Source organism: Brassica napus, chromosome A6 (genome assembly GCF_020379485.1).
Source record: "Brassica napus cultivar Da-Ae chromosome A6, Da-Ae, whole genome shotgun sequence".
In the NCBI taxonomy this organism is placed as follows: domain Eukaryota; kingdom Viridiplantae; phylum Streptophyta; class Magnoliopsida; order Brassicales; family Brassicaceae; genus Brassica; species Brassica napus.
In genome coordinates, this window is record NC_063439.1 from 677,743 (window position 1) to 741,962 (window position 64,220).

Sequence of the window (64,220 nt, forward strand, 5' to 3'; positions counted from 1 at the left end):
TTTAACGTATATAAAACATCAAAAATGATACTTTTAAATTGGTTTAAATACTTGAAAATATATATAGATAGTCAAAAGTAAATATCTGAAATAGTTAAAGTATACTCAAATCACCAAAAATACTTAAAATAATTATTGATTTCGTATCCAAAATTTTAAATCAAGCCAATTGATATGTTAAGCTTAAGTATTATGACATATGTTATTCAAATTTATACGCAATATATTATTTTATTTATACATTTTGAGAAATTTAAAATATATAATGATTTAAGACTTTAAAAATAATTTAAATTAGTTATCCAAACCCGCAAAGATCCAAATCGAACTCAAACCAAAATTTAGAAACATTCTAATAAGGCTGAAATCTTTGACCCCGAAAATCCAAAATACAAACCGATCAGAACTAAACCCGTATGGGTATCCAAAAGCCCATCCCTAGTCATTATTATATATTGTATTTTATCATCATATAATTAATCGTATTTTATATGTACCATCATATAAGTAATCATATAATTAATAGTATTTTATACATACCATCATATAAATAATTACATATATTATATTTTTTAAACTTAATATGAAATATGAAAACCATAATTTGAGTTGGTATTTCAAATTGGGCTTTGTATTATATTTTTCTTATATATATTGAAAATATTTTTTTATAATGGTTATTGAAAAATAGTTTAGTAAAAATCCATTTTTGAATATATGTATATTTTTGAATCAATTTTTGATATAAATCAAATTTGAATTATTATTTTGATTTGAAATATGTATATAAAGTTTAAATTTTGTTTTATGGTTAGTTTAGAAAAAAAAATTTTAGGGAATTAGATTGACCCATTTTGGTATATTTTAAAAGTGGCCTAGATAACTTTCAATTTTTTTAAAAAACATAAGCCCATTACTTTTTTTCTTAATACTACTATCCTTGTTTTCAAACAAAAATATTTTTTTTTAAAGACTGCAATCCATGTTTCCAAACACTCCAAATTTTTAAAAGTCCTATTCAAGTCTCCAAACACTCCAATTTTGTACTTGAGTTTTAATAAGATAGATGGCAAAACTATGTTAGAAAAAATTTACACTAAAACTTCTCTAATTCAATTTCAAAAAGAATCTTATTTTAGTGTAAAGTTATAGTATGTATCACAGAAATTTTAAAAGGTTACTATTCAAATGCTAAATGCAGTCACATACTAATATTGATAAAATGTTAATTAAATAAACCTCAATAACAAGATAAATATATATAAAATAGTTTTAATTTATTATTTTAATATTATTATATATGTTAAAATAGTAATATTTAATTTAAATACAAATATTTTAGTGTGATATATGTTTTTGCAATATAATTACAAAATAAAGTTTATTTATTATATATATTTAGTAATAATAAAGTTTCTAATTTAGTAATATAAAAACAAAAAAATTCCAGTTTTGATTTTGATTGGAGAATTAACAAAATTAGTACTAAAACTATAATAAAAATAATTTTCACATCAAAATAGTGCTATGGGTTCAAGATGCCCTAAGTGGATGATATTGATTATAGTACTACTGATAAATTATTTAGTCAAAAGTATAAATAATGTTTATATTTCGTTAGACCTGAGGCAGTGAACTGATTAATTAAAATAAAATTTAAAACTTGTCGCATCTATGAATTATTCAATTAAAATAAAATTGAAATCTGTATCTATATGTGAAACATGTGATCAATCATCTAAACTTTTGATCAATATTCGATTACTCACTTCACTTTCATCAATGAATAATTTAATAAATATAAATTTCACTAGATGCATGGATAAAGTACATATAGGTGAGATAAAAATAACTTTCTATCTTATATAGTATTTTTTTTATCTTACATTAAAAATCAAGCTGGAAATTAATGGATGCACATGCATTCTTGTTGTTACTTTGGCTTTGTATATTGAAATATCAACCCCTCGCAACACGTTACCATTTAAAAAGTAATAACTACGTACTATGATTGGGCAAAGCTATATTTGCAATATAAATATAATGAACCGGTCTATGAACTGAGGCACAAAAAGCAATCGTCTCTCTTACTATCGTCATCTCTCAGGCTCCATTCGATGACAATCAATTGTACTTTAGCGAGTGTTCTAGGGGTAGTTTTGGTGTTCACACTGTTCCACAACGGAGTAACAAAGCCACCGGAATCGAGATACTTTTTCCGGAGACAGTGATCTTGTTGTGGAACCGTGTGAATACCAAAAATAGCCTAGAACGTGCTTAGGTTTTGAGGCTTTCAGCTGCTATATATGTATTTTTTTTATAACACGCATGGAATTTTTTTTTTTTTTGTACATGCTTATTTGACTTGGTCAACACACATGGACAATTAACGAGAACTTGTTTGAACCTAACGGCGCTTAAACCTAACGTGGATGTTTCACGTGGAGCTAGTTTCGCTGATGCTTCTCTTCTCGGAGCTCCGGTGGAATCTGTAAGTCTATGGATGCAAATATATCTGAGTTTTGAAAGAACCAGCGGAAGATAATATATTGTTAGTCCACGACAATGACGTCAATACGAGTACATCTGTGCATAGTTTGGAGCTTAATAACTCATTCGACCAGGCGGAGCTTAGCGGCTGCTACTGAAACCCTAAATAAAATGTATCGATGTTTTTATTTTATTAATTAATTATTATGAAGATATACATATTCCGTTACTACTGAAAAGCAAATTAAAACTCTAAAAAATATCTTCAGTAGACAATAGTGAGTCTCTCATCATTATAATAATAACCTAGGATACAAAACACAAAATACCAACCTTAACGTTAAAATGAACTGATATTTGTTGAATTATTTGGGTCTGTATGTGATAATAATATCGGCTAGATCGTGACCCGCACAACCGGATTATTTTATTTCCATACTTAAATATTTTAGCTGATACTCTCTCTTAATACAAATATATGATAAAATTGTATTTATTAAAAATTGAACATCATACATTTGTATACAAAGAAAAAAAAACTAAAAATCATATATTTGTATACGGAAGGAGTATAACAATATTTACAAATAACTTAATGTAATTTAGTGTTATATATTATGTAATTTTATAATAGCTATGTTTATGTGGCTTATATATTATTACTATAATTTTGTATTTTGTAAAAAATATTATTTTGAACATTATTATGTAACAATACTACTTTACATATTTTTATTTTAAATTTATATGGAAACAAATTAAATTGGACTTATATAGTCGAGAAGAAACTTTTTTGCGATACTATTAAAAAACATATTTTTAAACAAAGAAGCGATAATAAATTGTACTTCAAAATAATTTTGTAGTAAACATCATATTTGAAAAATATACTAAGTTTGATAAATATCTTCTTTTAATTTGAAATAGAAATGAATCTTTCTAACAAAATATTTTTAAATTGTATTTTTGAAAATTAATCAGTTTAAACTGTTATTATCATTAAATATATTGAACATTCTTAAAAAATACTGATTTGTATTCAAATAAAAAGATAAAATATTATAATTAATTCATGTAAAAGTTGATAAAATTTTACAGAATGGTCAAAATTAAAAAAAAAATCACGCATGGAAAGTTCATCACTACAGTATATATATATATATATATATTGATAAAGCGAGTTATTATAAAAACAATATATGGTTTAATCTATAGTACTGTATTTTAAAATATTATATATTTATCAATACATGTTTGTTAACACAATACCTATATAAATATTGATACATGTATAATATAATTATTAATAATAATGCAAATACAATAGTGTTAGAATTTTTAATATCTGATTTGATTTTATTATTTGCAAGGTAAAATTCTAACATTATTGTATTTGCATAATAAATGTTATTATTATTATTATTAATTAGACATTATACAAGTATAAACTCTAGAATAATTAAATGTTATTATTATTAAGTAGATTATAAATGGTTATATGCAAATATAATTATATATTGATGAAATATTATATTTTCAAAATTATGCATATCTAATAATATTTTGATGGAATAAATAGAGAATTAAATAGGTTGTTAAGATTTTATCATGAAAATACAAAATATATATATATATATATATATATAATCAATTTTCTAAAGATGATCCATTTAACCATTATATTTCTTTAATTTCCTATTATTTCTCGTACAACTAACTTAGTTATTATTAAATATATATCATATCTAATCAGTTATTCTAATAGTTCAAAATAAGATATCTAAAATATATTCTTACGTATTTTTTTCTAAGATTATATTTTAATAATATTTTTTAATATCTTTTTATATAAAATGTAAAGATACATTTATTTTTAATAATTACTTTTAAATAATAAAAGTCATAATTAATATTAACTACAATTAAAAACGAATATCCATTTTCCATTTATATAATAAGAAATCACATTTCTATAATATTTATATATACATAATATATATTCATTATTAAATTACTACACCAATTAATAAATATAAAGTAATTTAATCCATTTATTAACTATTTTATAAATTATGAAATAACCGAATAAAATATATTCATTAATTTTACAACACATTTCAACATATTAAAACAAAAGCACATTACAAAGAAGACTTTGCAAGATAATGATCTCTTCTCTTATTTTTCATACTTATCCATACATGGACAAATTCTACTTCAACTCAAACAATGCTTTTAGATTATAAGGTCCAGTAACATTAGACGGCCCACTCCAAATAAGCTCTGCAATCTGTCGATGAGCCTTTTCCGTCAAATGAAATGAATCGAAAAACAAGTACTCCGTAACGTTCTCGCATAATTCATAACGTTGTGATAGTCCCCAAACTCTGCCTCCACAAGTATTTATTCCTCTCAATGGTCCAGTCCCACAACATGCCTTCTTACCTTCTTTAAACCCTTTGAACCAAAACAAAATACAAGTTAGGTTTTTTACATAAATAGTTACATGTAGTTTACCATGGGTTGACTTACCGTATTTCAAACGGTTGTTGATTCTTTCAGATAGAGAAGTGTGGTAATCGTGAAGGGCGTACTTGAATCCAGATAGGTCACTCTCTAGACGCTCTAACACATTAGGAAGCTTCTTGTTGTGCATATTGATCAGATCAGTGATTGGCTTGAAACATGATCCTATCTTTGTTCGGTCTATAATCAATGAGGCTGGTGCACAATCATACGCTCCAATATTCAAGAATCCAAACTTTCTTCCTCCAACTTTGTACACTTCCTAGAAACACATAAACTCACTCTCTCATTTCAAACAAACAAACAAATATTAATATAGAACTGTTTTTTTGTCAACAATATAGAACTGTTTTTAACCAAGTATTATTAGCAAAACTGTTAAATAATCAAAGTAAAGTTTATAAGTCACATGATGAAATGAATACTGAGAAGACTGCCTCTTACTAAGGGGGTTCTATTCTGATTCTTAATATTATATGATGTGATTTTAATCTCGAGATTATAGGAGTCCACAACCTACTAATAATAAAAACTAAAAAGCAGTTTGAGATGAATTTCGATATGATTTTTACCTCGATTACGGCGGTTATGTTACCAAGAACAAAATCGCTGAATTTCTCCTTGGAACTGGATTTAAAAGTTGAAGAATTTGCAAATAGAATGGGGTAAACATAGTCGTTGCCTCCAATATGAAATAGATAAACAGCTCTTGAGATAATCCTCTTGGCCTCTGAGTCTCCTAACTCAGATCTCAACCTCTTTTCAACGTTTTTAAAGTTATTTAACTGTGCTCCCAAGCTTATCACCTTAATTGTCAGAAACAATAATAATGATAATTAATAGTCAACGACTTTATATTTGATGTAATAAGATGTCAACAGTATGTACCATCCCGGGGAACGTTTCAACCAAAGCCCCGGCACCACCTGAAGCAAAATTTACCCCAAAGGTAAATTGATTGTGACCGTTACTTGGTTGTAGATTTGGCGGGATTAACGGTAACCATGCATACTCAGCTGCAACGTTAACAATCAGTCAAAACTGAAAAATGACAAACAGAGAGTATAATCAAGAATCAAGAACATATTTATTAGCGTTACCGATAAAGTCAGGGATCAAACGTCCATCGGAGATTCTTCCTGTGGGCGATTTGAATGTTGTTTGTGTTATAACCGGTAAACCGGACTGATGTAAACGATATAATAAAAGCGAAGTTAAGGAAATAGACGAATATAGAAAACGAATTCGAGAACGATAAGAAACCGTATTCGCAACGAGACATGGAGGCGAGATATGATCTCTTTCCTTAACTCAAAATATTCGCTCCGTTAGTGAGACGGGACTGTACGAATATAGAGTCCCAGGATACAACCATGGCAGACGACTCACGCCTCACCCGTGATCGCCCTATCGAACAAAAAATCTACGAAACACTCTCGCAATAATAGACTTACGCAGAGGGATTTTTGCTGTTGGATTTCGATTTAGAAAAGGTTCAAAAAATGAAGGAAGAGAAGAGATTTAAAGAGACGGAGACGACCCACTTCCCGCAACAGCTGCTGCACGTGGGCGAGAATCTCACGGAGATCGAGGGAAGTTGAGTTCCGAAACTTCTTCCTCAAGACTCTCTCTTATCTCGTTTAAAATTTTCGAGAGGATAACATGCATGACGTTTTTATTTTCTAGACAAACTACTTGTCGTTTTAAATAAAATTGTATGCTGTTTTTTCCCGAAATAAATGGTAAAACGTTGAGCTTAACTTGGTCCAAAAAGAATACTTCTTATCATTGGCCCTCCACCCAAGCCCAAGCCGGACCAGCCGGCGGCGGCGCGCGCGTGGGGAACTCTCTCTTCCACTGAGCTGTTTAACCACTCATAATACAAGAGCTTATATATATTACTCAACTTTTCTTTTCCCAGCCGATGTGGGATGTTGCTTCTCCTCTTCTTTCATTTAAACTACAACCACCAAGTGGCCCATTTATATTCACAATTTTTCGATTAATTTTGAGGCCCATTTGCCTTAATTAATTGATCCAACAGTTTGACCGTACGGCCAGATATTAGACTTGAATCTAGAGAAAGTATCTATGTAGTTGTTGTTTCCGGCGTCAAACAGAGAATCTCCGAACACGAACAGAGCAGCTTGGTTTGTTACGAGATTGTTGTTGTCTTTGCAATTGATGGAGACGATGGATAAGACTACGGTGTGAACAAAGAAGAGGATGGAAACTGATCTAGAGTTTTCCATGTTTAAATGTTCTGTTCTTGGAGGTTAATTAATAATTATTGTAAATGATATGGTTTGTTTATACAAATGCCTATGTTTCGTCTACAGATTAAAACAAGTGATCATTCCTTGTGGAAACTTCGAGTAAATGTATTTTTTATGTTGTGAGCTTTGACCTTTCATATAAATATATTGAAACTTACGTCGTCAGTTAGTATTAAAATCTAAAATCACCTTTCGTTTCAAAGTTTATCACAATTGAATAATGATACATAATGTGCAACGTGGAAGAAAGCTATGAACTGGAGGAAGCGGTTTCTTGTGGATAAAGTATTTTATCAAACATGACAACAGTTTTTATGTTTTTACTTTTTACTTTTTAGTAATGTAGAAGAAGAAAAATTGAACCAGAAGACACAAAGACATACTCCGGATTAAAGCCACACTATTATAACATTTTCATGAAGGTTTTTCAGATGAGGTTCTAATAACTAATAAAATTAAATAATATTTTGGAGATATTAACTATTAACTTATGATCTCGCTGACAAAAAAAAACTTATGATCTCAATAAATATTCAGTAAAATTTTCACCAATTAAAATATTCAAAAAGAAGAAGATAAGTTTACATATTTTGTCAGTATGCTTTTTGATAAATTGGCAAAATACTTTTTTGATAAGTTTGTATCCTTGGTGATTCAAAAAAAAAAAAGATACGTTTGTATCTTGACCTAATACCTTGTACTATATATATTCTGCTTAATATCAATATACAATAAAAAAATTCCATTAAATTTGCCTAGATTCAGAATAAAAGTTGGATCTTCTTTGGTTTACAATTCGTTTTCTTTACGTTTTTCAAATTATCTTGTTCTTAAACTTTTATTTACGTACCTTGACTTGCGAGTACAAGGTTAAATGCAGATTTCTATTAAGAATGTGGATGGAAAAACAATGTTAAACCTAGAAGTCGACAGCTCCAAAGCCATCGACTTCAAAATAGACGAAGACACAACCCTTGGTCATGGTAAAGCCACGAAGATTTCCAAAAAGATTGTGGATGGAAAGATGACGACAAACCTAGAGGCGGCTAGCTCCAAAAGCATCAACCTTAGGATCAGTCAACTCATGCAGATTTTTGTAAAGAATTTGAAAGGAAAGACCATTACCATAACAGATGTGGCCAGCTTCGACACCATAGAAAACGTCAAGGCTAAGATCCAGGATAAAGAGGGCATCCCGCCGGACCAGCAGAGACTGACCTATGAGAGCAGAACGCTCCACGATGGCTTCACCGTAGCCGACTATAACATCGAGAAGGAATCGACCCTTTTCTTGTCACTGCGTCTGAGGTCTTGTTTTAGTTGTGAGTCTAAATGAGATTAACTTCAATTTCTTAATAATCGTCTGAGAAAGAGTTTTTGACAGCTAAACCAGCTTTGATACATAGTTTAGGAAGACTTTTTCACCTTTTTCAATCTAAATGTTGAAACTAACAAATAGCTTACCAAATATACTACAAATAGGTTAGGGTACGTGTCATTGTTATCTTACCTCCGCCTTCTATCATCTACGAGCTTTACGTTTTTCTTTTCGGTATTGTTAAATTTACTGGATTTTAAATTCGAACCAATTATAACGTTTCGACTAACAAGAAGGCGAGCGACGTGGCTCCTCCGTTGGTGGAGGTGGAGATTCCGTTTAAGATTCATATCGTTAATAGGCCTTAGCACTTTGCAGCAAAGGGAGGTTCGAGAGCGTTAGTGATTACTCTGTTGTGGTTATTAGGATTCCTGATGATAAGGACTGTGAAGATGAGATAATGCGGTAGAAGATGACCGTAGTGAGATAGTGATAAGCTTCACACAGTGCCCTGAGGTTGCTGAGGAAGAAGGAGACAAGGATGAGTATCATAGATGCTTCGGATGAGCAACAGCAAACTCATTACAGTACTGAATGAAGTGGCTCATGTATTATATAAAGATCATCTCCAGTTTCTGATGTGCAATATTTCTCACAGTCTAATGATTTTCAATACATGTCAAAGGGTTCTTCTAGGACGATATAAAAATCATTAAGATTTAGATCAGACAATTGAATAGTAGAAAGACCCGTTGGTTTCTCCATCACATGGAAACGAATCACAGAAGAAATGGTCATTTAAAAACTAGTAATACTTTTATATTAACACTGAGTCCAGCATAAACAAACACACACACACATCACCATCTCTTTTTAGCAATGCCAATATATGTCTAACCTAACGTCAACGCAAACATCTTACTGACCTGCGGAAAGGTTGAGAAATTAAGCTAACAACTTTTCTCGACAACCTTAAAGTAATGTGACTTTAATAATGGTATATATGTGGCCTATTGAACTGGTAAGCTAAAAATGATACACGGTCTGTTTTATTTTTACAATTGTTTACGAAATAGTAAAATCTCGGATAAGGAAAACCGAAGAGGCACCATTTTCTTCACAACGGTCGACTCAAGACTAAGAGAAACTGAAGCAGCTTAAAGTTCCAATCATAGTTCTCCATTTGACGTGACGCGAATAATAAACGTGTAATCATTGTCAAAAGCTAATACCTGTTGTGGGATATGCCCTGTAGACAGGAGTAGGAAGGTTAGCTAGGAAATCAACAGATAACAACAACAACAGAGGGAATGGGTTCCTCCGACATCTAGGTAGAACCTTTCAGAAAACCGGAAAAATATGGCATCATATAGTAAAGCAGAACTAAAGAAAGGATCTTTGACGTTTTCCAAAGACAGTCAACAGAATAAATGATATCATTATAGGAAACTGGTACACAAATTAATTTCTCCAGACGCCTACAAAAAGAAACCCTAAGAATTGTATCTTCTTTAGTCTCAGTTCGATTTTGCTATAGCATTTTGCAAATTATCTCGTGAACTTTTTTTTATTAGATTTTTTTATTAGTACGTCTAATAAAATGCAGAGTTCTATTAAGATAGTTGATGGAAAGTCAACAAACTGCTTACAAGCCGATAGCTCCAAAACCATCAACCTCAAAGTCGACGAAGAGCCAACCCGTCGAAACATTGAACAAGACCCTCCTCATGGTGATGTCATGCAGATTTCTAAAAAGACTGTGAGTGGAAAGAACACAATCAACATAGAGGCGGATTGCTCCAAAATCATCGACCTTAAGAACAGTGATGACCAAACCCGTCGAAATTCTCGATCGAACGTTCGTAATGGTGAAATCATGCAGATTTTTGTAAGGATTTTTACAGGAAAGTTAACCCCCTTGAATTGTGAAGACGTCGACACCATCGAAAACGTCAGGGCTAAGATCCAGGATAAAGAGGGCATTCTCCCGGACCAGCAGAGACTTATCTTTGGTCGCAAACAGCTTGAGAATGGTTGGACACTGGCTGACTACAACATCAAGAATGGCTCGACCATTAACTTAATTCTACGTCTCTAAGACTGGTGGCGATGTTGGTGCTTACTGTTCTTCGTGTTTCTTTCGTAAGACCTATGTTAACTAGCGGAATCCAACTTATGTCTATTTTTTTGTTAAAGTTTTCATATTTTTCCCGTCTTATCTTTCTGATTTAAGCGTCACTTCAGTTACCATTTGTGTTGAATTGTTTTAAATTATTGGCTGATTTTCGTTCTCCTCCATTTCTTGTTAGAACATGTTTATTGGACGGTTCTTAGGTTGAGTTCTTAGCAGAATATAAAAAACCGTTTTTTAACTTTTAACTAAAAAAATTAAGAACCGGCTCTTAGAGCACATCCAACGCTGAAACGTTCGACTCGATAACCAAGGTAGATTATTTTAATATTTTTACTTTTTTCAGCTTTAAAAAAAAAAAAAAAATAAATAAATAAGGGAGCCAATTGCGGGATCCCACATGACGGTGGGACCCGTGCACAGTGATGAACCTTGCAGAGAGTTAATCCTTCGCTACGAACTTTAAGAGATTATTATGGCACAATTTCTTAAATTTTTTAGGTCCCACATATTATAAAAATCATTTAGTGCTAAGGATTTTTTCCTAAGGAGCTGTGTTGGAGCTGTTCTTAAGAACCCCAACTTAAGAACTCTCCAATAAACATGCTTTAAGGTTGTAAAAGCAAACCCGAAGAACCTGTCAGCATCCCATAGTATAATTTGAAAAACTGAAGTAATTTTTTCTGTATCTTTAAAATCATTGATGAGCAAAATATGGTTTACCAACATGCAAAAGAAAAGCATAGATATGCTCAGATATAATATTCATCAGAGCTGCATGCCATGGAAAAGAGTATTACATAAATATGCCTAGATCAATTCAGTTTTCTTTGCATATTCTAGAAGCCACATATCATATTTTTAGTGATTTTATATTAACTCTTTGAGTCCAGAAAGAAAGAAAGAAAAACTAATTTACCCTTACAGTTTAGTAGAACCGAATCACGCCCATCACCGTAGCAATGTCATTAAAACTGAATTTCTTTAACCTAACGTCAAAGCAAACATCTTATTGATCTGAAGAAAGGTTGAAAAAAAAGCTAAAAACATGTATCGACACTAATACGGTCTGTGTTACTTTTAAAATTGTTGGCAAGCAATTTGTAAAATCTCGGATAAGGCACCGAAGAGGCATCAGTTTATTCACAACGGTCTCAAGACTACTTTTTCCAAAAGGCAGTCAAAAGAATAAATGATATCATTATGGGAAATTGTTACACAAATAAATCCCTCCCCCTCCCCAAGGCCCAAACGTCTACAAAAGGAAGCCCTAAGAGTCACGAGAGTAAACAATTCTTTAAAGAGAAAAAAAAAAACTCCAGTGAAAGTTGGATCCTCTGGTCTCATAATTCGTTTTTGTTTGGCATTTTGAAAATTATCTTGTATTAATTTTTTTTAAAATTCATCTAGTAAAATGCAGAGTTCTATTAAGATTGTGGATGGAAACACAACGATCTGCTTAGACGCCGATAGCTCCAGCTCCAAAACCATCAACCTCAAAATCGACGAAGCTCCAACACGTCCATACATTGGACATGACCTTCCTCATGGTGATGTCATGCAGATTTCTAAAATGACTGTTGATGGAAAGACCACTATCAACATAGAGGCGGATTGCTCCAAAATCATCAACCTTAAGATCAATGATGACCCTACCCGATCAAACGTTCGCAATTGTCAACTCATGCAGATTTTTGTGAAGACTTTTACAGGAAAGTTCATCTCCTTGAAGTGTGAAGACGTTGACACCATCAAAAACGTAAAGGCCAAGATCCAGGGTAAAGAGGGCATTCCGGTGAACAAGCAGATGCTGATCTTTGCTAGCAAACAGCTTGAGGATGGTTGGACTTTGGCTGACTATAACATCAAGAAGGACTCGACCATTCACTTGATTCAGCGTCGTTAAGACTTGTGGAGATGCTGGTGCTTAATAGTGTTCGTGTTTCTCTCCTTTTTTTGTAAGACTTATGTTAACTAGTGTAGTTAACACACGCAAAAATCAAGACTTCTTGTGTCTTGTTTTTATTAAATTTTTCATTTTTTTTTTCTCTTTTCTGGTGGCGATGTTGGTGGTTGATGTTGTTCGTGTTTCTTGTCTTGTTTTTGTTAATGTTGTTATGTATTTTTTTTTGCTAAGACCTACGTTCACTAGCGGAGTTAACAAATTAAAAATCAAGACATTTTGTGTCTTGTTTCTGTTAAAGTTTACGTTAGTTTTTTTTTCTTGTCTTACTTAATTTTCCCATCAATCTATATGGTGATTTTCTTCATTTAGTTCAAACCCAAAATCACACACCAATCCATTGGATATCTCGTGTGTCGTTGATGTCTTACCTCAGCGGCTCAGCCCCATCATAGTGTCATCTACGTGGTTAGCTTAGCTTCCTTGACGAATAGAGCAGAGTTGTTGTTGATAAACGCAGAAGAGATGTCAGGAGTAAGTGGAACTTGATCACTCCATCCAAACTCAGAACAACCGATTGAGTTACAACCCTGGTCTGAGCTAAAATACTGATGACACCCATTACCACCAAACTGATTGTTGTTGTATTTACATTTAGTTTAAGTTATTGGGCATTTAAATTGGAGGGCTTTTAACGTATATTCAATATTGTAAGCAGGTCCTAAAGTAGGTATTCACACGTGACTAAATCGATTCACATATCTCCAGATCAAGGTTTGTCTACGTCCATACATAAACAAATATCTCCATGTCTGAAAACAAATCGAATCATAAAGTGTTTTTCCACGAAGTATATATATTCTATCCACTTCATATCCGTCACGCCGAGATCCGATCTAAATATGATATTGCAAAAATCATAGTTGGTTCTGGTTTGTGAATATGACTATTTAAAAAATTGATTGTCTCATTAATCCAAGTTCAACTGCAAACAGTCTAACATTATTAATTATACATATATTCCCTCCGTTTTTAATATAAATCGTTTTAAAATTATGCACATAAATTAAAAAAATCATTAATTTTTTATATTTTATAAACAAAAACATCATTAATTATTTATCTAACCACAAATTAATCAATAATAAAATAAAAGATATATTATCATTGGTCATATAACATTAAGTGTTAATAAATTTTACAACGAAAACCGAAAACGTCATGTAATTTGGAAATGTAAAAAATTCTCTAAAACGACTTATATTAAACAAACGGAGGAAGTATATAATAAGGGGATGTTAGTGGGACTTAGATTTCTATAGAGTTTGTTGATTTTAAAAGTTGAGATATTTTTTAAATTTGGAAAGAAATGTAGAGAATTTTGTATATTGTGAAAATCTATGAAAATAAAGTAATGTAATGATTCTAAGAATTCAAGGTAAACATATAGTATTCTCAAAATCTTAATTTGTGAGTTAAAATGATAAGAATTCAACTCCCAATAAAACTTACTTTAATAGATTTGTAGAATCATTAAAATCTAAACTTTTTGAATAACAAATGATTTTGTATAAAATTATAGAATCATCAAACCAGTAACAATAGATTTTAATGAGAACATGAGAATCAATAAACCAATAACACTAGACTAGACTTATAAATTCTAAAACTCATTATAAATCTCATCCCACTAACACCCCCTAAGTACTTATCCCACCTAAGATCACCCATACATAAACCATCCAATTAACATTTGACAAAGGAGATACAGCTTAATTAACATATATATATATATGTATGTATAAATCATCCAGTTAACATTTGACGATGGAAATAGAATTTTTTTAACAAATATATTTTCTTTATATCTAGAGATGTATTAGTATGTTGTTTAAAATTTATTATAATGAAGTTGATGATTATTTTAAGGGACTATAAATAGCCGGCATGGCCGCCGGAGATCATCCACCAAGTTACGATTCCCAATTTTTCCGGCGCCGGAGTTACAACGTCTGTAAGAAGCAAGCATCATCTTCGTGGAAGCCTCTAATTCTTTCTTCTCATCCATCAAAATCTGACTTTCTCTACACTCTCTGCTACAAAATCCCAGGTCTCCTCTGTTTTCACCAGATAAATAAAAAAAAATCTTTAGATTATAAATGGGTTTACAATTACATAGTCTGATCAATTATGATAAAGGTTAGAGAATTCGTACTTGTACATGTAAACATCTTTGTCTTGAGAGAGCTGTTTCAAACACAGATGACATGTTTTGAGGAAGCAGAGCTCCGAGACGTTTGGAATGAACCGGTTTGGTCTCAGTGAAGATTTGATGACTATGTTGTTTAGCTTTTCTTTAGAATCTGTTGTCACAAGTTGTAATCCAACAGAGACTTTCGTCATTTTCTCTATCTCTAGTTACAAGAAAGGAGAAAGGAGAAAGGAGATATGAAGTGGGAGATGAACTAGAATTTAGAAAATATATAAAAGAGGAAAGTGACTTTACAGACTGTACTGTTTATAGAGTGATGTGTCTTTTTATGTCTCACTTAAAACGTGGTATTTAACTATTTTTACAACGTGGACCTTTTTCTTCTCGGAAATTACTATTTTTAGTGTTTGCTATCTATGTTATTATAAAAATATATAGCAAATAACATACACTCAAATTCACTAGTTGAATATAAATTGATACACTATTTTGTGTTATATTCAAAATTCCAAATTAACACCAATGATTTTTGAGAAATTTTCTATGATACCTCTTTTTAAGTTTTTGTAACAAAAATAGTTTTCAATAAAAAAATGACTAAAATCCCCTAATTAAAAGGGTATAAATATTTTTTACTCTAGGATTAACTAATATAGATTTAGGATTTAGAGTTAAAGAGTAAAGTTTTATAGATAGAGTTTCAAATTTATAAAAATTAAAAAAAAATTAAAAAAAAAAACTATTTTGTTCAATTTCTTTCTTGAATTTTATTTTTGTGATAAAACTTAAAAATAAAGACTATTTTAGAAAATTGCCCATGATTTTTTGGTTTAGCAAGACTACTAAAATCAATATTTTGATTAAAGAAAAAGACTAATAAAACGAAAAGTATTGATTTTGTAATTCAGAAAACGTGTTTTGTGAATCTTACATCTAAGCTCTGCAGTAACTTACGACCCGAGCATTAAAACAATAATTACAATCTTTATTTCAGTCAAGTTTCTCACGCTATCTTTCTCAAAACAATCATATCATATAATAATGTTTATGTTACATGTAACACATTATAGGGTCATCTACCACTTCGCTACAACAATAGTTGGTAAACATCCATCGTTTATCACTTCTGTTCAACTTTTTAAATAAGCTAATAAGAAGCCAACTGATTCTATAAAGAATACACTTTTATATCAGTTTTGAGTGAAGATTACAAGTCACAATCTCTCTGTCACACCAAAACTTTCTACATAAGCAGTAGAACCAGAGAAAAGCTTGCTATGTATAGCCAAAAAAAAATGGTGTTCTAATTTTTATACAAAGAAATGAAAGTTCTCAGACTAGCTTTTACTTACAAGTAAAGCTGAATTAGCTCATCACTAACTACAGAGGGAGTGAGAACGCCAAGATCAGTGAATAGCATAGTCAAGTACTGAGGTGGAGTGTAGTCTCTCGCAGATCTTTCTACCTCAACCTTAGGAGGAACAGGAACACCAAAATCAACAGGTCTCAAGGCCGGTTCCAAGTCCTTTTGATCCAACGGGTAGAGGCGTGCAAACTGCAAGAAAACAACAACTTAGATGATGAATCACATTCAAAAAATGTTAAAGCTTTGAGGTGTTATACCTTGTAGCTCTCTGCAGCTACATAGACTGGTTTGTTCATAGTGTGTGCAACGAGAGCGATTTGGTAGGTACCCATCATGTTAATAACACCGCCACTTTCAACTACTCCGTCGGCTCCAAAGATCACCATGTCTACTTCATCCATGCTATAGGCCACAGCTGAATCAATCAGAAGCTTCACTGGAACATCTAGCTTTGCAAGCTCTTTAGCTAGCAGCACACCAGTTTTATCTGGCCTTCCCTCTGGACAAATCCAAATGAGATGATCAGAAAATGACAGAGGGGAGGGGATCAATCTCAAAGTTTAAAAGAAAGGCACCTACCTGTGCACAAGACTCGAAAGAGTTTCTTGTTCTGAGCTGCTGTCTTTAGTATTTCAAGAACAACTCTGGAGAAGCCATGAACCAGTATAGTGCACCCATCAAATATGAAATCTTGACTAAGCACTGCAATAATCTTCCGGGCCTGGAGAAGAAACAAAAATGCATTCCCGGTTCAAAGTCGACTTCTGTTTTACACAAATACATCTAATCTTTTCTATAGAAAACCACTGACCTTGTAAGATATTTCTCCGAACTTCTCAGCACGTCCAAGCACGCGGGCTTTTGCTGCATTGAAATCTTCAAATTCTAAGGCAGATGTTCGAGTCACGTAGCGCATGAATAGATCACAACCCGCTGTTAAGGATATAGAAGTTGTGTCCCATGACTGAAAAATGGAAGATAAATCATAAATTTTTAGAGATAAACGAACCTTCAACCATCGAAAAAAAATCATGTGAAAGCTACAAGATGAGCGAGCACTAGCAGGACTCAGATATAAAATCTTCATCTCCAAAGAGGATATAGAAGAAGTAACTACAACCAGAAACTCGCAGGAGGCAATGCCAAGAAGGCGAATTCACAACTCTACAATATCACATCTAACATACACGCCACACGCTAAACTCGAAGCTAAGTTTCAAAACACTTAATAACAGATTATTTAAAGAATATCATACATCTTTAGAGTTCAACGAACCTTCTACCATGAAAAAGCCTCGCAGAAGAAGTAAATGCCAAGAAGAACTCACAAACTCTACAATATCTTCTAAAGCCTCAATGCAATGCCACGATCACATCTACCATTTACACCACAAGCTAAGCACTCGAAGCTAAGTTGCAAAACATTTTAAGACTTCAATGAACCTTCTACTATAAAGTAACACTTGAAAGTTACGAGAGGAGCAGGACCCAAATACAAAATTTGCATCTCCGAAGAGGATATAGCCTCGCAGAAGAAGTAAATTACAACCACAAACTCCCAGAACGAAATGCCAAGAAGAATGCACAACTCTACAGGTTCAAGATTAAAGATTAAAGCTTTGTTGATAAAGACTCAAAGCTAAGTTGATCCTAGTTAAAGATTAAAGCTTTCTTGATAAATAATATACGCAGTGCAATGCCCCGACCACATCTACCATATAAGCCGCAAGCTAAAACCTAAGCTATCATCAGAGGGCATTGAAGCAAAACACTCAACGCTAAGTTATCATATAGCATATTCCTTAAAGATTCCTTTTTTTAAAGATTCTTACTTTCAACGTATCAGAAGCTTTCTTGAGTTCGATCTCGAGCTCCATCATCGTAGTCGCCTCGCTAGCCCTAATAACCGCCGCAAGAGCCCGAACCGCCGCAACCGCCTCCGCCAAATCCGGCTGCTGCCTCCAGCAGTCGAACTCCTCGATCACGCTAAACGGTCTTCTCCCCGCGACGGGAGAATCCTTGTCGGGGTAGCGAACGACGGCGGCTTGTGCCTGCTCTAGCCAATCGCTCGTCACGATCCCGTGGTGCTTCGCTCGCGTTTGGTAGTAAGCCGAAATTGGATTAGGATTAGGGTTAGGGTTAGGGTTAGGGTTTACCTCCGCCATCGAATCGAGGGAAGGAGTTAGAGAGATGGGTTTGTTGTTGTGGTGCTTGTCGAGGACGAACGACGCTGATCTTCTCCACATCGTCGTGAATGAGAATTCAATTTCAAGTGAGAGACCTTGGGGGGGAGGTTTATGCTATTAAAAAAAATGTAGTTTCTGTTGGCTCCCTGAATATTTATGTATTCTCGTTTACTGCGCTAAATTTACAAAATTGCTCAATCTCACCCCATGTTAATTACATTGGAGAAGACCGTAAAGCTACAATGGCAAAGCTAGTGTATTTCTTAAATAGTTTATAAAACATATTGTATATTCATCTTAGTGTAATGTGCACTTTATGCATGCTCAAGCATTTGTGCACCACCCATTAAAAAAATGTGTATACATTGCGGTAAGCTATAAACCTTATAAGTCTATAACGATACCCATGATGAAAGAATTATGATCTACTTGTGGGGCCACCATCATTGTCCATACATCATCTCCAGAGGCTAAACCATTAATATTTGATTGTTTCTTTGTATGTCCTCATCGTAAATCTTGAGACCATGTTTTTCAAATTTTCAAAAGCTTTTTGTGTTTTAAGTTTCAAGTTTTGTTGTTTTCCGATTTTCTGATATTTTTTACATATTTATTCATTTTTTTGGGATTTAGATGATGTACAATACTCGGAATAGTGTTCATATATGTTTTACTGTGCCCCGGCAAAAACAAATAAAAACAAGGAATAGCAAAAGAGGTTCTGAAACCTAGAGATTATACAATCCAAAAGGACAGGAGTGATCGAAATTCCTTGTGATTCCTCCTAGCCAATATCGTATTCTTTACATCCATATAAATCAACCTTGCTATTACGCTCGGTGCGACGAGAGTGTTGTTGTGAAGTGCCTTATTTCTCTGTTTCCAGAGATGAAATCTGAACATCATTAATATGATATTAACATTTTTTGCAAAAAAAAAAAAAATATATATATATATATATATATATATATATATGTTTACTGCTCAAATCGAATAAGGATTCAGATTTTTAAGTTTGGATTGGATCCAAACACAGTAAGTAGTCACAAAAAAAAACCTAGTTTATGCTCTTTTAACTAAACAAGATTGGCTAACTGAATAGTTGTTTATGTTCATTTACAGCATTAAATTTACAAAATAACTCAACCACAGCCCAAAATAATCAAACTACAATTTAGATTTGAGAAGACCATAAGCTATAACAATACCCATGATGAAAGAATGGTCTACTTGTGGCTCCACCACCATTGTCAATACATCTTCTCCAAAATCTAAACCATTAACGTTCGATCTTTTCTTTTTCACTTCTGCCATAAATCTCCCTGATCCATCTTCGATTGTGAAAACCGACGCATGATTCAAAATCTTATAACAAGATTGTCGATCATCTTTATTGGATTCCATTACAACTTTGTAAGACGAAGATGAACCTCTTGGCGAAATCTTGAAGTTCTTTCTTAGTCGAAACCTTGTCCCGGTTGAGTTGTATCCTTCACAAGATTTGAATAATCCAAACTTTTGTTGAAACTCAAACAAGACTTCTCCGTATAAGTCCATAAGGTAAACTTCACCGCAACTCTTGGAATCGTAATTATCCACTCGGTAGATTAAGTTTCCTTTGGAATCATAAACTGTGCAGCCTTTGCTATGGTACACTAGAGATCTCATCCAAATCGTGAAACTCTGTTGCTCTGTCGCCACGTACGGCGAGCTCTTCTCTTCCCCAGCGCCGGAAACTACCGATAATGCTTGGACAGGGTGAATCTGCACCATGTTCTTAGCTGGACAAAAACCCAAATACCGTCGTTGCTAAGTATTTGTATGTTTTGAAAAACTTCTATATTGATAATATGTCTCATCTTCGTATATATACACTGTCTACTTTATCATATAGAAAAGGATACGAGTCTCTGGTTATGATTAAAAAAGGATATATACAAAAACAAAAGGATATATACGAAGGTTACATCCACATGTTCAATGTGAGATGCGACCAAAAATATGATAAACTATAATTTAACGACGTTAAAATATGATTCGTCTTTCGGTGCGGGTTGGAATTGATATTGGTTTTTGGATATAACATTTTAAGAATCGTTCGAGTATATAGGTCAAACCTAATAGATTATGAAACTTTGATTTTCGGATCGATTCCGAATCGGGGTTTTTGAATGCAAATATTCTTGACTAATTATGTTAGGTAACTACTAAGAAAATATAATATGTTGCTAAATTTAGGAATAAATTTTAAAAATACTTTCTGAAATACATATGACATAAGTGTATAATTATGCAGCTTGACATATTTAATATAGTTACAAAAAATTATATTAAATTAAATTATTATTAAACACAAATATAATTACAAAAAATAACACAAACATAAAAAATAAATTTTTCAAAAAATTAAAACGAAAAATATACCCGCCCTTTAAGGGCGGGTCAAAATCTAGTCAATACTATTAAAATAGGATCATGTCCAATTGATAAATATTTTGTCCAATTATTTAGAACCTAATTATTCATTATACAACACAAATTCTATAACCATAAATGTTTTCTTACTAATGAAATAATTTTGTAACCTCCACTTTTCCATATGTTTCGGGAACCATTTTGTTCAAGTCGACAGTTACGAAAAAAAAAATATTATTATTTTCTTTTGGTGTATATACCAAATACGGATGATTAAATATTATTATTTTCTTTTGTTATATATTGCCACATTATTTTAAGAAGAATATGGTTTAATTAATGTTTTAAACACAGTCTAGATGTTGAATCTGATTACTATGTTTAAAAATATAGTAAATTTTTAATATTTAAAGTATTTATTTTCATTTCACATAAAATATAATTTAAACAGTTTTTATAACAACTTAGTATTACGACATATAATAAAAATACAATAATATCAAAATTAATAATTATTTAAATATCTGATTCAAACATTGAAATTAAATTTTAAATTTTAGAGAAAAAAATTAGATTATATATCGATCACCCATAGGTTCAACATGCAGCTTCTGGTTATTGTGGTTTTTGCGGATTTTATCAAGTTTTTAATTAATGGATATTTCTTGAAACTCAAAACGGATTACATATCGAATCACTGGGTTTATAGGTTCAGCCACAGATCCGAATTGGATTTAAGAAAACTGATTTAAATACACAAATATTTTAAATAGACAAAATCCCGACAAATTAGCAAAATATGTTATTAAATCATGATCAATCTTATTTTTTATCCACTTAAATATATAGTCGACTCCTAAATCTTTTAAGTTGGTGATATTGTAATATTTATCATCAATGAGATATAAAATTTAATTATGTGATGAGATTTTGGCTTAAGTCTAATGAGGTTTCGAATTTTTGGAAGTAGTGATTTAAATCTGATTTAGATATTTATAAATTTTGTTTCAGTTCATATTTTTACGGGTTTAGTTTGGCTTTGACTATTCGTTTAAATTATATAAACTAAAATATACCTTATAATTTTCAAAATTCAAAAATAAAAACAAGAAATGACATAAATTTTATAATACATGAACAAGTACCTAAATTTAACATAAAATTACTTCTGTTTAAATCTTTGGTTAAAAACCCAATAAATATTTCAAATATCACCAGTATTTTAAGCATTTTGGATTATTATTGCAGCTTTTACGGGTTTTGTACAAATATTTTGTATCCACAAACTTATTTTAAAATATGATTATAGTTTTGCGGTTGTATCTAAAAATTAAATTTCTTGAAATTATTTTTTTTTAAAACAAAAAATATACCCGCCCTTTAAAGGGCGGGTAAAAATCTAGTTAAAATATTATAGATATACGTGCAGAAAGGTCGTTAGCACAGCACATGGATAATGCGAGATTCGAATAATTTATAAATGCATATACAATACAACAATAAAATAGTTTCAATTATTAGTTTTTTTTTTACAATTATTAGTTGTGAGCCTTAACTGGTCTTTGGTTTGGGCTCATTGGATTTGCGTTGTCCTCGTTGGTGAATGCTGACAGTTTCTTGGAATGATACTGCATGCACACAAAACAGTTATGAGTCATGACTAGCAGACTAACTGCTGTTTACTAATGTTTTCAAATTTTATTTGTTGCAAATAATTAGCAATTAAATTTTGTTTTTGCATACAATAGTTAAATATAAATAAGCTGTCACATAAACGTTCTCAAAAGCGTAGTGTATTTCTTAACAGGTTTTATGTATACACATCCAGTGGCGGACCTAAGTAGGCGAATGGGGTGTCAAGTGGCGCCCCTTAAATCGTTATAATGTTGTTTTGTTCATAGAAACAATGTAAAATCAGTAGTTCTCTACTTCTCTTAGTAAAAGTTCATCACCTGACCCCGTAAACCATGGATGACATAGTGACACTTTTTACTTGTTTTCTTTTTTTTATGTAAATAGTTTGGGCCAGGTTAAATTCAATCATGGGTTTCGATTTTCAGTTCCTTTTTTAATATTTATTCGAGTTTATTAGATTTAGATGATATTTTGACCCCAAAAAAATATTTAGATGGTTTACAAAACTCAGAATATTGTCCTATAATCCATTCACATATATCTGCCCGAGTCAGACAGAGATTAAGATTTTTTGGATTACATCCAAACTCAGTTACAAAAAAAAAAATATACCTAGATTAAGCTCTTTTGTGTTAAAAAGAAAGCGTTTAAGTTTATTTGTGTTCAAAAAAAAGTTTAGGCTCTTTTATAACTAATAAATATAGCATCTCTTGGCTCTCTCAATAGTTGTATATTTCATCTACAACACTAAATTTACAAATAACTCAGTCACGTCCAAAAAATAATCAATCACAATTTACATTTGAGAAGACCATATGCTATAACAATACCCATGATGAAAGAATGGTCTACTTGTGGCTCCACCACCATTGTCAAGACATCTTCTCCAAAATCCAAACCATTAACGTTCGATTGCTTCTTTTTAATTTCTGCCATTAATCTTCCCGATCCATCTTCAATAATGAAAACTGATCCGTGGTGTAGAATCTTATAACAAGATTGTTGATCATCTTTACTAGATTCCATTACAACTTTGTAAGACGAAGATGAACCTCTTGGCGAAATCTTGAAGTTCTTTCTTAGTCGAAATCTTGTCCCGTTTGAGTTGCATCCTTCACAAGATTTGAATAACCCAAACTTTTGTTGAAATTCAAACAAGACTTCTCCGTATAAGTCCATAAGGTAAACTTCACCGCAACTCTTGGAGTCATAGTTATCCACTCGATAGATTAAGTTTCCTTTGGAATCATAAACTGTGCAGCCTTTGCTATGGTACACCAGTGATCTCATCCAAATCGTGAAACTCTCTTGCTCCGTCGTCACGTACGGCGAGCTCTTGACTTCGCCGATGCCGGAGTCTACCGGTACTGCTTGGACAGGATGAATCTGCACCATGTTTCTCAGCTGGACAAACCTAGATACTGTCGTTGCTAAAGTATTTGTATGTGTTGGAAAACTTGTATATCGATAGTATGTGTCCTCTTCGTATATATATATATATATATATATATATTGTCTACTGAATCATATACGAAGGATATGAGTCTCTGGTTATGATTAAAAAAGGATATATTCGAAAGTTTCATCCACATGTTCAATGTGAGATGCGACCAAAAATATGAAAAACTATTATGTAACGACATTAACTAATTAAAATATTATACATATACGTGTAGAAAAGTCGTTATCACATGGATAGTGTTAGATTCGAATAATATATAAATGCATATACAATACAATAGTAAAATAGTTCCAAGTTATTAGTTTTTTTACAATTATTCGTTCTTGGTCTTTGGTCCTTGCTGGTGAATGTTGACAGTTTCTTGGAATAATACTGCACACAAACAGTTATGACTAGCAGATTAACTGTTGTTTACTACCCCCAAATTTTATATTATATGTCGTTTAATTTTCACATATATGGTATGAATGTTCTTTTTATCCCTAATTTATGTATAAACTAGAAAGCTTCATACGCCACACACAGTGATAATAATTTTTAAGATATATATCATTTTCTGAAGTAAAATTTTATAATAATTTATCTTTTCAGTATAAATACATAAACTAAATTTATAAGTTATATTAATTTTATTTGACTAATCAATTTTTATTTTTTAGGTTTTGTTAAATTTAAATTAGAAAATAAATTTTATTTATATTATGTTTATTTTAATATTAAAAATTTTAAATGTATAAATTTTAGTTTAAGCATTGCTGGTAAGCTATAATCAAGTCTATACAATACACATGATGAAAGAATGATCTACTTGTTTCTACCATCATTGTCAATACATCTCTAAAATCTAAACCATTGTTTCTTGATATGTCCTCATCGCAAATCTTGGGATCAATTTTTTTCAAAATTTCAAAAAAAAAAAAAATTGTTTTAAGTTTCAGGTTCTTTTTTGTTTCTCCGATTTTCAGATTTTTGGATATTTATTTGTTTTTATGAGATTTAGATGATACAATACTCCAAATATTGTCCTATATATGATCCGTTCATATATGTTTAGGGTTTCAGATTTTTCAGTTCAAGTTAGATCCAAACAAAGTTATAAAAAAAAAATATACCTAGTTTAAGCTCTTTTAACTAATCAAAATAGCATCACTTGGCTCCCAAAATAGTTGTGTATTTCACTTACATCATTAAATCTACAAAAATAACTCGACCACAGCCAAAAATAATCAAATCACAATTTAGATTTGAGAAGACCATAAGCTATAACAATACCCATGATGAAAGAATGGTCTACTTGTGGCTCCACCACCATTGTCAATACATCTTCTCCAAAATCTAAACCATTAACGTTCGATCTTTTCTTTTTGACTTCTGCCATAAATCTCCCTGATCCATCTTCGATTGTGAAAACCGACCCATGATTCAAAATCTTATAACAAGATTGTTGATCATCTTTACTAGATTCCATCACAACTTTGTAAGACGAAGATGAACCTCTTGACGAAATCTTGAAGTTCTTTCTTAGTCGAAATCTTGTCCCGTTTGAGTTGCATCCTTCACAAGATTTGAATAATCCAAACTTTTGTTGAAATTCAAACAAGACTTCTCCGTATAAGTCCATAAGGTAAACTTCACCGCAACTCTTGGAATCATAGTTATCCACTCGATAGATTAAGTTTCCTTTGGAATCATAAACTGTGCAGCCTTTGCTATGGTACACCAGTGATCTCATCCAAATCGTGAAACTCTCTTGCTCCGTCGTCACGTACGGCGAGCTCTTGACTTCTCCGATGCCGGAGTCTACCGGTACTGCTTGGACAGGATGAATCTGCACCATGTTTCTCAGCTGGACAAACCTAGATACTGTCGTTGCTAAAGTATTTGTATGTGTTGGAAAACTTGTATATTGATAGTATGTGTCCTCTTCGTATATATATTGTCTACTGAATCATATACGAAGGATATGAGTCTCTGGTTATGATAAAAAAGGATATATTCGAAGGTTTCATCCACATGTTCAATGTGAGATACGACCAAAAATATGAAAAAGTATTATGTAACGACGTTAACTAATTAAAATATTATGCATATACGTGTAGATAAGTCGTTATCACGTGGATAGTGTTAGATTCGAATAATATATAAATGCATATACAACACAATAATAAAATAGTTTCAAATTATTAGTCTTTTGTACAATTATTCGTTGTTGGTCTTTGGTTTTGGGCTGATTTTGCATTCTCCTTGCGGGTGAATGCTGACGGTTTGTTGGAATGATACTGCACATAAACAGTTATGACTAGCAGATTAATTGCTAATTATTAATATTTTCAATTTTTTTCTTCCCCGATCATTGCAAATAATTAGCATTTAAATTTAGATTTTTTCATATAAAAATTAACCAAGAAAATTAGCTGTCGTATAATAAACGTTCTCAGAAGCAAGATATTGCTAATGCTTCTTGTTGCATTTTAAACTTAGATCATATCCCTAGTTTAACAGGTTCTATGATCAGTTTTCATGGGGCTTTATACTTGTTAATAGCCCACTGGGCCTTAATATAATAATTTTGATGATAATAATCATTACATTATACAAATATAGAGGTAGAGGAGCCACATCTTTTCATGCAATTGTACTTCTCCCAAGAGTTCATGACCACTCTATGCACTACTCTAATTCTATAATATAAGATAGATAGAAAAATGAAAATGAAAATGTAAATGTGTAACTGTATTACATGAAACTGGTACCCTTTAGACAATGGTCCTCTCAGAAAAATTGGTCAAGCCTTTTTCCTTCTATAGACATCTAAAAAGCTAATGCCATTTCCCTACAACTTCTCTTTCTATAACCCTCTTCCCAAACAATATAACAACCACATTAGATGCAGACAGCTACTAACCAAAAATAAACACACACAATAGAAGAAACAAAAACCAAAGAAAACTCCATGGACATCACAAGAAACAGCATCACCAAGCTCCATCTTCAAACACAGTCTCTATTTCCTCCTAATATGGTAAAAAGAAACAATATATTTTCCTTTCTATTGTTGTTGTATCTCTCTTCATTTTTCTGTTTTGTAGGAGAGAACTTTAGATGTTGAGCCAAGAATGGGCACAAACCCATTTGCAGAAGATTTCATCAAATCACTGCCAATTTCATCAAACCAAAGCAGTAACAGCAGCAGCAGTGAGATGGTAAATGAAAGAAGACAGAGTTTCTCAACACAAAAGAGCATTGGAGAAGGAAGAAGCAGTGGACAGAGAAGAGTGATGCTAATGGAGTCTCCTTGCACTCCAGGCAGAGGAGTCTTCAGCTTCAGTAGCAGCCTCTCTGGTAGAAGAAGAAGAAACTTCCCTTCTAAATGGGATGATGCCGAGAAATGGGTCACCTCCAGTCATGAATCTCCGGCACATTCCCTCAAGAACCATCACATCCGTAGAGGTAAGAAGAAGAACAAGAAGCCCTTTAAACAGATTCTTGAAAAGTTTTGATCTTTATAGTTCAAATCTGTGGTTCTGTTAGATAAGTTAGCCAGCGAAGTGCCATCAACAGAAGGGTTTATATTCAGAGATCTCGAGGAAGAAGAAGAAGAAGCTCAAGTCCAACACAGAGACATGGGAACAGAGATGACACCGGTCGGAAGCGTAACGACTTCAAGATGTCACACCCCCTTCGAAAGCACGTCTCCAGCGAGACACAACACGCCTTCGAACATGTCAGGTCCGTTAACAGAAACCAAAAACGTTATAGACATCTCCGAGTTCGCCAACAAGCTACGACTCAGCGGGTCAGCAGCGACTCAGTATTATAACTCAGTGACGAGTCACTGGAACTCGAGGGAAGAGGAGGAAGAAGAGATATCCAAGAGCTTAAGACATTCCGACATGGAAAGTGAGTTACAGAGAAGTGTTTCAGTAACTGTATGGGATGATGAAGACGACAAGATCAAGTTTTGTCAAAGGTATAAAGACAAATCTTGAAATAAAATAAATTTATTGTAAAATAAAAATCGATTAATTTTTTTTTGTAGATATCAAAGAGAAGAAGCCAAGATCAAAGCATGGGTAAATCTCCAAGATGCTAAAGCGGAAGCTCAGTCCAGGAAACTCGAGGTATGTATGTGCATGCTAATACGTATATTCTGTAGAGAGAACCGTATAAAAATACGTATTTTGTTACGCTCTAGTAACATATTTGTGGAGCCACGCACCAAAATTGACTAGTCTTAGTTACGTAAAGAAAGCAAAAAGTCTTCGAGTTTCTAAAGTGATGATGATATCTTTGTAGATGTACTTGTAGTTTGTGCAAGTCCCATGTGAAAGTGATTGTTTATTTTTTGAAGTAATGTCCTCTCTTGGGAAGTTGTAGAGTGTAGACTTAGATTAAGCTATTAACCATTTTATTGTGTAGCTATTTAATCATGCAAGTCTAGTGTTTATGGTTGAGTGATGAGTTTTTATTGCATTAGGTGAAAATACAAAAGATGAGATCAAATTTTGAGGAGAAAATGATGAAGAGAATGGATACAGTGCACCGGAGAGCGGAGGAGTGGAGAGCTACTGCGAGGCAGCAACATGCTGAGCAGTTGAAGAGAGCAGCTGAGACGGCGAGGAAGTTGAGTAACCGCCGTGGCTATTTGGTTGCCGGCCGTAGCTCATGTGGTTGTCTTCCCTGTAATAATAGTGGTTCTTGTCACTAACTTGGTAAAATAAAAGTAAGATATAAATGGATAACAAGGATAAGAAAATTACTGCTTTATGTGTTTGGATTAATCAATTTTTATGTTATTTTACTGCTTTATTAATGAAATACAAAGAAGGAAATATATTAGTCTTTTCTGATAACTACATACTGAACAGTCTTAAAAATTTGTGAACTTAAGACTGGATAATATAAATTAAGATTCTAAAGATTTTGAAAAGGATAACACTAACTAGTGGAAGCTTTGATTATTTTTTTCAGTATAGTAGAGTTTTGTTCTTGTTGTTTTCTTGCTTAACTAAACTCGAATTGTTGTTGTCATGCAAAAGTTTCAAATCCAGAGAAGTAAGAGATTGATTAAAGACAAAACTTTTGCGTCTGAAAGGAGTAGAAACAGTCCTCACAACAAGTCACAGCTTTTCGTTCTCCCCATAATTTTACAAGACAACACTCCTTCATTTCTTTTGTTCTTTTCTGTTTGGCTTTATACGTAATAACATTTACTTCATATATGCTAAAATTAATACTATGTTTTTAGTTTTTCATACATATAAGAAAACCTAGATACTATTCAATAATCATAAATAATATTATTTTATATAATTAATTTTTCAGTAACCTTGAACCAACAATAATTCAATAATTTTTTTAAAAGTTCGTAATTTATGTAAAAGGCTTAGTTTGTGATTTGTTATCACTAAAATGATCAATAAATAAATTAAAAAACTACTTTTGAGAAATATTTGTAAAAATATATTATAAGTTAAATTTAAACCAACAATGTGGTGCTTGCTTGAGGCTGTACATCAAGACGACACACTTTATTATTCTTATAGACAAAAAATTATTTAGACAGTCTATTCTGTCTTTTCTCTTGTTGTAACATTTGAATTCTGTCATATGAGATGAAAAGGACATGTAAAATTCCAGTCCCATGTTTGTGAAATATCAATTCACAATTTTACAGGTACAAGTCCCGATCCAAGTTAAGAACAAACCAAAAGCTAAGGCCTGCTTATGGCCCATTATTAAGATAATTAGGCCTTTCAAAGCCCAAAATAAAACGAAGCGTTTCGGTTCGGATCCATCCAACTTGTTGTTCAAGAAGTGAACCTTTACAAAAACTTGTAAAAAGCCATCCCAGTTTCTTCCAATTCGCCGATCAATCAGCTGGTATGATTCTCTAATCTCAACAAAGGGTTTTGATTCTGAGTTTCTGGGTTTTACTCAGATCTGTTAATCTTTTGATTCTGTTGTGCAGACTCTAACAAGGTTTTACAGATCGAAGTCGAAGAAGAAGATGTTTCTCACTAGGTCTGTCTATCAATCTGTAATCTTATGCTTATGGGTTCACTTAAATGTTCGTCCTTTTCGTGTTTCGATTGTGGGTTTTTGCTTATCGTAGTTTCCGATTTTGTTGTTGCGAAGGACCGAGTATGACAGAGGAGTCAACACTTTCTCTCCTGAAGGCAGGCTCTTCCAAGTCGAGTATGCCATTGAAGCTATCAAGGTAACAACTTTGCTATGAGCTTCTCTGTGAAATAGTTAGTAGCAGAGTCCAGAAAAGTTGGGGTTTTTTTTAGTGTAAAGGGGTTTTCTTTGATTGATTAGACAACTTAGGTTATTAGTTCTTACCTGTTGAAGCTATTGAGAGTAGATAGTCATAGTAGTAGCAGCCTTGAGAATTATTGAAGGAAGGGTTCTTCCCTGGATAATGATTTAAGGGGTTTCTTTGATTGCTTATATTATTGAGTCTGATGAGTGTGGAATGATTGCAGCTTGGTTCTACTGCAATTGGAGTGAAGACAAAGGAAGGAGTTGTGCTTGCTGTGGAGAAGCGTATCACCTCTCCTTTACTGGTTTGTCTGCCTAATATTGAATTCTCTGCTTCTCAAAGTTTTCTTTCGTTCAATTAGCTGAGTTTCTGATGTTGCATTATCCATTGAATCGTATTAGAATTCAACATCAATCTGTGTTAAATACTACCTTTTAAATTTGAAGATGGGATGAAGTATAACTGTATAAGCATTATATGTTACTTATTGTGGTGATATCTCAGTCTATGTTAAAATACGTCTTACAATGAATAGTATCGAGAACAACATCAGACTGTGTTTTATACTTATGGTAAAATACTACATTTTATTTTTCAGGAGCCGAGCAGTGTGGAGAAGATTATGGAAATTGATGACCATATTGGTTGTGCCATGAGCGGTTTAATTGCTGATGCGCGTACACTTGTTGAGCATGCAAGAGTTGAAACTCAAGTGAGGGTTTCTTTTTTCTTTCGTTCCTTTTAGCTTTAAGAGATCTTTAACGTTATTGACTGCTTGTTTGCTGCTGTACAGAACCACAGATTCTCATATGGTGAGCCAATGACTGTAGAGTCCACAACGCAAGCGCTGTGTGATCTGGCTTTACGGTTTGGTGAAGGAGATGAAGAATCAATGGTAATAATACCTGATAACTCAAATTGGAATCTTTAGTTGCTTTGACATCTCTTAGCTTAGGCTTTAGAAATTGCAATTTGGACATGAGTCATGAGTATTTTATTGCAGTCTCGGCCATTTGGAGTGTCTCTTCTCATTGCTGGTCATGATGAAAACGGACCGAGCTTGTAAGTATTTTTATTCACTAAACCTTTCTTCTACAGAAATGATTCACTTGTGAGAAAGTGGCTTGCTGATCACATTGTTAAACGTTTCGGTCTTGGTTACAGGTACTACACGGACCCGTCTGGAACATTCTGGCAGTGCAACGCAAAGGCCATTGGTTCAGGGTCAGATGGAGCTGATAGTTCTCTTCAAGAGCAATTCAACAAAGTAAGTTTAGCTTCTATACAATAATACCTCAGTATGATTGCATCAGTTACTGTTATAATCTTTAGTTTCCTTAATAGGATCTGTCACTCAGTGAAGCTGAGACGATCGCTGTGTCTATCCTGAAGCAAGTCATGGAAGAGAAGGTACAAACTTTTAAATCCAAATCCTAGTTTTAGAATCCAATCTAATTGGTCTTGTCTGCGTAGGTGACTCCGAATAATGTGGACATCGCCAAGGTAGCTCCAGCGTACCATCTCTACACTCCAGAGGAAGTGGAAGCAGTCATTAGTCGTCTTTGAGGATGATGCTTATCATGGGTGATTTGTTTATCCGCCTTGTTCTAGTTCGGATTTTGAAACAAAAGACTTTATTTCACTTCTGTCTGTTAGATTCGATGTTTCATGTGACAGTCCAAGTCTTGTTTATGTAAGAGAACCTTTTCTTTCCCTATTGTCATTCAAGAACCCTCTCGGATTTGACTGACTCGGAAGGTTTCAGACTCGGGGCTTCGTTTTGTTAGCTGCTATTGGGTCGGAATCGCGTTAATGGGCCTTGCTTTTGTCTTGACTATTAACCCATTCGGCCCGAGTAACAAAAATCATATATCAACCTTGCATGCTGAACTTGTTTAATATTATTTTGTTTAGTGTTGGTTAGAAAATTAAACAACAATTATCTCTTAAGTCAATGAATTCTACAAATTTTGGTTTAAATTTAGTGTACTTTAAAAAATTAAAATTTATAAATAATATAATTGTATAATTATTGATCTAAAAGCCAACAATTATCTAATAGACGACTAATACTATTACACCAAGTAGAACACCGGAGTACAAAGTAAACCCTGTCAACAAAAAGTAGATCGAAATCGAATGTTTTTTAAATTTTTTTTTTTAAAAACTATAAACTCAAGCACTGTATTATTATGTAACTAAATTAAGATAGCTGGTGCGCCACTCCAGCCGATTGTATCCAACCACCACCATGTAACATGGTACCAACCGTAAACCGCCCAGCCTCGGCATCCGACATAACCGGTTTATACCCGGCCCATTTAACTCTCTTGCTCACATCCGCCCCAGGCCCAGTATTCCTATACTCTCCGTACACTATACTCGCCGGCGGGTCAACTCCCGAAACCCACGACATCCACCCTGAAGCTCTTACCACCGCTCCAATCTCCGTCTCCATGATCACCGTCGTGGAAAACGCCTTCCACGGCCGGCCTAGATACGTCGGAGCAGTCACCTTGCCGTTGCCGGAGATACTGCACCGCTGGATCGACATACCGGAGTTTTGGTTCGGATCTTTCTTGCCCTGAGCTGTTATGGTGTTGAACTGTCTTGGAAGAGGCTCGCGCGGCATGATTTTGCAGCCTTGGAACACGACGGCGGCGCTTCCGAAGATGAAGTCGATTGTTCCGGTGACGTCGCAGTCGCGGTAGAACTGGCGGTTGGAGTGAGGGTAAAGAGTGTCTTGGAAACCGTCGAAGGAGCATTGGTAGTAGACGGAGAAGTCGGAGCCTGATCGGAACGCCACCGCTTGATGTTTCACTGCTCCGGCGGTGTTTATGATTCCGATGTCTTTCATTATGAATCCTTTGCCTTGTATAGCTGCAAACACGGAGCAGTTTTAATAATCGTTGTGACAAAAATACAAAAAAAAAAGTAGCAAAAGAGGATAGGCGCGTAAAATATGTTTTTGGTTCGGTTTGTTTGATTTTTTTTTTGGTTTTCTATTTTTTTTTTAATTTAGAAATACATGAACTATTTTAGGTTTTTACAAAATTCAATTCGACTTCGATTCTATATTAAGAACCAGTTAAGACCTGCAAATTTTAGATCTAATTTTGTTCCAATTCGATTCAGATTTTTAAAATTTCATATAATTCAAACAAAAACTATAAAAAGGTTCAAGTAATTAAAAACTTTGATAAAATATCAGATAATCTGAATTGTTTTGATAATTTTCTGTTTGTAAAAAGAAATTTCTATATAATTCAAATAAAAATATTTGGGTGTTTTGGTTCTCAGATAATTTTCTGTTTGTAAAAATATTTTAGATATATAATTATTTAAATCAAATATAATTGATATTCATTCAATTCTCGTTTTGATTTCCTATTTCGAATTTAGAAAAACATAAACCGTTTCGGTCTGATTTTGGTTAAGGTTTTTAATTTAATTCGGTTTTATATAAAATGTTAGTCTAAAAAGGAGTTTTCAGGTCTAGGAGAGGACTTACCAAACGTGGCCGTTTCATAAGTCGGAGTCCCGTCCACGAAGTTCTTACTGCCGGAGATAATAGTCTTCGTCTTCCCGTCGCCGTAGATCATAACATTCCACTTACCCTTATCCATCACCACATTCTCAACGTACGTTCCACCTTTCACGTATATCACAAACACCTTCAAGCTCTTCTTCGGCACTCTCGCCACCGCTTCATTCACCGTCTTCACATCCCCCGTTCCATCACCCGCCACCGTCACATCCGGCTTCAACCCCGCCGTCTGCAACAGCCTCCGCCTCGCCCACTCAGGCGTCTGCTGCTGGCTCACCAAAAGCCGTCTCCTCCGGTGTATCGGAACTCCGAAGTCGCTCAACGCGGCGAGGATCTTGGCCACGATGGCGAGGCTGTTGCTCGTGAACTCGGTGGACCGACTCATCGCGGACTTGAGGCTCTGAGTGATGTTCGAGTTCGCGTACTCCGTCTTGTTCTGAGCCAGCTCGTCTAGCGAGTCGAAACACGTCTCGTGGTCCGTCACCGTCGCGCTCAGCCAAGTCTTGAGATCGTCGACGGTCGAAGAGTTTAGAGTCTTCTTATTGCTCCCGTCGTCGTCCATGACCGAAACGGTGTCGTTTAGCCGGTCCAACGCGTCCTCGATCATCTCCCCGCATACCCTTAACGCGGATTTGATCCTCACGTCCTCCGTCTCCTTGGCCAGCTTCTCCGGTAAATCGGATATCCCGTCGAGCTCGTCGATGATGACTTTTAACGAGAGCTTGAAGAGGATCGCTGGATCCGTTGTGTTGGAAGCAGGAAGCTTCGAGATGCTGTTGAAGCAAGACTCAGGGTAACGAGTCACGCTGCAGATTGTTTTAAGTGAGGTGGATGGTGTTAACTCGGGGGGTTGACTCAGTGCTGGCTCGGAGGAGTTCTTGTTGTGAACCACGGCGGCGACTACGGCGGCGATTATTACGGCGAGGAGGATTACGCCGGAAATGGATAGTAGGATTAGACGTGTTCTTGTCTTTTTCTTTAATGCTATATCTTGAGCTTCGTCTACTTTTCCATATCCTTTGAAGGATTGCACCGAATCCATAATGCTAAAAATGGGTTAAAGCAAAGCTCCTTTTAGTTTGGTTTCTGAGTTCTTACTAAAGACACTTTTGGGGTTTGTGTTATGTTCTGTTGTTGTTATGTGTTGTTTATGTGTTGTTGTCGTTTTATATAAAGTGTGGAGGCAAAGAAATGTAATGTGAATCTACGAACGTGACTCGCTAGTTCCATGGGGCTTTCTTGGTGTGTGCAAGTGCGCTAGTGTGTGATAGTTGACCTCTCTGCATGTGGAGATTCATGATTAGGTTGTAATTATTTAACTACGTAACTTGATTATAAAGTATAGTCTCCACCATGTAGCCTTTAATTTTTTGTCTTCCCAATCAAGGGCAACAATTCCATGTCTTATAAACCCATTCATAACAATTTAAACTTTATTTTAGATGAGATTGTACGGAGTTGTTTAAAATAATTGGGGATCATGTGGGTTGACCTAGTTTTAAATCATGATTATTTATATAAACTTAGAAATTTGTTTGAAGTTTTTTGGTTTTGTTCTTTTTCGTGTAATTTGAATGTCTGTCATTTTTTTGTGAAAATATATACACATATAAGTTTCCGTATGAATTAAACTAGTCGGTAATACGAGCTCGTACGAACTTTATGTAATTTATGAAGGTGGAAAAAATCAAGCTACTATTTGGTACACAAAATTCTTGAGGACAATAATTGATTTTTGGCGCAAATTTCAAGTATACACATTGGAAATAAAGAAAACTACACATTAAAATGTACATAAACAAATAGAAAATTGAAGTCAGGAGAATATTATCTGGCAAAGATTGAAATGGCCATGTGCTTGTCTAACAAGTGGCGTCTCAATCTTAATCTCTTGCAGTCTTAAATCCGACAGGCGACAGCACAAAGTTTTACAATTGGTTTGGTAACATAGAGGAGTTCACTAATACGTGTAGATAATTAGGTTTTCATGTACTGATTAATAAAGGAAGATAAATAATACTAACAACTAGATTAAGACCCGCGCCTTGCGCGGGATGAACATTATATATATAAATTAATTTATATATTATATATTTATAACATATTATGAAATAATAAATATATATTGAATAATTAAAATGGCATTATGTACTACTTATATAATTAAATTGGTGTGAACATATAAATAAATTTTATAAATCGAAAAAATATTTTTTCTATTTGATATAATATATAATTAAATTTAAATGATAGTAACATATATATGGTATATTTTAATATTAATATTTATTAGATGATGTTTTTTGCTCATTTTTTTATCATTTGTATCTATTATAGCAAAAAGTCTAAATTAGTGATAACAAAATTTTCACTATGGGATTAATGGTTTAAGTAATTTATAATATTTTTAAAAATTAAGCTGTCAATATTTTTTCAAATTTTTTTATCAAAAAAATGTTCAAAGTAAATTTCAAAATTAAGATATTTAAGTATTTTTATATGGCATATAGTTAAATTTAAAATGATACATATATTTCTATATCTTTTATTTTTGATACTTATTAAATGAGACTTTCAACTTATATTATTTTTTAATTATTTGTATCATGTCATAACAAAAGTTTTAAATCATAGATCACAAAATTTGAATGTGAAACTTTTAAAAGTTTTAGTAATTTATACTCGTTTTTAAAAATTCAAAATATAATATATAAATAATTTTTTTTAATTTTTCTTATATGGTTACTGTGATTGTTTAATTTATTTTAATAGCTTAAAATTAAACAAATATAATTATAATACACACTTATTTTTATCAAATCTTTATTATTCAAAATCATTAATTGTCATATATACTCTAGCCACATTAGGCAATTCCGTAATTTTATTTAAGGAAATAATAAAGGATATTAATAATGTATTTATTGTGGTTTAATAAAAAGCTTATTATATATTTAGATGGACCAACTTATTTTTCTAAAAATTCTAAGAATCATTCTAGTGATGACATGTGGCTACAAAAAAATGTTGCAATGCTTCTCAAATAATATATAGGGGATTCTTTTCAATTTAGCAAGAAAGTGAAACCGGTCGACTGTAACCAGCCCCCACCACCAATGAACTAACCTCTGTAACACTTATAATTACTTTAGACCCCATCGCTTAAACAACCTAAAGGATATGTATCCAGGCAGTCTAGCGCTTGCTACCCAACTGAATCAGAAACGTGTGTTGAATAATCATGTCTCGAGTTTCGCCAATAGTTTTTAGTTTCTTTGGGGTCTTATCCATCTTACACAAATATTCTGCATAGCCTGCTTACATACATAAGGACATCAATTTTAGAATCTACAGTTCTTGATTCTGATTTATTCTCGTGAAAACGACACCAAGAGCTTCACCAATGTAGACGATCTACCAAGTTAGCCTCGTCTATGGAGAAGCAAGCGGAGATCCTGATTCTCAGCTCGAGCCTGAAGATGCAAATGGATGGTTTAGCAGCTCAGTCGCAGTTGGCCGCTCCTCCGGGTTCACTTTGAGACATTTAATTATAAAATCTCTAGCATCTAGTGATAATGTGTCAGGTATGTCCGGAAGCTCACCCCTTCCGATCCTCAACAGAGCTTGATACTGCGCGTTTGCACAAAATCTGACATCAACTCTTATTTTACTGGGAAAACCCCATGAAGAAATAAACAATAACCTTAAATATGAAAAAAAGTCTAATACAACACAGACACAGTAATGAGACTGACGAGTCAGCATTTCTAGCACTGTGCACCCAAGGCTCCATATATCAGCCGAGCTTCCATACGCGTTAGCACGCTTCGGGTTAATAACCTAAACAAATTGTTATGTTCCATTTAGAATCAACCATACAAGTATAGCATTATGCACCGTGAAAGTGAACTGAATCCACATGTATGTTAAAGTATGGGCATCAAGCAACCAATGTCACACATCAGTAACAATTATGTTGAAGTTTAACATGTCTGTCGATCATTGTAATCATATAAATAGTAGAAAGAAAAAGTGTGATAATCTCCTAAAACAGTACCTCTGGAGCCAGCCAGAATGGAGTCCCTTTGCAGTACTTGATGTTGTTCAATTGTGACACCTAAATAACAAAATGACAATTATCAAGAAAGGGGTAAGCTATGAACCAAGTGGGTATCATCCATCTATAAGGGCAAAAACAAAACTATAAATGGAAAAGAACCTTAGCCAATCCAAAATCTGCAAGCTTAACAGCTCCACTGGCATCCACCAATACATTTGCACATTTGATGTCCCTTTGTTGGATCAGATGAAAAAAAGTAAGGGAAACTAGAGAGTTTGCACTAGTCTTTTTCGAACTAAAAAAATATTGCAAATATGCTTCCCGAGAAAAGTTTAAAGAGGAGAAAATTTTGTACTAGTCTTACCGGTGGATAAAACCTTCTCCATGGAGATATTTCAAGCCATCAAGGATTTGTCTTGTGTACGTGGACACCACAGAGTTCGGGAGCTGGTATCTTTGGTAAAGTTTTAGAAGAGAACCTTGGGTTACAAGCTCAAGAAAGATGTACAAATTCGACCCATCCTGCAAACACCAAAATGGAAATGCCTAGGCAGCTGCTTGCAAGTGTGTACAGTGAGTCATAACGGGATCATACCTTGGCTGTGCCACGATATCTCACGATATTCTGATGCTGAAGCTGACTTAGTAATGAAATCTCCTATAAAAAATGAAATAAGGCAAAAGCAAGGAGGATAAGCAAAGCAGCCAACATTTAATTAACAGATCAATGAGAATATGCTACAGTCGTATAAGCTTATATATATCATCACCCTTTCGAGTTCTTGTATGCACTCTTGTGCCTGACTTCCATATTCAAGTAGTGAAACTTCCTTGACAGCAAAGAAGTCTCCATCACTATCCATACAAAAAAAGTATCACCATCAGCAAAATGCAAAAAAAAAAACATGACCGGATCTAGGCCAAGTTTAATGAAATATTGGTCTTCACCCCAAAATTTTTTGGAAGTTTTAGAAGTACCTAAACAATGACTTTTTTCTCTTTATAATTTTTTAAGAAAATATATTTATAGCCTTCAAACTCTTAGATCCAGCTATGTGCATAAAAGAAAACTCGCTTAGCACTCACTATATTCTTTCCAACCAAGAATTCAAATTTTAATCGGTACGACTTACCCTGAAATGCCTTCATACACGGGGCCAAACGATCCTCGTCCCAGAAGTTCACCCTTCAGCCAAGACGTCATGACAGATCCGGAAGAATAGATGGGTGAAGTAATATTGGATACTGTGATAATGTTTTTATTCTATGATGAAGATCGTTTCACAATTTTAGTTTTTATAGATTACAAGTAAACCGAGTAAAACTAAAATTTGAAACGTCCAAATTATTTTTTATATTAGTTTGTTTTACTTGTTTTATAAGAACTATTTTATCAATAAAACCTCTATAAACAGCTTCAAATTCTATAAAATATTATTGCTATCAAAGTTATAAATTTTATTTATCTATAAATATTAGCAAAAGTATTTAAATATGAAAAATTTAAATTTAAATTGTTCCGTCAAATTATATGTTCCAAGTAATCGTTTGTTTTGGGAGATTTGTCGTCTGGACAAGAGCCCTGCTAATCACATGATCTTTGTCTTGTCTTGCTATGTTTTTTGTTCTTCTTTTTGATGAGGTTTTCAATATTCAATAATAATCGAAAAGCTATGGATAACTGTTTACTAACCTGAATCTCTGACATACAATTGAGTTATTATAGATACAACTGCCACATCTCAATCTGGAAACTGCTTCTCTCAAGCATGAGACCAAACACGAAGCAAAAATTTCGAATCACTAATTGAACAATATGTTTTTTTTTTCTCTGCTAAATCGCCACAACATGACCTCATGTCCAGTTGATAAAAAAACAAGTTCAGGCTGCTTCGGTGACTTCTACTAGCCTCCCACGAACCCACTTCTTAGTTACATTCCCTGATTCCAAAGATTCACCCTTTTCATCCACTCCATGGCAAGTATTAGAACCATTTGGAAGATGAGGACTCTCACTAACTTTGACAGCTCCATTAGACTCTGGTGATGGAGGATCAACTCTGGTTCCATTTGGCTGTGGCAAATCGCTACATCTCAAGTTCAAGTGAAGACTCTCTCCATTGATTGGTAATGTGTGTGTTCCGTTTACCTCTCCTGGCTGTTCTTGATGGCAAGTACCATCTTCATCTGAAGCAGCCACCTGGCTAATTTCTAAAGATTCAATCAGCTGTGTTGCTTCTGCTATAAGCTTTTTACTCTCTAACAAAGATGCATGAGCAACAGGGCTTGTCATAGCAGCAACCTCAAGAACCTTCGCTGCTTTCTCAGCTTCTGAGATCAAAAGCCTGACCAAGAAACAAAAAGGTTAGTTTACAAATCCAAAACAGAGATATATTAAACAGTTACTGACCTTGCTCGTTGCACAGCATCCATCTTCTTAGACTCTTCAGCAACTCTTTTTGCTCTGATGCTTTTAATCATCTCCAGCTTTGAACTAGCCAAAGGATCTTTATAAACTGGTGTTCTTCGCTTCCTTACTTTCACTACTTGAACTTTGCGTACAGTCTCTAAAACTCTTGTAGTTTTAGTTGGAGGACTCTTCTTTCTAGGCTCTGCATTCCCACTTGGTCTTCTACGACGTCTCTCAGCACCTTCAGGTATACCGTGATACTTTGCCAAGCCAGAGCACACCCTTTCACGGTAAGCCTGACAACAGAAACCAAACCAAGTTAAAGACCACAAGTGATGACATAGTGCTGCGGGTTCGGGTAGTTTGGTTTGACTAAAATCTGGCCGAATTGATCCGTAAAAAAGTTTGGTTCAGTTCGGTATTCGAGTAATTTGGTCTTTAAAATTTTTACCGAACTAACTGAAGTTTTTGGTAAAAAAAGAAGAAAAAAACTGAAGTTTTTGGTTTCGATTATACTTCGGTTAAAAATTTAGGTAAGGTTTAAATACATATAATTCAGTTCAAAATTTTGGTTAATTCGATTTGAAATTTTGGGTTTTACTTCGGTTCGAAATTTTGGTTTATTCGGTTAGTTCAGTTTTTGTTGTTTGAAAAACCGAACTAACCGATTAACTAACCGAACTTATCCAAAAACTGAAAGTTTTTTAAAACCTGCCAACCAAACTTCTCACCGAACTAACCAAAATTTTGGCCGGTTCGGCGGGTTCTGTTTGGTTAAAAATCCCAGCCCTAGTGATGTGATCATATTACAAAAACACAACTTACTGGATCAGCCCATTTGGCAGCTATTGCTTCAGCGATTTTTCTTCTCTGTTCAGGAGATTTTGGAGCTCTTCTGTTACCTTTAGCTGCTCTAACGGCTTTCCTCTGCTCTATACTTTCAAGCCATTCCAGCTGATTCTGCTGATCCAAGATCTTGTAAGAATCCCACTGAAACTCTTGTTCATCTGTATATCCTTTTCTAGCAGCTTCTGCTAACAAGTTTTGCCACTCGAAATGACATGTCTCCTGCACTTTCCTCCTCTCCTTTCTCCTCGCCCACCGCATCCTCACTCCCTCCCCAATCTTCAACCGTGTCTCCTCGCTGTACAAATAATTCAAGTTAAAGCTCCAGCAAGTGAAAGATGCACAAAACAACAGAACAATACTTACTTTTGTGCGTGTCCGAGATTTGATAACTTCATCTTGATCTGCCAAAGGAAGAAGACACAAAAAAGGATCTATGAGGGATTGAAAAAAGACATAAACGCCCTAACATAATATAAGTTACCTCATGACTAGAGTAACACAAGGGTAGAATCTATAACTTTTCTCCTCTAAGAGGACATATATAAACATTCTTACATGACATCACCTTAGGGTCTTGCATTGCAATCTTTGTCCTTTCTCTAATCTTCTGTAGGGTCTCTGCATAAACGCAAAATAAAAAGATTATTATTATAATGTTTACTAACTAGAAGCAAGTGAAGATGGATTTTTGAGGAAATGACAAAGCTAAAAATACCAACCTGGACTATGCTTCCTGCCTTTGTTCCAAGGAGTGTTCCCTCTATTAGCCTTGGAGATCCTCATCCTCCTTAGCCTTTCTCTGTCATCCACCTCTTCTCCATCATCAGAACCTCCATTTAGACCATCAGAGGGATTTGAAGCATCAGAAGAAGACAAGGAAGAGCTTCGTTGGTGTTCTTTCTGAGCAGGATATTTGGTTTCAACAGTGGCCACTGCAGTAATAAGAACTCTGCCTCTTGGCACATGAAGATGGCCAGTGTAGAATTTCAAACTCTTGGAGAAAGTGGATTGTCTCCATGGGTTAGGTAGGGTTTTGGCATGGATGATAATACTCTGAGCCCCCAATGGTACAAGATGAGCTTGCAAAGAAGGTTGGATGGTAGCAATATCTGCAAGATTTAACAGTAATTTTAAGCAATTAAAGGTAAATAAGCATTTTTTATTCTAAAACAAGTGATCAAACCATAGAAGCATCTTCAGGAGCACAGAAAAACACAAGTAAACATTAAACGTTCTCTACAAACAATACAAATCAATAGTCTTTGTCACAAATGCATGCATTTAGCACCCAAGAGTAACTATGAATATATTAAAAATCTTAGCTTTTCACAGACATAAGACCGCAAATGCAATTGAATTATATCACTCTTACCCAATAGGCAAGAAACAAATTTGGCAAGAGAGAGAGGTCTCAACAACACTGAAGTAGAATTCTAAACAGTAGTACCAGTCAAAACCCAGAGAAAGTACCTAGAGAAGGCATTGGGAGCTCATTCAGACCAGGAGAACCTGACTCTAAACTCTCTCTTTTTCTTCGCGACACAACCAGAACTGTATTGTAAGATTATACGAAACAATATTTATGTTTGGGCGAAGGGTTTTTGCAGGATTTTTAAAGACAGACGAGAAGGATAAGCCACACAAAATAGCAAAACTTGAACCAAGATACTTTTGTCTGGCTTTCACGCAGGACATGGAAGATAACACGACCCGGTTTGTTTTGTTCAAACAACCCGACCCGTATCATATATGGGCCTTAAACCTTTGTTGGGACAATTAAACGGCGACGTATTCATAACCACGTGATTGCATTATATAACCACTTACCCGACCCGTATCACCTGTTGTTGGGCTTATAAAGGGCCTTGCACATCTTTCACTTCGAACGCCGTCGTATTGATTAACATCTTTAAATGTGGATCGAGAAAAGCCACGTGTTATCTTTACCGGGTCGGATCTTAAACAAAGTCTAGTATATGGGTCGGCGGTTCCGGGTTGATCTCCGGCAATGAGACTGCGACGCTTCACTAATGGAGAGACCTCCCTCCTCTTCCTCCTCGTCATCCTCATCGCCTAACGAAGAAGAAGAAGATCTCCGAAACCTACTCGACGAATCAGATTCCCAAATCGACGCGGCGGAGCAACGACCACCACCTACCTTCGACGTGGAGAGTCTCCGATCACGCTTACGACGAAGCTTCTTCAAGCTCAACCTCACGAAACGACAGTGCATTGTCATCTTCCTCCCTCTACTCCTCGTCTTCGTCTACTTATCCACCGATCTCACCAACTACTTCTCCTCCGACAAGGTCCCGGATTCCGTTTTCCGACCAAATCATGGCCCCGAGGAACCGGATCTCCGAGCTCTGTATCTCCTCAGGAAGCAAGAAACCGATCTCTCCTCTCTCTGGAACCGAACTCTATCAGTCTCCGACATGAAGTCCGCTCTTTTCCGACAGATGTCGCTGAACAGACAGATCCAAAACGCGTTGCTGTCGCCTCATAAAGCCGAAAGTCTCGGTCTTTACGGTGGGGGTGGTTGCCGGAGAGTGGAACATAAGTTGTTAAAGCGCAAGACGATTCAGTGGAAGCCGAGGAGAGATAAGTTCCTGTTCGCGATCTGCTTGTCTGGTCAGATGAGTAACCACTTGATCTGTCTGGAGAAGCATATGTTCTTTGCAGCGTTGCTGAAACGAACCCTCGTGATCCCTAGTCATAGATTTGATTACCATTACAGTAGAATCATTGACATTGATCGGATCAATACTTGCTTAGGGAGGAAGGTAGTGGTTTCTTTTGAGGAGTTTTGGAAGAGCAGGAAGAAGCATCATCATGTGCATATCGATAGATTCATATGTTACTTCTCGAAGCCAGAGGCGTGTTATGTAGATAAAGAGCATATTGCAAAGCTGAAGGGTTTGGGGATTAGTATTGGAGGGAAGGTGGACTCTCCGTGGGAGGAGGAAGATATCGCGAAGCCGAGTAATAAGACGGCTGAGGAAGTGGAGAGGAGTTTCAGATCGGATGATGATGTTATTGCGATTGGAGATGTGTTCTATGCTAATGTTGAGAGAGAGTGGGTGATGCAGCCTGGTGGTCCTCTGGCTCACAAGTGCAAGACTTTGGTTGAACCGAACCGGTTGATATTGCTCACTGCGCAGAGGTTTATCCAGACTTTCCTTGGCAGGAACTACGTTGCTCTTCATTTTCGTAGGCATGGATTCTTGAAGTTCTGGTATGGTGCATTTTCCACACGTTTGATTGCTTTATAGTAGGCATGGGGGTTTAGTTTCTTCTGTTAGTTCGGTTTGTTCGGCTCGGTCGAAATCTCACCGAAGTGAACCAAAAAGAAATTTGGTTCGGTTTTGGTTAGTTCAGTTTCAAAAATTTCTATCGAAGTTTTTGGTTAAATTTTCGGTTTAAATTAAAAAAACTTCGAAATTTTTTAGTTAAGTTCAGTTATTTTGTTTAGTTCGGTTATTTTGATTCAAAATTCGGTTAAGATTGATATTGTTTGCTAAGTAATTTTCTTTTATGTGTCAGTAATGCCAAGAATCCAAGTTGCTTTTACCCCATACCTCAAGCTGCTCACTGCATCGCTCGTCTGGTTGAGAAGGTGGATGCACCGGTTATCTACCTCTCTACCGATGCAGCTGAAAGCGAAACTGGTCTGCTACAATCACTGTTGATCATAAATGGAAAGACTGTTCCATTCGTAAAGCGACCACCTCGTGACTCAGCTGAGAAATGGGATGCATTGTTGTACAGACATGGTCTCGAGGGCGACTCACAGGTAACACACTACCTCTCTTATCTTCTTCATATTGAGGATTTGAATGAATAGAATCATAAGTTGTATTTTCACCTTTTTAAAGGTGGAAGCAATGTTGGACAAGACAATATGTGCAATGTCAAGCGTGTTCATTGGTGCCTCAGGGTCTACATTTACAGAGGATATCCTCAGACTTAGGAAAGACTGGGGAACTGCTTCGGTCTGCGATGAGTATCTCTGTCAAAACGAACAGCCTAATTTTATAGCCGATCATGAATAGATTAGGAACACAATCTTCTCTTTTTTTGTGAGTTCTCTCATCTTATACAAACAGTCTAATTCTGTTGTTTCTGTGGTTTGTGCATAGTTTATTAGTGTATCAAAACAATAAAGGCATACTTCTCTGTAACCCATTACTGGTCTGATGCATCTGATACAGTTCCTTTCTAATATAATTTGAGTCTTAGTGATGTGTGAGTTTCCATCACTTATCCAAGTGGCTAATGATTTAAAATTAAACACTAACCATTTGTTTATTTGCTTATAATCTGTCATTGTCATTTCAATTTTTAGGTCAAGGCGTTAGAGTTCAGCTTTTTAGATCCTATTCGAATTTTATATATGTTTGGATCAAATTTAGATAACAATACTTCGGGTTCAGGTAGAATTTGTAACTCTTTTTTCTTTTCTTTTGACCTGAGAATTTATCTCTTTTCTTTTGACCTGAGAATTTATCTCTTTTCTTTTGACATGAGAATTTATAACTCTTGATAAAAAATTATGGCTTTATGTAATATAATTTATATACTTATAAAATTAATTATATTTAGTTTTAGAATAATCAAATAATTTAAAAATTATTTATAAACCAAAATATTAAAAAATAAATTACCAAAATAATTTTTATTCGAATACCTTAATAATTTTTATTCGAAAATGTCCAAACTAAATCCATGAACATTTATTCGAACTATTGGATTTTTATCTAAAAACTTGAAAAATCTGATATTAATCCATAAACATCGCTTTTGAGTTTTTTTTTTAATTGAATTAATCGAAAATCAAAACTAAACTGGAACTGAATGAGATCTGAAATTAATTTGAATATTAGCTGATTTCTAACTTTGTTAGTGAACCCAACCGAAAACAGAAACAACCAAATTAAATTTTTTGAATATCCAAACATATTTTAAATCTTTAGAACAGCATTATCGCTGACTTTTAAGGAGTTTTAAGAGGTGTAGGGCCTACAAAAATCATAAAACCCACGCTTTCTTTCTTTTTTGTGGGAAGTTTTGTACTGTTTGCGGGTTCCACTAACACGTAGCAATATGCGATTAGTCTATTTTTAATTTTTTTTTTAAATCGGACAAAAAAAAATAATAATAATAAAAAATTAGAACCCACGCTTCCTCTCCTTGCGTTAACGCTGCTCTTAAAACCAAAAAAAAAAAAAAAAAAAAAAACCAGAACCGAGAACCGAATTTCAAAATTATGTATTACATATGTTATGTATGTATACATTTGTCGTTTTTATGAGGATAGTGTTGTATATATCCCAAGAGACGCGCCGCCGCTTCTTCGCCTTTCCTCGTGAAGTCTTAAAGCTTCGATCTTTTCCAAAACCCACGTCGTGTATAGCAATAATACCCACACGACAGCTTAACAAAAACCCTTAACTAAAGATCAAAGCTTTTCGCTACTCTCTTATTCGATTATCATGAGAGCGAGATTGGTTGTTTTCCCGATTAAAGGGAGGAAGTGGTGTTTCAGCAGATCCGTCGATCCTTTCGCTGCTCAGTCTCCCTCCGGTGTTACTCCGACCACTGTACGAGGTTTATGGAAGAAGATATCGTCTGAATCGAAGCCCATCAACGCCAACGCTGAGCTTCTTGTCGATTTCATCTCCGACAAGGTATAAAGTTTCCTTCTTTATATAAAAAGCGAACATACCCGTGTGTTTATGTGGCGCCTAGTGAGGCTTTAGCTATCTATTAGTGTAGAAAAGGTTGTGACCAATAAGCTTTTGTTTTGTTTCTGTTCAAAGTAAAAAAGAAAATCAAGAAAAATGGTTTTTTTTTATGAGTCTGATGAGTTGTTGTTTGTAATGGTTTTAGATGAACAAGGCTTGGATGGGTCTTGAGATAGCACCTGAAGGTTCAATGAAGAGCAAGATTCATGGGTTTGTAAAGTCTCAACCTTTGTTGTGTGTGTTTGATGGGCTTAATGTTTAAGTTGTGGTCTCTGTGGTTGTGGATGTATAGGTTGGGATTGAAGCTTCTGGCTCGTGTGAAGCCGTCTGAGATATTCTTGAAGTCTATATCTAAGGAGGTTACTTCTGTACAAGTCTCTTATCCTCCAAGGTTCTATTCTCTTTACCTCTTCTTTATTTTTTTTGTTAATTTGAAGCATTCTTGAGTATGTTTGAGTGGTTACGGTTTTAGCTAATCTGTGTCAAATGTTTCAGTTTAGATCCTAGACTTGTACGCAGAAGACTACGCCACATTGCTATGAGGTACATTGCTCTCTTTTTTTTTGCATTGTCTCTTGAGACATTTTGAGTTGAGAATCTCTGTTTCTTCTGACATGAATGTTTCTAACTTGATCTCTCTCTAGTGGGACTATCCTGCACAAGAAGTACCTTATTGGTTCAGTAACTTTGCTTCCATTGACCACTGCGTTTACGGTATGTAACCTTAACAACTCGGTTTAGTTTCTTCAAGGTCTCTCCCATAGCCAACAAAGCCTTTGTTTTTTTTGTTCTTTTTAGGTATTGCCATTACCAAACATACCATTCTTCTGGGTCTTATTCCGCACTTATTCTCACTGGCGAGCTCTTCAGGTCTGTGAGTGTAACTTCCGCATACATCCATAAAGGTTTTATTATATAAACTCAAAATCACTTTTTGTTGACGGTGCAGGGAAGTGAGAAGCTGCTTAAGCTCCTTTCAAACCATTCAAATCCTGAAACTGATGATGCAGATGAAAGCAACAACAACAACAAACCAGAACAAGAGGCTCAATCTCCCACTTGTGTAAGCTGTTCTTCTACTCATCAAACAACGAAGAAGTTCTTACTTCGTGCTTCTTATTGTCGTCTTTGTTTCTTATGAAACAGGTTTTGTTGCCATCAGAAGAGTTATACAAGCTACTAGGTGAAGCTAGTGAGGAAGGGCTTGATGAGGAGACCATAGTAGAGATTTGCAAATTGTTCCATCTCAATAAGATCGATGTTCTTAAATATCGCAATCTTGTCTAACTCTTTTGTCATTTTAGGCACTTTTTCGTTGGAACAACTGTTTCAGATGTTTGGGAGATAACTTACGAGCCAATTCTTTCCTCGTATTTGGATTCGTTGGATCTTTGTTACCTGACAGCAGCTTATTTTTCAAATACAGCACTAAGAAGAGAAGAAAAATGAATGTCATTTTAGATAGAAAAAGAAAAAATAACAGGAAATAAATATAATTTTAAAAAATTCATTTATTCTAAGCAAATTTAAAAGTTTGATTCAAAATTTTAAAATTGATTTAATTCATTTATATTATTATTTGCGAAATGATTTTTCACGTTTGAATAAAATTTAAAAATTAATATATTTTAAATAATGATTATCATCATATCAATAAAGTTCGTTTTTAATTGATGATAAATTATATACTAATAAATGTATAACACAGTATACATTATTTTTAAATAATGATCATTATTTAATCAATGAAATTTAATTTTAATATTATAGTTCATTACATATTAATAAATTTAATTATTTATGAAGGGTAATAAAGATTTTAGCCGTTTTAAATTTTGAGTTTGAAAAATCACTTTGCAAATTATAATATTGATAGTTTGTATAACATTATTTTTTAATAATATTATAGGTTTCATTTTTGTAAAACTATTTAAACTTATCCTATATTGAATAGATTATAATATTGGGTTGTTGATTATATATAAGCTGTGGTCCGCGGATGGTTCGCGAGTGTCGGCCCATTTTTGATTATATATAAGTTATGGGCCGAGCCTGAAGAGCTTTCCTCTTGGGCAAGTCAAGTTTTGCGTATATACTCAACAGTGGAAGAAGAGCTTTCCTCTTGGGCAAGACAAACTCATTTTCTCTCAAATCTGCTAGCGATCGAAGAAGAAGATGACGAGAGACATTGAAGATGAGATTCGAGACGAGAAGAATCCTCGCCCCCTCGACGAAGACGATATCGCTCTCCTCAAGACTTACGTAAGCCTCCTTTCTCCCCCTCCCATCCCTAAAATTCGATTAGAGATTCGATTTCTTGACTCGTCGGAGATTACGGATCCAGCTTTAGCTTTTAGTTTTCGGAATAGTCAATTGTAGTTAAGTTCGTTAGCTATATAGTTTCTCGATTTAGTGTAATTTGATGTTTTCGAGCTAGATTCGTTCTTAAGTGTTGACTTATTGATATTGATGAATGTGATAGGGGTTAGGGCCTTACTCTGCGCCGATAAAGAAAGTTGAGAAAGAGATCAAGGAGCTTGCCAAAAAGATCAACGATCTCTGTGGTATGTCCAACACTCTTTGTTATCTTGTGATTAGTAAAAAGGATAGACCTTGATGAGCTTTCGTTGCAGGTATCAAGGAGTCTGATACTGGTTTAGCTCCTCCCAGCCAGTGGGATCTCGTTTCTGATAAACAGATGATGCAAGAGGAGCAACCTCTCCAGGTTAGTACCCTTTTCTTTATCAACAATACTTAACGCTTTTCTCTAACTAGTGACTCTAATTACTGTCCAGGTTGCTAGATGCACCAAGATCATTAGTCCCAACACTGAAGACGCCAAGTACGTCATTAACGTCAAACAGATTGCGAAGGTACATTGAATATAATTCCAAAGCTGATGTTTGTCTCTCTTCATAACTAGTTTTTTTTTGTAGCCTTATCTGGTTTTGTTTTGATCCATAAATATAGTTTGTCGTTGGTCTTGGTGATAAAGTTTCTCCTACTGATATTGAAGAAGGCATGCGCGTTGGGTATGTGAACTAAGATTGCCTCTGCTTTAATTATCAGTTCCTTCTGTTTTCTATCATTTGTATGATTACTTACAAAAAATCTTAACGTTTTTGATTTGTATTTGCAGAGTTGATAGGAATAAGTATCAGATTCAGATTCCTCTACCTCCAAAGATCGATCCTAGTGTCACCATGATGACTGTCGAAGAGAAACCTGATGTTACTTACAATGACGTTGGTGGCTGCAAGGAGCAGATCGAGAAGATGCGGGAGGTATGTTGAACTTTGTCATCTTCCTGTGATAGGTCCCTCCTCAAAGCTAATAAGAGATTCGTGTAGACACAAATACAAAACAAAATTTTCTTTTGGCAAATTCAATCTGCCTTTTTCTTTGTTTTCTTTTCTATTTATATATTGGATATGGAACTACACGTTCCTACAATTGTTGAACCAACTAAACAACTACATAACTTGAAAGGAGAGCATATGATACTCTTATCCTTTTATCTCAGGAACAGAGCATTTGACAATTTAATTATTTGCAAGAATCAAATATTAAAAGAGAGATGAAAGACATAACAAACTAACGTCACTTACAGTCTTATCATCCTATGTCATTATCTTATCTCGTCGCCTGCAGTTATAAGCTTATTGTTGGTTGTGGTATAGTTTTTCCAAGAAAGATAATATTAAAAGTTATGTTGTATTTGTTGATTATAGGTCGTTGAACTGCCAATGCTTCACCCAGAGAAGTTTGTGAAGCTTGGAATAGATCCTCCCAAGGGAGTTCTCTGCTACGGTCCTCCTGGTACCGGTAAAACCCTGTTGGCTAGAGCTGTTGCCAACAGAACCGATGCTTGCTTTATCAGGGTTATTGGTAGTGAGCTTGTTCAGAAGTATGTCGGTGAAGGTGCTAGGATGGTTCGTGAACTGTTTCAGGTAATCAATTGTCAACATTACTGTGTTTTGTCTTAGCCAAGATATATATATATATTCTGAAACGTTATTTACGTTACTCGCTTTGCAGATGGCACGGTCCAAAAAAGCTTGCATTGTCTTCTTTGATGAAGTTGATGCCATCGGTGGTGCAAGATTTGACGACGGTGTGGGAGGTGACAACGAAGTCCAGCGTACTATGCTTGAGATTGTGAATCAGCTTGATGGGTTTGACGCACGTGGTAACATCAAGGTTCTTATGGCAACAAACAGGTCAGTCCGCAATTCCATTACCAGTCTTAAGTAAACTAAACAACACAGTTATACTCATTGGTTATTTCTGTATTTGTAATATTCCAGGCCTGACACGCTGGACCCTGCTCTTTTACGTCCTGGACGTCTTGACCGTAAGGTAGAGTTCGGTTTACCTGATCTGGAGAGCAGAACGCAGATCTTCAAGATTCACACAAGAACCATGAACTGCGAGAGAGACATCCGTTTTGAACTCCTTGCTCGCCTCTGCCCAAACTCAACCGGTAAATGATCTCAACCAGTAGACATCTCTCATATACTCTCTTTTCGTTTGTCTAACTTTCAAGTACTTTGTTTCTGCAGGAGCTGATATCCGAAGTGTGTGCACTGAGGCTGGAATGTATGCAATCAGAGCTAGGCGAAAGACAGTAACTGAGAAAGACTTTTTAGATGCAGTGAACAAAGTCATCAAGGGTTACCAGAAGTTCAGTGCAACTCCCAAGTACATGGTCTACAACTAGTGAGAGAGCGAGAGTGAGAGAACTCGAACATTGTTGTTTGTCCTTTTGCTTCTATTTTGCAAGAATTGTTTGGTTTATTCCAGTCGTCTAATACGCTTTCACTCCATAATTATCAGTTGTTTCTCTCAAGTCAATCATCATTCACAAAAAATTAACCAAACCCAATCGAAATCAAATGTAAAAGGAAACAAAGAAGCTCTGTTTGTTGCTGTCTTTGTGACTTCATACAACAGACCAGTTTGTTACCATGAGTTTTACATGTAATCATTAGTTGCGTCGGCACTACCAGACCGTTTGGAAGTTCTCTTGCTCATGTTAGCTCTCTGCACTAACACAACCAGTGACTGCACAACTTCAGACATAGGTGGTCTAAACTCTGGTTCCGCCTGTTCAACACACCAAACCACAAACTCTGTTAAAACAAAGTTTCTTGATTCTGCAAGCTACTTATAAAACAGTTCATTATGTATATACCTGGACGCAGAGAGCAATAACATCTGCAAACCGAGAAAGAGACTTAACCGGATAAAGCCCTTCAAGAGCTGGATCAACCATTTTGCCTAAAGCATCAATATCATGAAGCTGTGGTGTCGCCCATCTAACCAATGACTGCTCAGCTCTTGACCTTGTGCTGCTCAAAAGTTAATAACCCTTCAGAAAACACATTCCTTATCTCAATGCTAGAAGTTTATTTACCTGTCAAATGGTTTTCTCCCGGTTAAAAGTTCAAGCATCACTACTCCAAAACTGTACACATCACTCTTCAAAGAGTATTGACCTGACATTGATACTTCAGGCGCGCTATAACCTTCATCGGTTTGGTTTAGTAACTGCACGTTTGCTGTAGGGAGGAAGCTTGCGAGACCTGAATCTGACAAGTGAGGATTCATCTCCGAATCAAGTAAAATATTGGATGATTTGATGTTCTTGTCAACTATAGATGGTGAACAAACTTCATGCAGGTACTCTAATCCACGTGCAGTCCCAAGAGCGATCTTGACTCGTGAGTTCCACACCAGTGCTTTGCTTTCCTCTTCTGATAAGTGTAGGAAGTCATGTAACGATCCTTTGCTGTGGAACTCATAGACTAGGAGATGTTGTCCATGTTCAGAACAGTATCCAACCAGTCTTGTCACGTTTGGATGATCCAAAACGGCGAGTTTCGATACTATTTCAGTGAAATCATCGGTCGTGTCGTGTGGAAGAGCAGAGGAATCAATCTTCTTTACAGCAAGAACCTTTCCATCTTCAAACTCAGCTCTGTACACTCGTCCAAAAGTCCCTTCTCCAAGAAGATGATCTACACTGAAACTGCCAGTAGCAATTTGGAGATCTGCAACTGAGTAGACTCTCACGTTAGAAGGAACCACCACGGTGGATTTCTTGACAACAATAGGCTCTCTTGTGGCATCCTCATCATCAAATGATTTGTGCCGTTCAGCTGGTGGAGGCCGGAGATTAATAGACAAGGAAGTATCAAGTTTCTTTGCCTCAACTGATGAAGAACTCTGAAGAATAGAATTATTTTCTGCAACCATATGAGGCTGGTTATTGGTTTTCTCAATGTCCATGGATGATGATGGTGATCTCTTTGATCTTCTTCTTCTTTTGACCAAGAAGAAAGCCACAAGAGCTGTAACGACTAGTACTGAAATGACTATGCCTGCTATAACACCAACTCCAATTCCTGATTTCTTGGATTCTCCATTGCTTGTGGAATCAATACTTGAATGGTTTGTGGATTTATGGCTCGGTGTGCCATGAGTTGGAGGTGTACCATGTGGTGGTGGTGGAGGAGGTGTACCAGGTGGTGGTGGAGGTGCAGGTCCAGTACTGAATGAGTTACCATCTTTTCTGTTTTCAAGAACAAGAAAAAGTGAGATCAAAGAGTCAAAGAAATTTTTTTTAAATAGCAAATGAAACTTACATTAAATCAATGCCCTTTAAAGAACTGGGGATCCAGCCAGTGAAATCATTGTTTGCAATGTTCCTGACAACCATTTTAGCAAGAACCAACATTATCAATGGACGCCTATACAAAAACAGTTTGATGTGTGATAAAAGGTTAGGTTACTCACAGAATATCAAGAGGGAGACCGGCTAAGACATCAACTGTTCCTGAGAACTGATTGTTCTGAAGGTACCTGTCAAGTTAATATCCAACATGTTTAGTAGCTGATACACTTTGAAAATCTATGGATAGCTTAAGAGTCAGATGCTTACAGTGATTTCAAACTTGTAAGAGAGGTGAAAGTTCCCGGTAGAGAATCAGTGAAAGAATTGAAAGAGAAGTCCCTGAAAACACACATGGACTTTTGTCAAAATGTATTACAAAGACTAAAACTGCAGAGAACAATCTTAATCTTGGCTACAAGATCTTACAAGGTGGTAATAGAGGTGAGCTTGGAGAAATCAATAGCTATTTGCCCTTTAAACTGATTGTGACCAAGATTACTGTTTTTTTTTTTGGCAAAAGACAAAACATTAATTATTTACATAAATGTCTATAGCAATGTGAAGTGAGGCTGTTACTTACAGATACTTAAGTGGCACTATCTGAGAAATTGAGTATTGAGCAGCTCCAGTGAATTGGTTGAATGCAAGGTTCCTGAAACACTGAGGATTATAAAACTCCAAAACACATATATTAAGGATCAATGGAACTTACAATCGTTCTAGATTTGGAGGAAACTGATATGGTAAATCACCTCCAAGGTTATTGCTGCTTACATCACTGCAAGTTTCCATCAAATATTTCATAAGACCAAATAAAAAAAAGGAAAACATATACAGTTGAGAGCATTAAACAGATTGGTCTTACAGCTCTGTAAGATTAGTCAGGCTATCAAGCTTGTATCCAAGTGTTCCAGAGAGCTCAAGACCTGATATCTTTCTGCAAAGTAGTTTGATGTTAACAATGCTAAACCATAGCTAACTTGAATAGAAGAAGATGAGTACTAACATTTGAGTAACTCGTGTTCCAGAGCAATTAACGCCTCTCCAATTCTGGCCACAAGGGTCACCAGCTGATGCAGTCCATTGTGTTAGCTGTGCTGGTGAATGCATACTGCTGAACAATGTGTTCAGTGCTGAAGCTGCAATAAAAGTTTTAAAATAATAAAACAATTACAACATAATCCAATCATAATCAGCTGTCTCCTTTAATTCAAAAGCTTATTACTACTAATAAAGAAGAATCTTGAAAACACACAGAGAAGAGAAAGATTCAAGATTTAACCCCAAAAAGGATAAAAATATTTGAGATTTGGGTATGAAGAATGGATACAGAATCAAAGGATATACAAAAAAAAAAAAATGAAGACTTTGAGAAACGCTTAAAATCAAAAGTGAAGAAGAAGAAACTTACTGTCTGATGCATCAGTGGCTCCATGGATGAAGCTAAGCTCGAAGCCAACAATGCAGACTGTAAACAGAACCACCACCACCACCCACTTCTCCATCATCTTCTTCTTCCTCTTTCTCTCTCTCTACTTGCCAAAACTCTAGTCTTGTGACAAAGAAAGGAAAAAGAGAAATTTAGAAACTTTTGTGTGTTTCTTTGTTTTTATTTAAAATATAATATATTTTGGAAAGTAAAGTTTTTCTTGACTGGATTCTACAGAGCAAAGCTGTCAAGCATACTTGATCCAAAAATGTTATTCCTTCCATTTCACAAAAAAATATTTTGACATTTTTTTTGTTGATACATAAAATGTTGTTTTAGAATTCAATTAAAATTTTAAGTATTCGATTTATTTTAATTTTAAATTTATTTGAAATTTATTTTAATTTGTCAACTATACTTAGTTATCACAGTGATTATTGACTCGATTATTAAAAGTATAAATGAAATTTAATTTATTTTTAATAAAGTGAATAAAATCAAAATAACAGTTTTTATGAAATCGATGAAGTGTATAAAATAAAATTTAGGCTCATTTGTTTTATTGTTTATATGTATAATTCAAAATTCGTTTTTAATTTTAAAGAAACAAAAAATAATTAATCGTTTATGTCCTTGTTTACTTTTCAGTAATAAGACCGTTGGTTAGTATTATTATTCTACTTTCACATTTAAATTATTCAGCGACCAAACGACTGTTCTGAACTTCTGATGATTATGGTACGTCCCATGATAAACTAGTTGATAACGCTGCCTGTAGATTTCATACCGTACGCGCTTATGTAGGGGTTGTGTCTTTATTTTCGTTCGTATTTTGAATTTTATACAATGACAATAATAATAATAATAATATTAATAAAGTAGCTTTCATACAATGGAGACCACTCTGAATATCACTAAGAAGGCTTGTATATGATTGGGTCTTTAAATTGTCCCCTCATATTCCTTTACGTTATTTTTTCTCATTTACTTTGCGTCTAAATACAAAAGAAATGAAAAGAAGAAGATAAACAATATTTTATTTATGTTATCTAAAATAAAAAGGAATGTGAAATAAAAACGAATTTGTAATGTAGTTAGAGCATATCCAATGTAAAACTCCATTTTTTTTTTCAAAATGGAGTAAAAGTGAAAAGGGAGTAAAATTGCTCTAACTCTACTCCATTTCTCATTCCATTATGAAGTGATGAACAAACAAAAAAGAAATTACTCCATTTATGGAATAAATTTCATTATGGAATGAGATATGGAGTTGGGTTAGAGCATTCCTTACTCCATATTCACCTTTACTCTATTTTAGAGGAAAAAATGGAGTAGGGATGGAGATGCCTTAGCAAAAGTCTCGTGTGTTTTCTGTATAACAGAATAGGTTTCTTCTACGTAACTTAAAAACATACATTTTAAAGGGAGAAAAAAGGAGAAAAAAACATGTTTTACGTTCTTCTGTAATCAAGTTGTACAAATGCCACGTAAAAAAATGCCAGATTGTAACACTAAAAACACCTTCAATCATGGATTGTAGAGGAGTTCTAGAGAAAAAGAATAATTCAGAAATATATATATATATATATATATATATATATATATATATATACGTGTGAACTGAACAGTTAAGAATTGGTCCTTTATTTAAAGTGACAAGTATTTAATTTCTAGTGGTCTATATTTTTTAACAAAATAAATTTTAACGACATAACTAAAAAGTATTAAAATACTATTGTTATGTTAGTTAGAACCTCTTTTGTGCATATTCACGGTTAATGTTGCTAAGTATCATTCTTCATGTATAGTTTATGTCACCAAGGAGCTCGTGAACCCAATCCTCGTAGTTCATGTATATATATTGCTAACTACTGCATAGTAATTTCATTGTTTATTGACTACCGTACGTGTGGTTGATTTGCACGGTGTTGAGCATCATTATCGGCGATATATTTTATTGAATATTTAATTAATATGATATGATTAAAAATAATATAATTATTACATAAAGTAAAGCATAAAATATAAACCAATAAAAATATACAAGTGGCATTAGAATATTTTGAAGGGTTTTTTAAAAGTTTTCCTTCCGGTTCTCATTGTTTTAGTACACTTTCTCATTTTTCAAAAAAAAAAAAATATCATGAAAAACTTGTCCCCATCTTCGAAGCTCTAATATAACTTGTTTTTCAGCATCTCTGATCATGTGTGTTTCGTTTTATTGAGCTCTCATACTTGACCAACGAAATATAAACTTGCTATTTACATTTTATTTGGCTAGTCTTGGTCTTATTTTGGGCATGTGGATATTAACTTGAAGTCTTGAACGATCAAGCAAGTGACATAACTTTACATCTTCAACAGGTGATTTTGCTCTGTACGAAAAGGTATTTGGATTTAAAAAAACGTATATTTGTTATACGTACAATCATGATGTCATAATCACTGCAGCGTTTCAACGTTCTCATTTACATGATGTTTCTTTTCAAATATTGGATCTAGCAGTATAGCGATCATAGACATAAAACTTTGGACTATGAAAACTATGGTATGTAGGATTTGGGATCTCTAGATGGTGAAGAGTGAAAGCTCTTGTTGTATTATTAAAAATTTTGAGATAGTACAGAAGAATACTTTTGTCTACATGGTTCAACAATACCATAGACTTATTTTTCTTACAAGGAAATGATGCAATGAAACAAAAAATGAAACTCGAAATGTTACAGAAGATATGCCTCTGATGAAACCAAAACAGTCTTCTCTCCTGTCAAAGTGAAACCAACCAAAGGACTTCAAAGATATTCAGTTTCTTACATAATATCAGCATGACAACATCTCTAGTCTCTATTTCAGACAGTAAAAACTCTAGCCTGATTGGCGGATAAATCTCTTGATATCTCTCTCTCTCTCTCACCCATGAAGCCAGGAAATAAAACCTAAAAGTTTGATCCTTCAGATTAAAAAAACGAGAGGAGAGTAAAGGGTTTAGCATGAGAACAAATGAGAACTATGAAGCAAGTGATTAAAATCAAAACACTTTATAAACATATTAAACTTACTTTTATTGATGAGAAACATCCCACATCGGATATATAAGAACTAATCTACTACTATATAAAGGGTTATGGCCAATCCACTAATTGCCAATTGGTTTTGAGTTGGAAGCCCATAATAAACCCGAATCTAACATGGTATCAGAGCGATAAAATCCTTTGACCTAATTTATTACAACTACTACAACTATACCGATGTTGGGCCCTCAGTGGATGTTATTCCCACATTGTCCACGCTTCAGACCTAGATGTCTGAGCGTGAGGGAGGGTATTGATGAGAAACATCCCACATCGGATATATAAGAACTAATCTACTACTATATAAAGGGTTATGGCCAATCCACTAATTGCCAATTGGTTTTGAGTTGGAAGCCCATAATAAACCCGAATCTAACATGGTATCAAAGCGATAAAAATCCTTTGACCTAATTTACTACAATTACTACTACTATACCGATGTTGGGCCCTCAGTGGATGTTATTCCCACATTGTCCACGCTTCAGACCTAGATGTCTGAGCGTGAGGGAGGGTATTGATGAGAAACATCCCACATCGGATATATAAGAACTAATCTACTACTATATAAAGGGTTATGGCCAATCCACTAATTGCCAATTGGTTTTGAGTTGGAAGCCCATAATAAACCCGAATCTAACAACTTTTGAGTTTCTTGATACCTCTTTCTGTTTCAGTGTATCTCCTCGATCTCTGATTCCTTCTTATCAATAATTTTTTATCACCTCCGCGATGGTTTCCCTCGTCAAATTTACAACACGGAAAAAGCATATTAAACATATTGTTTAAAACTTTAAAATAAATTAAAACACTTTGCATACTCAAGGAAAACTTTGAAAATTAGTTTTAAGTGTTAAATTTACAATACTAAAAATATATATTACACATTTAACAGGCCATAAAAAATTCTATGGACATGATGCAACAGTTTGGTTTGCTTCTACATATTGCAATTCATTAGCTTAAACTTTTTTCCAAAATGAAAATTAGTGTAAGTGTTAAATTTACAATAAAAAAAAACATGTTAAACATGTACACCAAAACTTACGGACTATAGAAATTCTGTAGACTGGATGCAATAGTTTGGTTTGTTTTTAACATATTGAAATTTATCACCTACACCTTTCTCCAAAATGAAAACTAGTATAAGTCTTAAGTTTACAATATGAATAACATATTAAACATATACATCGGCTAACGGACCATAGTTTGGTTTGCTTCTACATATTGCAATTCATTACCTTAAACTTTTTTCCAAAATGAAAATTAATGTAAGTGTTAAATTTACAATAAAAAAACATGTTAAACATGTACACCAAAACTTACCGACTATAGAAATTCTATAGACTGGATGCAATAGTTAGGTTTGTTTTTAACATATTGAAATTTATCACCTACACTTCTCTCCAAAATGAAAACTAGTATAAGTCTCAAATTTACAATACGAATAACATATTAAACATATGCACCGCTAGGACCATAGAAAAATTTATGGACAGAATTATGCAATATATATTAGAGCAAATTAGCTCAATACCCTGAAAAGAGTGGGATACCATTGAATTAGGGGAAAATGGTAGTGTTGGGGGGAAAAAATTGAAGGGAAATAGGGTATGGAATGCAAATAGGTGGGAAGTTGTGTGTAGGGAGTACAAATACTCTATATATTATATAATATCAAAATTTAAAACCAAAAATAAAAAGTAAAAAAAAAGAAATAGTTTTCTTAGTTTAAAAAGAAAAACTGACCGGATCCGATGTCAATCTTTTGACACGAAACGAGATGCTTTCCTCATGTTAATATTATGGATGAGGCCCGGATAGAAAGAATTCATCTCAGTAAAACATTCCGGCTCGAGAAAGTGCTCGTAAACCTCTCCATGATCGAAATGGCTTCGTCATTTGGCTTGCCCTTCTCTCGTTTCCACTCTGGTAATAACCTCTGTCACAGCCAGAAAATCCTCCAGAAGAACACACCATGAAGCAAAGTGATGCAACATATTATAAGTTTCCCCGTAACAAAATATTATTTTTCAGAAAAAAAAAGCTTTGCTCGAGAAGAAACAACAATTATCATAAAGAAAATAAAGAGTGGGAAATTTGGATGCGTCGAGTGAAGTAAAAGAGTGAGTATTTATAGAAGAAGTAATTAAGAGATACGTCCGTTGTATAATTTTCTTTTCCAATTAATGCTGCAAAAGCAAAAAGGAAATTGATCACAAAAGTAATAAATTTTCTTACCGTTATTTTTCGGGACTCGGTAATAATCTATCACGCATGCATGTCACTTGTGAGTGACAACTGTATTTTCTTTTGTCAAATAAGAAAAGAAGAAAGATTGATCACAACGGTAAAAAAATTACCTTACCATTTAACGGAGATTGTTGAACAACTGTTGCCTTGCAACCCAAGCGACGATCCTAAAAGCTCGTTTAGAGAGAAAAAAAACTCAAAACGTAAGGAGTGTTGAGTTTGTAAATTAGTATCAAGGCATTTACAGAGTGAAAGTTGTATACAAAGAAAAGTTAAAGATCTCGAGTAAAACACACAAATTTTCTTTTAAGAAATGTGTTTTCTTCACAAAAAGAAACATAATTTAAAGATTTTGAGGCTCTGGCACATGGCGCAGTGATGTGATTAGATCACTTGCACTGTTGAGAATCTGGTCCTCAACTTATCTACATAACCAAACACCAACTTATAACTAACCATTGCAATGGAAAAAGATTAATTAATAAATCCATTAAAACGATTCTTAGTCCTCCAAACACAATGCTCGCAAAAGAAGCTACAATGTTTCCTATAATGTCTGTAGATAAACCACAAAAGACGCATAACATAATCTACTAATAATAGCAATCCCAATTAATTCCAAAGGTTGTGAGTCCACTTATGTTGAAAGATTGTGTCTTTTGAAAAAGAAGTGTAAAGGGTTGTGTCTTTTCTAAAAGTTCTATGTTGGAAGGTTGTGTCTTTTACAATTAATTTCTAAGGTTGTGAATCCACTTATGTTGAAAGGTTGTGTCTTTTGAAAAAGTAGTGTAAAGGGTTGTGTCTTTTCTAAAAGTTCTATGTAGTAAGGTTGTGTCTTTTCCAATTAATTCTTAAGGTTGTGAACTTCAATTATGTTGAAAGGTTGTGTCTTTTGAAAAATATGTGTAGAGAGTTGTGTCTTTTCTAAAAGTTATATGTTGTAAGGTTGTGTCCTTCTAAAAATAGTCTAAAAGTTGTGACTATTCACTAGTATCTTTTAAAAAATGAGAAGTTGTGAGTGTTAGAAGAATGCAACTATTCATATTGAAGGGTTGTGACTATTCAAATAGGCTTTAAAAAATCTATAAATAGTCTCTCCCATACATTTTTCAAATCAAATTTTCACTAATCTACTAATAATAAAATGGTGAAAAAAATAATGTCAAAGTTGCAATTTTTCATCTAAACAAGGTGTCTTTTCATTTCAAAGTGGGATTGCTTTAAAAAATATAGGTTTTATTTAAGTAATGTGTTAGTTTATATAATAAGTGTTGGTATTTTATGAGAACTCTCCCAAAAATTAAAAAAAAAATATTATAAATGAGACATGTCATATTAACGTAAATCAACATATATTTATTACAATATTCAATTTTCAGAATATTCATTTTCAATAAATAAAGCAGGTAGATAAATATACAAAATAACAATTACCAACATACAAATTATAATTGTTTAAAATTATAAACTAATAATTTTAATATTATGTCTTAAATAGGAAAAAAATTATATATCATGCAAAAAAAAAAAAATTGCATTTTGTTCAAAAAGTGGTTGAAGATAACTATCATGTGAAAAATGTATGAAAAAATTTAAAAAGGATGAAGACACAATTGTATGCAATATGTGTTTTGATAAAAAATTAAAGGGAATATTAAGGTTTATAAAAAATATATATATATATATTTGAATACTTTGTAAATCATATTTTAATCATCAAAATTAAATTTAATTATTTATATGGTTTAATTTTTTATCAGGCATATAAAATTATATATTATAGATTATAATATATTTTTTATAAAATGAGTTCCCGTGCGATATCGCACGGGCTCTTTGCCTAGTAATAATAATAGTAAACAAAAGCTAAAGCATAATCCAAAACTTGACACATGTTCTTCAATCCATCCATCATCAGTTTTCCCTGTAAGAACACAACCAAATAACACATTAATGTCGAAATTGCAACCAAAACAAGTAAAGGTTTGTTGTTAAGAGTACCGTACCTTGTCTGGTTTCATCAACGCCTGTCTGTTTTTCCTTTCCCTCTCTTCCCCGAGAACAAATGTTTGTTGGGATTGTGAAATTCCGTGTCCAACTCTATATTATCCGATTAGTACGATATTGTCCACTTTGGATTTTAGAGGCTGACCCACATGGATTTACTTTTGGACTTTATCCCAAAAAGCCTCGTACTATTAGAGTTGAACATCTCTTTATATATTAGACACTCTTTGTCTAAACTTCTAATATGGGATTTGAATTGACATCTTTCATTCTCCCTCTCAAGCCAAGGACCACACACCTTGTGTCCTTTCCTCTAGCGAATCACCTCGGTGCCTTTCGCATCTTCGACATTCGACACTTTTAGTCGCAAGGTTACTTTGAGTTGCTTTGAGAATGTTATTCCCACAATTTCAGGATCTTCTGACTAATCTCTGCCGAACATCCCATTCCACCTTGAAGGGTCTCATTCTTACTCAAAGGGTATTTTGGTCTTCTTGCAGATTTCTCGTCAACCGCTCTGATACTAATTGTTGGGATTGTGAAATCATGTGTCCAACTCTATATTGTTCGATTAGTACGATATTGTCCACTTTGGACTTTAGAAGCTGGCCCGCATGAATTTACTTTTGGACTTCATCCCAAAAGGCTTCGTACTATTAGAGTTGGACATTTCTTTATATATTAGATATTCCTTGTCTAAACTTCCAATGTGAGACTTGGATTGACATCTTTCAATGTTTCGGCCTGAGAGTTGGTATAACTCTATCAATCTCACTGCGTCTCGCATTCTTATCTCTCTTCTTGTGAGAGCTGTTGCTAACCTTAAGGGCCGCCTTCTTCTGAGTAGAGTCTTTAAACCCATCACCAGGCACAACCTCATGAGTAGGCGACCTAGACTGTGACCTTGATATAGACATAGACCTCGACTTCGACCTCACGCGCATCTTCTTGTTCCCCTGTTCCCAGTGCCGTGCGAAGGATTTCAGGGACCTAAGGCAAGTTTAAAAAATAAATTTATATGCAACTATAAAAAAAAAATTTTCTAATATGATATATCACCTTCGCGAAATACATAAGTTGAACACTTATTACGTAAATATCCTATATTATGTCCTATAAAAAAAATATATGAATTTAGAAATTGAGTTATTCGATTCTCGTGGAAAGTTTTTTTTAGAAATAAGTTTAAGCAACTAAACTAGAAATTATTTTAAATTTTGGGGCCCTAAAAAACGTAATATTATTTGGGGGCCTAAGGCGAATGCCTTTTTCAATACACTGTAGGCACGCCTCTGCCTGTTCCCCCTCATCATCCACATCCATCGCATCTTCCTACCGGTCCCTCTTCCTCCCTCTCGACTTGCTCCTCGCACGAGCCAACTAATGGAAAACAAAGATCTCCTCAATTCTTATTAATGGGATTTGCTTCGTTAAAATAACAACATCATCTGTTTTGTAAACTACATTTCCTATCAAATAAATGATGATCTCTATTGTACATAATTGTGTAAATAGTAAACACATATAACAAGAGTTTGTACACAAAATCAAGAATGTGCCATCTTTTTATTTCAATTTGCACACTACAGTATGGAAGAACTATTTGGACATCGAATTAATATGATGACCTTTCATGTTGTGCGTACGTATAGTTGCATTTTGGTGCAAAAAGAATTATTTATGGCCATAATTAATTAGAGCCAGGTAAAAATACGGAATGTGCAAGTGCAATATACATTTCAAATAATTTATTGTTATTATTTTTAATATTAAAGAAAACGAAGAGTTTATTTCTTAAGCATAGAAATAACAACTACTTGGAAGGGGAAGTGAGAGTGAGAGTGAGAGTCGCAGCTACATTCACACTTATTTGAATAACATGGAAATATCCATTTCTTGAATTGCATCTGCTTGATAAGACGCAAACCGTTTTCTCCAGCAAGAGATTTTATATCCAACTTGTTAAACGGGTACATTGTCATATTAGTGAAA

General features: G+C 34.3%; 18 protein-coding genes across 22 annotated transcripts in view; 8 read left to right on the top strand and 10 right to left on the bottom strand.

Moving 5' to 3' along the window:
- Nucleotides 1-4,537: 4,537 nt before the first annotated feature.
- On the bottom strand, nt 4,538-8,041 carry LOC106345816 (GDSL esterase/lipase 1-like). The gene is made up of 6 exons (XM_048781746.1): nt 7,059-8,041; nt 6,117-6,201; nt 5,905-6,032; nt 5,589-5,822; nt 5,023-5,278; nt 4,538-4,947 (listed from the first exon to the last, which is right to left on the bottom strand). The coding sequence occupies exons 1-6, from the start codon at nt 7,266-7,268 to the stop codon at nt 4,703-4,705; spliced, it is 1,158 nt and encodes a 385-aa protein (XP_048637703.1). The 5' UTR covers nt 7,269-8,041; the 3' UTR covers nt 4,538-4,702.
- Nucleotides 8,042-8,202: 161 nt separating this feature from the next.
- On the top strand, nt 8,203-9,079 carry LOC125575516 (polyubiquitin-like). The gene is made up of 2 exons (XM_048734918.1): nt 8,203-8,600; nt 8,989-9,079. Exons 1-2 carry the CDS (start codon nt 8,203-8,205, stop codon nt 9,077-9,079), a joined length of 489 nt encoding a protein of 162 aa, XP_048590875.1.
- Nucleotides 9,080-10,210: 1,131 nt separating this feature from the next.
- Nucleotides 10,211-10,708, top strand: LOC125575814 (polyubiquitin-like). The gene has a single exon (XM_048734919.1). The coding sequence runs from the start codon at nt 10,211-10,213 to the stop codon at nt 10,706-10,708; it is 498 nt and encodes a 165-aa protein (XP_048590876.1).
- Nucleotides 10,709-10,733: 25 nt separating this feature from the next.
- Nucleotides 10,734-12,874, top strand: LOC106345812 (polyubiquitin 11-like). The gene has a single exon (XM_048781745.1). The coding sequence runs from the start codon at nt 12,156-12,158 to the stop codon at nt 12,645-12,647; it is 492 nt and encodes a 163-aa protein (XP_048637702.1). The 5' UTR covers nt 10,734-12,155; the 3' UTR covers nt 12,648-12,874.
- A 1,536-nt stretch (nt 12,875-14,410) lies between these two features.
- LOC106345814 (FCS-Like Zinc finger 17-like) lies at nt 14,411-15,132 on the bottom strand. Its single transcript, XM_013784999.3, has 2 exons — nt 14,860-15,132; nt 14,411-14,761 (listed from the first exon to the last, which is right to left on the bottom strand). The coding sequence occupies exons 1-2, from the start codon at nt 15,045-15,047 to the stop codon at nt 14,569-14,571; spliced, it is 381 nt and encodes a 126-aa protein (XP_013640453.1). The 5' UTR covers nt 15,048-15,132; the 3' UTR covers nt 14,411-14,568.
- An 890-nt stretch (nt 15,133-16,022) lies between these two features.
- Nucleotides 16,023-20,181, bottom strand: LOC106345809 (methylthioribose-1-phosphate isomerase). The gene is made up of 6 exons (XM_013784991.3): nt 19,632-20,181; nt 18,055-18,494; nt 17,034-17,186; nt 16,802-16,943; nt 16,480-16,721; nt 16,023-16,411 (listed from the first exon to the last, which is right to left on the bottom strand). The coding sequence occupies exons 1-6, from the start codon at nt 20,179-20,181 to the stop codon at nt 16,205-16,207; spliced, it is 1,734 nt and encodes a 577-aa protein (XP_013640445.2). The 3' UTR covers nt 16,023-16,204.
- Nucleotides 20,182-23,126: 2,945 nt separating this feature from the next.
- Nucleotides 23,127-24,708, bottom strand: LOC125610065 (protein LURP-one-related 3-like). Its single transcript, XM_048781747.1, has one exon. It carries the CDS (start codon nt 23,851-23,853, stop codon nt 23,248-23,250), a length of 606 nt encoding a protein of 201 aa, XP_048637704.1. The 5' UTR covers nt 23,854-24,708; the 3' UTR covers nt 23,127-23,247.
- Nucleotides 24,709-25,070: 362 nt separating this feature from the next.
- LOC106345810 (protein LURP-one-related 3-like) lies at nt 25,071-25,757 on the bottom strand. The gene has a single exon (XM_013784994.3). The coding sequence runs from the start codon at nt 25,755-25,757 to the stop codon at nt 25,152-25,154; it is 606 nt and encodes a 201-aa protein (XP_013640448.1). The 3' UTR covers nt 25,071-25,151.
- Nucleotides 25,758-26,548: 791 nt separating this feature from the next.
- Nucleotides 26,549-29,659, top strand: LOC106350996. Its single transcript, XM_013790815.3, has 5 exons — nt 26,549-26,942; nt 27,010-27,370; nt 27,452-27,890; nt 27,960-28,041; nt 28,398-29,659. Exons 1-5 carry the CDS (start codon nt 26,874-26,876, stop codon nt 28,626-28,628), a joined length of 1,182 nt encoding a protein of 393 aa, XP_013646269.1. The 5' UTR covers nt 26,549-26,873; the 3' UTR covers nt 28,629-29,659.
- A 56-nt stretch (nt 29,660-29,715) lies between these two features.
- LOC106345808 (proteasome subunit alpha type-5-A) lies at nt 29,716-31,935 on the top strand. The gene is made up of 10 exons (XM_013784989.3): nt 29,716-29,803; nt 29,892-29,944; nt 30,059-30,140; nt 30,409-30,489; nt 30,784-30,897; nt 30,979-31,080; nt 31,189-31,247; nt 31,350-31,452; nt 31,530-31,595; nt 31,659-31,935. The coding sequence occupies exons 2-10, from the start codon at nt 29,931-29,933 to the stop codon at nt 31,749-31,751; spliced, it is 714 nt and encodes a 237-aa protein (XP_013640443.1). The 5' UTR covers nt 29,716-29,803; nt 29,892-29,930; the 3' UTR covers nt 31,752-31,935.
- Nucleotides 31,936-32,172: 237 nt separating this feature from the next.
- LOC106345802 (pectinesterase 1) lies at nt 32,173-34,885 on the bottom strand. Its single transcript, XM_013784983.3, has 2 exons — nt 33,697-34,885; nt 32,173-33,065 (listed from the first exon to the last, which is right to left on the bottom strand). Exons 1-2 carry the CDS (start codon nt 34,772-34,774, stop codon nt 32,389-32,391), a joined length of 1,755 nt encoding a protein of 584 aa, XP_013640437.1. The 5' UTR covers nt 34,775-34,885; the 3' UTR covers nt 32,173-32,388.
- A 2,098-nt stretch (nt 34,886-36,983) lies between these two features.
- Nucleotides 36,984-39,074, bottom strand: LOC106345807 (mitogen-activated protein kinase kinase kinase 1-like). Of its 4 annotated transcripts, none has more exons than XM_013784988.3 (8): nt 38,926-39,070; nt 38,563-38,647; nt 38,388-38,450; nt 38,157-38,314; nt 37,952-38,024; nt 37,790-37,849; nt 37,471-37,572; nt 36,984-37,362 (listed from the first exon to the last, which is right to left on the bottom strand). In XM_013784988.3, exons 1-8 carry the CDS (start codon nt 38,994-38,996, stop codon nt 37,195-37,197), a joined length of 780 nt encoding a protein of 259 aa, XP_013640442.1. In that variant the 5' UTR covers nt 38,997-39,070; the 3' UTR covers nt 36,984-37,194. The 4 variants fall into 4 exon arrangements, with proteins under 4 accessions (XP_013640442.1, XP_022543835.1, XP_022543837.1 ...); XM_022688114.2 differs by having other exon boundaries at nt 37,436-37,572; nt 38,926-39,069; XM_022688116.2 differs by having other exon boundaries at nt 37,488-37,572; nt 38,926-39,068.
- Nucleotides 39,075-39,452: 378 nt separating this feature from the next.
- LOC106345804 lies at nt 39,453-42,774 on the bottom strand. 2 transcript variants are annotated; one of them, XM_013784985.3, is made up of 7 exons: nt 42,522-42,774; nt 41,771-42,160; nt 41,617-41,669; nt 41,415-41,452; nt 41,028-41,346; nt 40,203-40,498; nt 39,453-40,137 (listed from the first exon to the last, which is right to left on the bottom strand). In XM_013784985.3, exons 1-7 carry the CDS (start codon nt 42,532-42,534, stop codon nt 39,675-39,677), a joined length of 1,572 nt encoding a protein of 523 aa, XP_013640439.1. In that variant the 5' UTR covers nt 42,535-42,774; the 3' UTR covers nt 39,453-39,674. The 2 variants fall into 2 exon arrangements, with proteins under 2 accessions (XP_013640439.1, XP_022576189.1); XM_022720468.2 differs by lacking the exon at nt 42,522-42,774 and having other exon boundaries at nt 41,607-41,669; nt 41,771-41,940.
- A 201-nt stretch (nt 42,775-42,975) lies between these two features.
- Nucleotides 42,976-45,293, top strand: LOC106345803 (O-fucosyltransferase 14-like). Its single transcript, XM_013784984.3, has 3 exons — nt 42,976-44,286; nt 44,595-44,844; nt 44,927-45,293. Exons 1-3 carry the CDS (start codon nt 43,082-43,084, stop codon nt 45,101-45,103), a joined length of 1,632 nt encoding a protein of 543 aa, XP_013640438.1. The 5' UTR covers nt 42,976-43,081; the 3' UTR covers nt 45,104-45,293.
- Nucleotides 45,294-46,297: 1,004 nt separating this feature from the next.
- On the top strand, nt 46,298-48,216 carry LOC106345806. The gene is made up of 8 exons (XM_013784987.3): nt 46,298-46,738; nt 46,941-47,005; nt 47,088-47,186; nt 47,291-47,338; nt 47,440-47,509; nt 47,594-47,665; nt 47,745-47,858; nt 47,942-48,216. The coding sequence occupies exons 1-8, from the start codon at nt 46,544-46,546 to the stop codon at nt 48,080-48,082; spliced, it is 804 nt and encodes a 267-aa protein (XP_013640441.1). The 5' UTR covers nt 46,298-46,543; the 3' UTR covers nt 48,083-48,216.
- A 551-nt stretch (nt 48,217-48,767) lies between these two features.
- Nucleotides 48,768-51,649, top strand: LOC106345793 (26S proteasome regulatory subunit 7 homolog A). The gene is made up of 10 exons (XM_013784973.3): nt 48,768-49,057; nt 49,278-49,359; nt 49,429-49,520; nt 49,591-49,668; nt 49,766-49,827; nt 49,935-50,079; nt 50,527-50,745; nt 50,834-51,015; nt 51,103-51,278; nt 51,358-51,649. Exons 1-10 carry the CDS (start codon nt 48,971-48,973, stop codon nt 51,513-51,515), a joined length of 1,281 nt encoding a protein of 426 aa, XP_013640427.1. The 5' UTR covers nt 48,768-48,970; the 3' UTR covers nt 51,516-51,649.
- Nucleotides 51,650-51,655: 6 nt separating this feature from the next.
- On the bottom strand, nt 51,656-55,092 carry LOC106345801 (protein STRUBBELIG-RECEPTOR FAMILY 6-like). Its single transcript, XM_013784981.3, has 12 exons — nt 54,883-55,092; nt 54,478-54,610; nt 54,337-54,408; nt 54,184-54,249; nt 54,052-54,123; nt 53,898-53,969; nt 53,739-53,810; nt 53,594-53,659; nt 53,443-53,505; nt 52,212-53,369; nt 51,990-52,146; nt 51,656-51,901 (listed from the first exon to the last, which is right to left on the bottom strand). Exons 1-12 carry the CDS (start codon nt 54,977-54,979, stop codon nt 51,770-51,772), a joined length of 2,160 nt encoding a protein of 719 aa, XP_013640435.1. The 5' UTR covers nt 54,980-55,092; the 3' UTR covers nt 51,656-51,769.
- Nucleotides 55,093-63,070: 7,978 nt separating this feature from the next.
- The window catches only part of LOC106349578 (uncharacterized protein At4g26485), a 3,556-nt gene continuing 2,406 nt past the window's right edge, over nt 63,071-64,220 (bottom strand). Inside the window, exon 3 of the mRNA XM_048781752.1 lies at nt 63,071-64,220. This exon is cut by the window's right edge and continues 72 nt beyond it. Coding sequence (XP_048637709.1) covers nt 64,016-64,220 — 205 coding nt within the window. The 3' untranslated portion in view covers nt 63,071-64,015.

What these genes read in the sequence shown, in the direction of transcription:
- LOC106345812 (XM_048781745.1), top strand. Translation starts at nt 12,156, where the DNA reads ATGCAGAGTTCTATTAAGATTGTGGATGGAAACACAACGATCTGCTTA.
- LOC106345808 (XM_013784989.3), top strand. An exon ending in ATGCCATTGAAGCTATCAAG is followed by an intron (nt 30,141 to 30,408) that starts GTAACAACTTTG and finishes GAATGATTGCAG; the next exon opens with CTTGGTTCTACTGCAATTGG. An exon ending in AGCAAGTCATGGAAGAGAAG is followed by an intron (nt 31,596 to 31,658) that starts GTACAAACTTTT and finishes TTGTCTGCGTAG; the next exon opens with GTGACTCCGAATAATGTGGA.
- LOC106345801 (XM_013784981.3), bottom strand. Translation starts at nt 54,979, where the DNA reads ATGATGGAGAAGTGGGTGGTGGTGGTGGTTCTGTTTACAGTCTGCATT. An exon ending in ATAGTGCCACTTAAGTATCT is followed by an intron (nt 53,970 to 54,051) that starts GTAAGTAACAGC and finishes AAAAAAAAACAG; the next exon opens with TAATCTTGGTCACAATCAGT. An exon ending in CTTACAAGTTTGAAATCACT is followed by an intron (nt 53,660 to 53,738) that starts GTAAGCATCTGA and finishes TTAACTTGACAG; the next exon opens with GTACCTTCAGAACAATCAGT.
- LOC125610065 (XM_048781747.1), bottom strand. Translation starts at nt 23,853, where the DNA reads ATGGTGCAGATTCATCCTGTCCAAGCAGTACCGGTAGACTCCGGCATC.
- LOC106345803 (XM_013784984.3), top strand. Translation starts at nt 43,082, where the DNA reads ATGGAGAGACCTCCCTCCTCTTCCTCCTCGTCATCCTCATCGCCTAAC. An exon ending in CATGGATTCTTGAAGTTCTG is followed by an intron (nt 44,287 to 44,594) that starts GTATGGTGCATT and finishes TTTATGTGTCAG; the next exon opens with TAATGCCAAGAATCCAAGTT. An exon ending in GTCTCGAGGGCGACTCACAG is followed by an intron (nt 44,845 to 44,926) that starts GTAACACACTAC and finishes ACCTTTTTAAAG; the next exon opens with GTGGAAGCAATGTTGGACAA.
- LOC106345807 (XM_048781748.1), bottom strand. Translation starts at nt 38,996, where the DNA reads ATGACGTCTTGGCTGAAGGGTGAACTTCTGGGACGAGGATCGTTTGGC. An exon ending in CAGATTTTGGATTGGCTAAG is followed by an intron (nt 37,850 to 37,951) that starts GTTCTTTTCCAT and finishes TTTGTTATTTAG; the next exon opens with GTGTCACAATTGAACAACAT. An exon ending in CATTCTGGCTGGCTCCAGAG is followed by an intron (nt 37,573 to 37,789) that starts GTACTGTTTTAG and finishes CAATTTGTTTAG; the next exon opens with GTTATTAACCCGAAGCGTGC.
- LOC106345810 (XM_013784994.3), bottom strand. Translation starts at nt 25,757, where the DNA reads ATGGTGCAGATTCATCCTGTCCAAGCAGTACCGGTAGACTCCGGCATC.
- LOC106345804 (XM_013784985.3), bottom strand. An exon ending in TTGCAATGCAAGACCCTAAG is followed by an intron (nt 41,453 to 41,616) that starts GTGATGTCATGT and finishes TTCCTTTGGCAG; the next exon opens with ATCAAGATGAAGTTATCAAA. An exon ending in GATGCTGTGCAACGAGCAAG is followed by an intron (nt 40,138 to 40,202) that starts GTCAGTAACTGT and finishes TTTCTTGGTCAG; the next exon opens with GCTTTTGATCTCAGAAGCTG.
- LOC106345806 (XM_013784987.3), top strand. Translation starts at nt 46,544, where the DNA reads ATGAGAGCGAGATTGGTTGTTTTCCCGATTAAAGGGAGGAAGTGGTGT. An exon ending in ATGAAGAGCAAGATTCATGG is followed by an intron (nt 47,006 to 47,087) that starts GTTTGTAAAGTC and finishes GTGGATGTATAG; the next exon opens with GTTGGGATTGAAGCTTCTGG. An exon ending in CATTGACCACTGCGTTTACG is followed by an intron (nt 47,510 to 47,593) that starts GTATGTAACCTT and finishes TGTTCTTTTTAG; the next exon opens with GTATTGCCATTACCAAACAT.
- LOC106350996 (XM_013790815.3), top strand. Translation starts at nt 26,874, where the DNA reads ATGGACATCACAAGAAACAGCATCACCAAGCTCCATCTTCAAACACAG. An exon ending in GAACCATCACATCCGTAGAG is followed by an intron (nt 27,371 to 27,451) that starts GTAAGAAGAAGA and finishes TGGTTCTGTTAG; the next exon opens with ATAAGTTAGCCAGCGAAGTG. An exon ending in AAGATCAAGTTTTGTCAAAG is followed by an intron (nt 27,891 to 27,959) that starts GTATAAAGACAA and finishes TTTTTTTTGTAG; the next exon opens with ATATCAAAGAGAAGAAGCCA.
- LOC106345809 (XM_013784991.3), bottom strand. Translation starts at nt 20,181, where the DNA reads ATGGTGCAGATTCACCCTGTCCAAGCATTATCGGTAGTTTCCGGCGCT. An exon ending in TCGGAGAAATATCTTACAAG is followed by an intron (nt 16,944 to 17,033) that starts GTCAGTGGTTTT and finishes TTTCTTCTCCAG; the next exon opens with GCCCGGAAGATTATTGCAGT. An exon ending in TAGCTGCAGAGAGCTACAAG is followed by an intron (nt 16,412 to 16,479) that starts GTATAACACCTC and finishes GTTTTCTTGCAG; the next exon opens with TTTGCACGCCTCTACCCGTT.
- LOC125575516 (XM_048734918.1), top strand. Translation starts at nt 8,203, where the DNA reads ATGTTAAACCTAGAAGTCGACAGCTCCAAAGCCATCGACTTCAAAATA. An exon ending in TTCTTGTCACTGCGTCTGAG is followed by an intron (nt 8,601 to 8,988) that starts GTCTTGTTTTAG and finishes AGCACTTTGCAG; the next exon opens with CAAAGGGAGGTTCGAGAGCG.
- LOC106345793 (XM_013784973.3), top strand. Translation starts at nt 48,971, where the DNA reads ATGACGAGAGACATTGAAGATGAGATTCGAGACGAGAAGAATCCTCGC. An exon ending in ACGTCAAACAGATTGCGAAG is followed by an intron (nt 49,669 to 49,765) that starts GTACATTGAATA and finishes CCATAAATATAG; the next exon opens with TTTGTCGTTGGTCTTGGTGA. An exon ending in CCTCTGCCCAAACTCAACCG is followed by an intron (nt 51,279 to 51,357) that starts GTAAATGATCTC and finishes TTGTTTCTGCAG; the next exon opens with GAGCTGATATCCGAAGTGTG.
- LOC106345816 (XM_048781746.1), bottom strand. Translation starts at nt 7,268, where the DNA reads ATGGAAAACTCTAGATCAGTTTCCATCCTCTTCTTTGTTCACACCGTA. An exon ending in TTTGATCCCTGACTTTATCG is followed by an intron (nt 6,033 to 6,116) that starts GTAACGCTAATA and finishes TTAACGTTGCAG; the next exon opens with CTGAGTATGCATGGTTACCG. An exon ending in CAACAACCGTTTGAAATACG is followed by an intron (nt 4,948 to 5,022) that starts GTAAGTCAACCC and finishes TTTGGTTCAAAG; the next exon opens with GGTTTAAAGAAGGTAAGAAG.
- LOC106345814 (XM_013784999.3), bottom strand. Translation starts at nt 15,047, where the DNA reads ATGACGAAAGTCTCTGTTGGATTACAACTTGTGACAACAGATTCTAAA. An exon ending in AAAGATGTTTACATGTACAA is followed by an intron (nt 14,762 to 14,859) that starts GTACGAATTCTC and finishes TGGTGAAAACAG; the next exon opens with AGGAGACCTGGGATTTTGTA.
- LOC125575814 (XM_048734919.1), top strand. Translation starts at nt 10,211, where the DNA reads ATGCAGAGTTCTATTAAGATAGTTGATGGAAAGTCAACAAACTGCTTA.
- LOC106345802 (XM_013784983.3), bottom strand. Translation starts at nt 34,774, where the DNA reads ATGGATTCGGTGCAATCCTTCAAAGGATATGGAAAAGTAGACGAAGCT. An exon ending in TTATGAAACGGCCACGTTTG is followed by an intron (nt 33,066 to 33,696) that starts GTAAGTCCTCTC and finishes CCGTGTTTGCAG; the next exon opens with CTATACAAGGCAAAGGATTC.